The sequence below is a fragment of the Pocillopora damicornis genome, chromosome 8 (assembly GCF_964200805.1).
Source record: "Pocillopora damicornis chromosome 8, jaPocDami1.2, whole genome shotgun sequence".
NCBI classification, from domain to species: Eukaryota; Metazoa; Cnidaria; class Anthozoa; order Scleractinia; family Pocilloporidae; genus Pocillopora; species Pocillopora damicornis.
In genome coordinates this window covers 5,122,248-5,194,336 of record NC_142677.1, presented here as the reverse complement: position 1 = coordinate 5,194,336, position 72,089 = coordinate 5,122,248, and the positions used below count along the sequence as shown (strand labels likewise).

The following is a 72,089-nucleotide window of genomic DNA, read 5'->3' as shown; positions in this document are numbered from 1 at the left end:
GCAAAAAGGCTATCCAAGAATAATAAACGCAAAAAGCGTAGAAAAAATACACTACACAAGCGAGTGACTACAGAAAGGGAGAAAAATGAAAAATACCTTAAAAACGTTTCAGACAATACATTAACTGATCACCAAGTCAGCGTGTTAGCAAAAGGGCTTAGATTTATTTAAACACCCGTGACAAATGAAAATAAGATCAGGCAACAATTGTTGCGCGACTTCGAACAATTCGCTAGGCGAATGAGACTTAGATATATATTCCACGGGAATGACAAGGAACCACATCCTTTCCACGTCAAATCAAACTGGATACCACCAGTACAACCTTCTATTGCCCTTGAACGCTACTTCGAAAATATCAAGTTAAGCCTTGCTGAAATAGAAATAGCAAAGCCAAAACACAACCTGTCATACAACGAACACAAAGCAGTCAAAGAACTGCAAAACAATACTGCCATCAACCTTAAACGTGCTGACAAAGGCACCACAACAGTGATTCTCAACAAGAGGGACAAAATTCAAGAGGCCCAGGTTCAGCTCGACAACAGAGACCACTACCGACCTCTTGAAAACCCCATGGTCACTGACACATTAAAAAAAGTTAATGAGCTTATTGCTCAACTGCACAATGGCAAACATAGAGACGATATGACAAAAAAGTGGCTTTCACAGACTCCCAATCCGCCCAGAATACCGATTTTCTACACTTTAACAAAAATCCACAAACCTTTGCCAGTGGGTAGACCGATTATATCGGGCTGCGAAGGACCAACTGAAAGGATATCATCCTTTGTGGATCATTTATTACAGCCTATTGCTCAAAAGCAAAAATCGTATCTCAAAGATACGACTGATTTCATCAACTTTATAGAGAAAACGCAAGTGTCAAATGATACTATTTTATTTAGTATCAATGGATGTAACAAGCTTGTACACAAACATCCCACAAGAAGATAATATCACAACAGTATACCAAGCATACGAAAAATACCACAATAACAGCCCTCCCATTCCGTCCCACTACTTAAAACAAATGCTCGGGCTTATACTGAAAGAAAATTCGTTCCAGTTCAACGGAGTAAACTATCTCCAATGTTTTGGAACTGCCATGGGAACACGAATGGCGGTTGCTTTCGCCAATCTCTTTATGGCAGAAATTGAAACAAAACTGCTTCACCAAAGCAGTATCAAGCCGAGAGTATGGAAGCGTTACATTGACGACGTTTTCTCCCTGTGGGATGTCCGTAAACAAGACATTGATCTATTCATAGAACAAGCTAACACGTTCCATCCAACTATAAAGTTCACGGCTGAAATCTCAGAGAATGAAATCACATTCTTAGACACGGTTGTCTACAAAGGTGAAAGATTCCAAAACGAAGCTATCCTCGACGTCAAAACTCACTACAAACCGACCGAGACCTTTCAATATACACATTATTCATCTTGCCACCCGCCAGGTGTTAAGAAAGGCTTTATTAAAGGAGAAGCTATCAGACTTCTAAGAACAAACTCCTCGGAAAGAAATTTCCAGGAGGCCATGTGTAACTTCAAAACACGACTTGAAGCACGTGGTTACCCAAAAAGCCTAATTGAAAAAACGTTATCTGAGGTCTCGTTTGCCGCAAGGCAGTCGACACTTAAAAAACAAACCAAAAAAACTACAGGCAAAATATTGCCTTTTGTGACATCATGCCACCCAGGGGTTAAAAATTTAAAACAAATACTGATGCAAGAATGGAACCTCATCCAAAATCAGCCACTGCTGAAAACAATTTACAAAACGCCTCCGATTATATCATACAAAAGAGGTAAATCGCTCAAAGATATACTCGTCAGAGCGAAGCTTTAATTAAAGGCTTTTGCGTCGCAAACGTAAAACCACACAGGGGAGTCTGTGCAGGCCTGTCTATGACCTTTTCAAATTAGATATCGGTTATACGTTGTCATAAAAAAAAAACAACAACAACAATTAACCCGGCAAAATGCGAGAAAAGAGCACGCGCAAATGACGCGTTTTGTCCACTTACACAAGCATGAAGTGTTGACTGTCCCTTTAAATGTCCTATTACACTGTCCAACTAGAAGCATGAAGTGTACACTGTCCTACATAGTGCTCAATTTGGGTGGTGATAACCAATGACATTCGAGAATTTTGTTATAGTTTTAAGTAATCATGTAATAAGGGGTTAAAGGTGTTGTAGGAAAACGTACATGGTAGAGTTTTTCATTTGGTCATTAAGTAAGCACGGAAAATGCACATGGCAGCGATTTGCTGTGCGTAATAATCAGTTAATAAGGTAATGGCGCAAAATGCACATTGCAGCGTTTAACATCGTGTATTAATAGGTAATAAAGTTGTGTTCTTGAGTTTATAGTTTGAAACTTCAGTTGATATTGACTCTAAATTGTGAGAGGAAATTTTGATCTTTCTCTTATTATGTAAAGTGTTACAGTGTTGCCTGAACTGTTATTCCGCTCCAAAGAGATAGAAAATATATAGCATCACAATATTGAATCTGTTTTTAAGCATTTTTGGTAAAATGGTAAAGTGAGAGAACGCCATTTCCCTCTAAGAAAGCGAGTATCCAAGTGTTCTTACTGTTTTCCTTCTGTTCTGTTAGAATTGCCATCCAAGTCAGGAGATGATGTGAAGGAAACTTGGAAGACAAGCACTGCCCCAGATGATTGCCCAGAAAAGAGTTTTTCACCTTCTCTGGAAGATAAACCAAGTATAGAACTTGTGAGTGACACTACCAGGAAAGTGAAAGATAATGAAAAAGAGGATCTATATCCAGAAGTTGTTAAAGCTGCAGAAAGTATGGTTACAGGGCATCAATTTCGTCCAAACAACCCAATAGCTGTTCAATGTTGGGTATCAAGATGGGCAGAAAATCTTGGAAAACGGGAGTTTGTCTTGTGCTGGGTTTTCATTACCATTACCTGATGCAAGTAGCCTAGAAACTGCTAGCCAATTTCAGCAGGTCATTTCATCTGATGCATATGGTATGGATGAAGAGAAATAAAAAGGCTCAGTGTTAAAGATTGAAACAGAACCTCCTATACTCTGTTAGCATCACATGATATCCCAGTGCCTTGTCGTGATGTTCCTGCCCTAAATGAAGAGAATGGAGAAAGTCAGTACCAGGATGATGCGCTTTTTAAAACACCTTACACAAATGCTAAACCAAAACCTTCAGAATCAATTCTTTCTGTAACTTCGAACCAGCAATCAACACATTCTGGACCAATTACTCAAGAGGTAGCTCAATCTTCCTTAAGCAACCCTTTGTGGAATGGAGACAGCAAATTAAACATGGCCCCTCCACAGTGTAATGATGAGGAAATACACTTAGGTCAGGAATGGGAAGAATCAGGTAAATATTCTGATGCAAATGAGAGTACAATTATTTTTATCTCTCCTTGCTGAAATAATAATTTATATGCAGATAAAAATAATTATTCAGTATTGAAAAATTCCTGTTGTAGGCCTTAAACTAAATTTTTGATAATTATTTAAAGAATTGGTTACGCAGAAATGGCAGAGTGTTATGGAACTACAGGTTATGGCTAGGAATTATGTGTTCATAGGCAATTGTACATTTATTTCTAATTGATATCAATCTGGGGTTATATTGATAGAGATTTGGTTTTAAACTCTATTTTAAGTTATCAGAAACTTGTTTGAAGAAATACCAGTAGTGAGAGCTGTAGCATTAAATCAAAGAAGTGCAATAATTGAGAAAAGTGGTGTATTTTTTATTAGCTCACTTTCAAACTTAGTCAATGCAGCTTCTATGTCCTCCAAATACAATCCCATCCATTTATAAGCCATCCCTTAACTTCCCAGAAAGTTGGATCTAAGACTAGGATTATTCTAAAGCAGGAAAATCTTAAGAACCTGTTCCGTTATTAAAACCAACTCAGTATCTGCATAATGTCATTAACAAGGAAACTTACGTGAACCATGATATTTTGCCTGCAATTATTGTAGGGGAAGGTCTCGCCAGTTGGTTTGATCTTTGTGAGAATGAAGATAAGACTGATGGAGGTGTGGAGAGAGATGTCTTTGATTCAGAGGAAGGTTTAAGCCAAGGACAGAGGCTCTTTTCTGAACAAGGGAACTCGCATATTCACCTATCATTACCAGATGATGTCTCTGTTCAGAGTCGTCGTCCTGAAGTGGAGAATAAAGAGAGCCAGGTGTGTTTGTTATGTATAGTTGGAAGTTAGATCCTTGAGGGCAGAATCTTTGTTCATTTACAGAACTTTACACAATGTTTCACAAGGTGAGGTGAATGCATGTATAAACCAGCTGACGACTGTACACACGTGATTTTTTAATCAGTTATGAAGGATATCAAACTGTGAACTTTAATCTTCGCAAGAGCTCAGTCTTCTTTCATTATTGTACTATTAGCTTCTAAGCGAAAACATGTTTCCTTTCTTTTGAGATTTTTTACCTTTGGTTAGTATAACTTGTATGGTCATACAACCTTGGTACAGATTTATTTCAAAACATTTTAGTTGATGTTTTTCATGCAAGATGGCAATCTTGAAAACAGTGCTTGAACATGAATAGCAACAGAGTTCATCAAAATGGTAGCCACATTCACATTGCAAGTTTTAATCTTAATTGTTGAATAAAAGAAAAGTCGAGCCTAAAACTTAACATCTTTCTTAATCTATTTACACACACACTACGTTGCTGATCTAAGCAGTTTTCATTGACACACATATGACCTTAGTTTCTACAGGATAAGTTCACCAAAGCGTTCTCTTTAGTAGAGTGGCAGAGAGTCAGTTGACCACATTACCGCAAAGCCTGAGCTTTCATCCCTCATGGGGAACACACAATTTTAGTTTTTGTCCGACTACAAGCAGTCCCAACTTTTTGCCGAAGTTCGTCTCACGAGTTAAAAAAAATCTGAATTGTGAATGAACACTTAGATTTAGCATTGCAAAAACTACATTAAGTTCAGTTTTTATTTTTCAGCTCCAAGTCCTATCACGTTTAAAATTTGGGAATGGAAGTATCGTTAACTCTAAAGCTAATTTGGTCGCTTAAAAGTAATATGTTTGTTTTTATCCGAATCGAGTGTTACCTAGATTATTTAGTTTTTATTTAAACATTTTAAGCGCGAAATAGTGTACTTCAATTGGACAGGAAATAAGAAAATTCGCGGCCTAACTGGACAGGATGGATAAAAATAAAGGCAAACCTGGTCAGAAAATATTTGGAGACCATAGCTTTATTCAGAGAAGGGCTAAATTTGTTGAGAAGTGCACAACTTGTGAATTCCTTGATATTTAGATGCGTGCAACAAATTTACCACGATTATATCGTTGTTCACTGGACTTTACTGCCAGATAATTGCGTGGTAATGTGTTAAAAAATTTGTGAAAAGAGAAGGATTTTGTAACAAATTCTTCTATTCAACAAAACTTTCTGGAAAAGAACACATATTTCGAATGATATTTACCGTTGAAAATTGCGCCCACTTCAGGTTTCATTTTCCAGCCATTATTCTTATCACGTGTAATAATCAAACTATCGTTGATTCCAAAACTAATTTTGTCGCTTGAAAAGTTAGATGCGTATTATTTCCGAAACGAGTATTATTTAAGTTATATATTTTTCCTTTAAATGTAAAGCCTCTAACAGCTCCCTCGATCAGACCGGAACTGAAAACTGTCTTAAAAGGTTTGAAAATCGTGGTTAAGCAGGAAGGGACAGAAGCCATGTCTGTGGTGAGGGGGGCTCATTGTGTTGTTCCATTCTTAGTGCCCCTTCTTACCATTAAATTGAATTATTATCATATGCTTAACTGTTGTACAAGGTAATACTACTTCGGAGCTTATGCTTAAAACACATTTGAAGAGTATAGTCGTCCGAAAAGCAGACTCAACCATTTACTACAGAACGAATTTAAGAGATCCTCGCAGCTAAGAACACTACTGAACTAGTAGTTGAAAATAGGACCTGAAAAAAATTCAGGTCCGTACGGGATTTGAACCCATGACCTCTGCGATACCGGTGCAGCAAAGAGTTGGTTGAACGCTGCACCGGTATTTACTACAGTACTTTCTCATTTTTTTTTCTATATTTTGAAGGACACTTCACTTTTTACGGCTGCAAGAAATGGTCACACTGATATTGTAAGATTGCTCAAAGAGAACGGAACTGATGTCAACAAAGGAGGAGGGGTACGTTAGAAGGATAAATTGTATATGTTATAAAGAGTAAAGTCAGAGTCTGAGAGTAAGAGTTTAAATTTCATTTAAATTTGTAGCAGAATGTAGCCGTCTTTAAAGCAGATTCAACCGTATATCCTTTGGGTGGTCATTAAAGAAGAGAAAATGCGGCTTATATATTACTATACTTTCTCATTGTTTTTCTTTTCTATATTTTGAAGGGCACTTCACTCCATGGGGCTGCAAGAAAAGGTCACACTGATATTGTGAGGTTGCTCATAGAGAGCGGAGCTGATGTCAACGAAGGAGGAGGGGTACGTTAGAAGGATAAATTGTATATGTTATATAGAGTTAAGTCAGAGTCTGAAAGTGAGAGTTTAAATTTCATTAAAATTTGTAGCAGAATGTAGTCGTGTTTAAAGCAGATTCAACCATATATCCTTTGGGTGGTCATTAAAGAAGAGAAAATGCGGCTTATATATTACTATACTTTCTCAATGTTTTTCTTTTCTAGATTTGGAAGGACATTACACTCTGTGAGGCTGCAAGAAATGGTCACACTGATATTGTAAGGTTGCTCATAGAGAACGGAGCTGATGTCAACAAAAGAGGATGGGTACGTTAGAAGGATAAATTGTATATGTTATATAGAGTAAAGTCGGAGTCTGAGAGTAAGAGTTTAAATTTCATTTAAATTTGTAGCAGAATGTAGCTGTCTTTAAAGCAGATTCAACCATATATCCTTAGGGTGGTCAATAAAAAAGAGAAAATGCGGCTTATATATTACCATACTTTCTCATTGTTTTTCTTTTCCATATTTTGAAGGACACTCCACTCTTTGTGGCTGCAAGTAATAGTCACACTGATATTGTAAGGTTGCTCATAGATAGATGTCAACGAAGGAAGATGGGTACGTTAGAAGGATAAATTGTATATGTTATATAGAGTTAAGCCAGATTCTAAGAGTAAGAGTTTAAATTTCATTTATATTTGTAGCAGAATGTAGTCGTGTTTAAAGCAGATTCAACCATATATCCTTTGGGTGGTCATTAAAGAAGAGAAAATGTGGCTTATATATTACCATACTTACTCATTGCTTTTCTTTTCTGTATTTTGAAGGACACTCGACTCTGTGAGGCTGTAAGAAATGGTTACACTGATATTGTAAGGTTGCTCATAGAGAACGGAGCTGATGTCAACAAAAGAGGATTAGTACTTTAGAAGGATAAATTGTATATGTTATAAAGAGTAAAGTCGGAGTCTGAGAGTAAGAGTTTAAATTTCATTGAAATATGTAGCAGAATGTAGTCGTCTTTAAAGCAGATTCAACCATATATCCTTAGGGTGGTCAATAAAGAAGAGAAAATGCGGTTTATATATTACTATACTTTCTCATTATTTTTCTTTTCTATATTTCGAAGGACACTCCACTCTGTGAGGCTGTAAGAAATGGTCACACTGATATTGTAAGGTTGCTCATAAAGAGCGGAGCTGATGTCAACGAAGGAAGATGGGTACGTTAGAAGGATAAATTGTATATGTTATATAGAGTTAACTCATAGTCTGAGAGTAAGAGTTTGAATTTCATATAAATTTGTAGCAGAATGTAGCCGTCTTTAAAGCAGATTTGTATAAATAAAGATTTAAATTCGTAGCAGAATGTAATCGTGTTTAAAGAAGATTCAACCATATATCCTTAGGGTGGTCATTAAAGAAGAGAAAATGCGGTTTATATATTACTATAATTTTTCATTGTTTTTCTTTTCTATATTTCGAAGGACACTCCACTCTGTGAGGTTGCAAGAAAAGGTCACAGTGATACTGCAAGGTTGCTCATAGAGAACGGAGCTGATGTCAACAAAAGAGGATTGGTACGTTAGAAGGATAAATTGTATATGTTATAAAGAATAAAGTCAGAGTCTGAGAGTAAGTTTAAATTTCATTAAATTTGTAGCAGAAAGTATTAGTCTTAAAAGCAGTTTTAAGCATGTATCCTTAGGGTGGTCATTATAGAAGAGAAAAGCGGTGTATATATTACTGTACTCTACATTTGCAGAGCTTTTTTCAACGAGGAAAGATGGGTAAGTTAGAAGTATAAATGGGATATGTTATGAGGAGTTTAGTCAGAGTTTGAAAGTCAAATATTTTATGGCTGTTCAAATTTTTTTCCTGTTAAGCAAAACGTTGCAAGAAATTGCAAGCTCTTTGTATTTGTTTCTGGTTTTTTTCTTTGGTAACGTTACAGTACCATCCCGGTCATAAAATGATATGCTTGCGAGCTAATAGGAAGCTTGGGTAGAAAGCAGGGCAAACCTGGCCAGAAAATATTTTGAGACCATGCTTCATTCAGAAAAGGGCTGAATTTCTTTAGGGGCGCAAGACATGAATGTTATGCGTTTATGAGAAGCGTGCACGAGGTTCACCATGCTTGAATCGTTGCGTACTAGACTTTACGACCAGAAAACTGCGCGGCGATGTATTGAAATTTTTTTAACAGGTGAAGGATTTCGTAACAAATTTCTCTTTTTAACAATAGCTTTAGGAAATGAACACATATTTAGCATTGCAAACCTACTCTAAGTTCAGTTTTCATTCTTCAGCCTTAATTCGTTTCACGTTTAAAATTTGGGAATCAAACTACCCTTAGCTCTAAAGATAATTTTGTCGCTTGAAAAGTAACCGGTCAGTTTTTTTTTCGAATCGAGTATCACTTAAATTATTTAATTTTTATTTAAATATTTTAAGCGCTCAATAGTGTACGCCAATTAGACCGGAAATGAAAAAGTCGCGGTCTAACTGGACGGGAAGTTTGCACTGACAGAGGCCGTGGATAAAAAGAGAGGCCAACGTGATCCGAAAGTCTTTGGAGATCATAGTTTTATTCAAAGAAGGGCTAAATTTATTAGAAAGTGCAGAACTTGCGTGTTCCTGGATTTTTAAGATGCGTGCAACAGATCTACCACGATTAAATCGTTGTTTACTGTACTTTACTGTCAGATAATTGCGTGGTAATGCGTTAAAAAATTTGTGAAAGGAGAAGGATTTTAATAGGAAATCTTTTATTTAACAGTACTTTTAGGAAACGAAGACTTGTATTTAAAATTATCTTTATCGTCGTAAAGCTTCTTGTAGTTGACTTTTCTTTTTCCAGCCATAATTTATAGCAGGTTTTCCGAATCGAGAATAATATAGTTTAATTTCTTTAGTTTCCATTTCAATTAACAGACTCCTAAAAGTGTATATCCATCGAATCAGAAGTGAAAAACCTTCTTTAAGATTTTTTATGACTCGGGCCTCGGCTAAGCTGGACATAAGTCGTGTCAGTGGTGAGGGGGGTTATTATGTTGCCTCATTCTTGATATACAAGCGAGTTACTAGAAAACTTTGATAGAAAGCAAGGAAACTTGGCCAGAAAGTATTTTGAGACCAAAGCTATATTCAGAAACGGGATTAATTTCTAAACAAGTGCACAACGTATGAATGTTTTGCGTTTATGAGACGCGCTTAAGAGATTCACCGTACCTGAATCGTTGTTTACTAGACTTTACGACCAGAAAAGTGCGTGGCGATGTATTGAAATTTTTAAATGGAGAAGGGTCTTTTAGCAAATATCTCTATTTAACAATACTTTAAGGAAATAAACACTCGTATTTATCATTGTAAAAACTACTTTAAGTTACGTTTTCATTTTCCAGCCGTAGTTCGTTTTACGTTTATAATTTTGGAATCGAACTATCGTTAACTCCAAAGCCAATTATGTTGCTCGAAAAGTAAGATGTCTATTTTTTTTTAATCGAGTATTACTTAGTTTTTTTAGTTTTCATTTAAATGTTTTAAGTGCCAAATAGTGTATTCCAATCGGACCGGAAATGAAAAAGTCGCGGTTAAACTGGAAGGGAACTTTGCATCGACGGAGGCCATGGATAAAAAGAAAGGCAAACCTGGTCTGAAAATCTTTCGAGACCAATAGTTTTATTCAAGAAAGGGGTAAATTTGTTAAGAAGTGCAAACTTGTGAATGCCTTGATTTTTGCGGATGCGTGCGAGAGACTCACCCCGATTAAATCGTTGTTTGGTTGACTTTGCTACCAGATAATTGCATGGTGATGTAAAAAATTTCCTCTATTTAACAGTACTTTTAGGAAAGGAACACCTATATTTAAAATGGTATTTACCATTTAAATGCTACTCCAGGTTCACTTTTCATTTTCCAGCCATAATTTAAATCAGGTTTTCCAATCGAATATAATTTAACTTCTGCACCTTTCATTCAAATTTGCAACCTCCTACAAGTGTATCTCCATCGAACAGGAACTGAAATACGATCTTAAAAGGTTTTTTAGGGCCGTTCAAAGTTTTGATTTGCTATTGAGTAAAACGTTGCAAGAAATTGCGAGCTCTGTCCATTTCTTTCTCAATGTTTCTCTCGTAACGCTACAGTGCCACCTCAGTCATAAGACGATATGCTTGCGAGCTACAAGGAAACTGGGATAGAAAGGAAGGCAAACCTGGCCAGAAAATATTTCGAGACGGTAGCTTTATTCAAGAAAGGGCTTAATTTCTTGAGAAGCTTAACAGTTATGAATTTGTTGCGTTTATGAGTGGCGCTTTATATATTACTGCACTATCTCATTGTTATTTCTTTGCAATATTTTGAAGGACACTCCACTCGTTCAGGCTGTAGTGAATGGTCACACTGATATTGTAAGGTTGCTTATAAAGAACGGAGCTAATATCAACGAAGGAGGACTGGTACGTTAGAAGCATAAATTGTATATGTTAAGTCAGAGTTTGAAAGTAAAATTTTTTTATGGCTGTTCGCTTTATATATTACTGCACTATCTCATTGTTATTTCTTTGCAATATTTTGAAGGACACTCCACTCGTTCAGGCTGTAGTGAATGGTCACACTGATATTGTAAGGTTGCTTATAGAGAACGGAGCTGATGTCAACAAAGGAATATGGGTACGTTGGAAGCATAAATGGTATATGTTATGGAGAGCTTAGCCAGAGTTTAAAAGTCAAATATTTTATGGCTGTTTAAATTTGGAGCTGTTAAGCAAAACGTTGCAACAAGTTGTGAGCTCTTTCCATTTCTCTTTCGTTGTTTCTCTCGTAACGTTATATTGTCATCCCAGTCATAAGATGATATGCTTGCGAGCTACAAGGAAACTGGGATAGAAAGGAAGGCAAACCTGGCCAGAAAATATTTCGAGACGGTAGCTTTATTCAAGAAAGGGCTTAATTTCTTGAGAAGCTTAACAGTTATGAATTTGTTGCGTTTATGAGTGGCGCTTTATATATTACTGCACTATCTCATTGTTATTTCTTTGCAATATTTTGAAGGACACTCCACTCGTTCAGGCTGTAGTGAATGGTCACACTGATATTGTAAGGTTGCTTATAAAGAACAGAGCTAATATCAACGAAGGAGGACTGGTACGTTAGAAGCATAAATTGTATATGTTAAGTCAGAGTTTGAAAGTAAAATTTTTTTATGGCTGTTCAAAGATTTTTTTGCTGTTGAGTAATACGTTGCAGGAAGTTGCGAGCTCTTTCTATTTCTTTCTCGATTTCCTTTCGACGCGTTATGGTGCCACCCAAGTCATTAGATGATATGCTTAAGAGCAACTAGGAAACCTGGACAGAAAGCTATGGAAACCTGGCCAGAAAAAAAGTTTCGAGACGGGAAAGGGCTTAACTTCTTTATAAGCGTAAAAGTTATGAATGTCTTGCGTTGATGAGTGGTGTTACTAAACTTAACGTCCACAAAATTGCGTGGCGATGTATTGAATTTTTTAAAGGAGAAGGGTCTTTTAGCAAATATCTCTATTAAACAATACTTTAAGGAAATAAACACTTGTAATTATCATTGCAAAAACTACTTTAAGCTAAGTTTTTATATTCCAGCTGTAGTTCGTATTACGTTTAAAATTTCGTAATCGAACTATCGTTTACTCCAAAACCAATTTTGTTGCTCGAAAAGTGAGAAGTCTATTTTTGTTCCGAATAGAGTATTACTTAGTTTATTTAGTTTTCATTGAAATGTTTTGAGTACCAAATAGTGTACTCCAATCGGACCGGAAATGAAAAACTCGCGGTTAAACTGGAAGAGAACTTTGCATTGACCTAGGCCATGGATAAAAAGCAAAGCAAACCTCGTTAGAAAATCTTTCGATGCCACATATTTTTATTCGAAAAAAGGGGTAAATTTGTCAAGAAGTGTAAAACTTGTGAATGCCTTCGATTTTTTCGGATGCGTGCAACAGAATCACCCTTATTAAGTCGTTGTTTACTAGACTTTACTGCTAGATAATTGCATGGTGAGTGTTGAAAATTTTTAAAAGGAGAAAGATTTTTAAATAGTTGGATACGGTCAGTGACACGTGCAGCTGTGCCTCGAGTACCACTTTTTAGTTTTAAATATATTTTGACGTCTTCTGTGATATTTCGAAACAGACGCACAGGAACACGGAATCTGTTTTTTTTTATATGTATGTTTATTCAAAAACATTTATATTGTTGACAGTGACGTCATTTGTGAGTCTGTTCTCATATAGATCATGTGTAAGAATCATTCCAAATACTATAGTATTATGAGCTGAATTATACCCAGATTTTGATTGGTTTATATCTCAGATCTGTTGGAGGACAGACACATAGATGAAGTGGCCAAAAACAGCCTTTCGCGTCTCTATTATATAAAACAAATAGATTCCAAGTTGCCGTGGGTCTGTTTAGTAATAGATCACAGAGGCCTTTCAAAAATGAAGTTTATTCATTTCTCTTTCGATGAAGTAATTTCGGATATGGATCGCGTTGTTTTATCTGCATACTGCGATTTTTCAGGTGAAAAGGTCGACTGACTGAGTACGCTGTGCCCCACGTGCAACTGTTCTGTTCTCACCATATTTTTGCGTCATCTTCTATCTATTACTGAACAGCCCAACATCATCTTGGTTTATATTTGCCGGTTAAATTTAATTTAATTATCATATATAAAGAATACTTCATGTAAAGTATCATATATAAAGAATACTTCATGTAAAGTCTGTTCGTACGGTATTTACACACGATTTGGTAGTAACGGAAATCGAACTTGTGAGCGAAGCGAAGCGAACGAGTGAGATTTCTGACACAGTCTGGGGAGTGCGTAAATACCTTATGGTCAGACTTTCCATGATATATTTAGTTGATTCCAAAAGGAGATTTTATCATGTAACTTTACTTTTCTTTAGGTCATTAAATTAGGGAAGGTAAGCTTTACATATTTCTTTCTCATTTTGTTATTTGTTTCCTAGCATGGCTTGAATCCACTCCAAAAAGCTGTCGAGATTGGTCACTGTGATATTTTTAAGTTGCTGGTGGATAATGGAGCTGATTTCAATAATGGAGCTGATTTCAATATTTCAATAGAAACCTTGGTACGTAGTAACCTCAACTGTAATTTTTTATGTAGAGTTCACTCAAAGCATAAACTTTAGTCATAGTGATGTACCATGTCCTCTAAATTCAGTGACGTACTCCTGAAGATGTAGTTGTCATGGTGTGTAAAGATTGTTGCTACTGCCTTGCTTGAAAAGCCCATCGAACGCTCAGTCATGAGGGTTATAATAGTTTTTTTAAAGCGAAGGTGCCCTTTTTGCCTAGTAGCTTAAATTCTGCATACAAAAATACTCCTTGTGATCTCTTGCTACGAAGAGCTGCCGAGTGCAGTTTGCATTTGGGAGATTTGACCGCATTCAATTGCTTCTCTTCGTGGAAAATACTTACGATTTGCATGTACATGTATCTTCTAACTGTGCTGTCTCTCTTCAAGATAAATAATAGTTCAGTTGCTGTTCAGATGAATGCAATGTTTAATTCACGAGGATGTCATTCTCATGAAATCGGATTATCATTTTTAGTTTGCCTCAAAAGAGATATGGAAAAGCCTCATCAAGAACGTCATTGTGTTATGCCATTCATAGGGCTAACTATGATTGTTTTGAAAAGTATAAAACTCGCTGTAGGTTTTATTATCTTTACTGTGAATGCTATTTCACATCTGCTAAGCACATGTTGGTTGGATGCTACATACTAAGTGTCTTGAATTGTGGATAATGTTGAATTCTTGATGAGGGTCACAGCGTTGTTTCATGTGCGCCGCCTCTACTCACCCAGTAGTATTCATACACGCAGTTTACTAGTGGACTGTTGTATAAGGTGATATTCCTCACTTGTCTTCGTGAATGGAGTTTTGTCAAGGTTTCAAATGATGAACTGAATGGAGTTTTATTAACTGATTTCGATTCGATTAACTGAAGAGAAGCCTTGCCTGAGGGTCCTCGCTCGTGTTGTTTCGTAAGGAGTGCCTCTTTCCACTCAACAGCGTAAATGCAGACTAGCTGGTGGACTTTTTTAAAATACAACTCTTAGAGATGTTTAGCTACAAACCTTATAGAATAGAGTTGGCTGCAGCCGAGGCAGATTTCACATAGACTGTAGCCCTTAGAGAAAAATGGTTGACCTTTGACTATCTCTGTCTCGTTCTGTTGTTATTTTGAGAATCATTACTTTCTAGCTGAAGTAGTAGCTGCTCAAATCCTCTCCCTCTCTGTTCAGAAACTGCCATTGCAAAACTACGTCAATTTTAGCTTCTTGAGTAAGACTGTTCAGTGAACTCATGAGTGTTTTTTAATTATTTTCCTAGTCGGCCATTGAAATCGAGCTGCTTGTAAAGAGCCTGCGTAGAAAGTTCGAAGCTGATGCCAAGGTATGTTTGGTTGCTCTCCAGAAGAAGTTTAATTTTGTAGTAGAAATTCCGCATTGGTTAATATTTACCCTCACTATTTGACATAAACAGTTACGTCAAATGGTATATGTCAGGAAACGAGCTTCATGTTATGTGCATTTTGTAAACACTCCTGTATTAGCACGAACTTATTTAGCTGAACTTCGTTGATCTTCTTCGTTACATCTCAGATGTGATCAAAACAATGTTTCCTCGCTGGTAGTCTCTTGGCTGAATTTAAAACGCTTCATGAATTTAAAAGTATTCATTATTGTGAAGCATGTCAAGTGGTGCATTCCTACCCGTGCTGTGTTCCAAAAGATTTACTTTAGCAGGCTGAAAAGGGTGATATCCACAATTTGCATTGTGTATCATTTTTTCCTCAAGCATCTCAGTGGTCTGGAATCTTAAATCCTCGAATCTGATTGGCTAATTCCGCGCCCTCCAGCAGTCGTAATTTTCCCATTCAGACCAGGCGAGAGAGGCTTAATGATGTAAATATTGTAACAAGTGACTCACATTTATGGATTCAGAAAGCGAAGGCTATCAAGCGACAGCGGATTTTATCATCCCGAAAAGAAAAACCTTCTTCGAGACAAAAAAAACTATCATGAAATACAAACTGCCGCAGAAATGTCAAACATATTTCGGGTTCCCTTGGCAAACATTTCGTCAAGTTTCAGGAAAAAAAAACTGTTTTTCACCAGCTTAGGTCGGTCTTTATTGGGAAAAAACTGTGCTGTCTGTCTTGAGTTCCACCCTCGAGCACAGTTTTTCTTTCCAATACGGTCCTTCCGGTTGATGAATAACGTTTATTTGTTTATCTAATGTGTCTTAAACATTTTTTGTCAGTGTTTCTTTGCAGCTCTAAGCTTAGTCATGGTTCTGAGAGGGTAAAGCAACAACTGACATTCTTATAACAATAATGATGTGTAGCTTTCAGTGCATTGACTGATTGTTGTATCATTTGACTTACTTTCAGGATACTAAACTATCACTTGAAAGAGAGTTAGATATACAGGTATGTTTGGAAGTTATAAAGGTAAATTTCTGAAAAAATTTTTATTAATAATCTCAAAAATCAGTCGTATGAGCGGAGTGATGCGTCAACCCTCACTCTGAATTCATCTACAGTTACACTTCTTGTAGGATGTGTGGTAATTGAATGATAAATATATTGCCGGATGACGTGTTACAGATACTTGCCGTGCAACAAAACAATCAGTGATGTACCTGCAGCCCAACTTTAACTGAGAGACGGTATCGCACTTTAATTTCATGTCTGGCAGCTTGTACTTGACTGAAAAAAGAAGACGAAGAAGAACAAAACAGAAAAACACTTTGAACTAGAAAACATTCAGCAAATACGTATTGTAAGGGTAACAAGTAATTGATAATAGAGGGGTCTATAAATTTTGAGCTTGGTAGTTAAAGAGAGAGAGTAGTTTTTTCGTCGTGAACGCGGAACATAGAAAAATAAACGAAAAATTTAGAAGTTCGATTCCTCGTGGGAACTTTATTTTTTCTACGCACGTGACAAAACGATAAACATCTCTCTCCAATTAAGGGTTAATGCTGAAGTTTCCTACATTTTGTCCTTTGCGTTTTTCACCTTTCCTATCTCTTATCTTTTTTACATTACCCTACTTCAACCTCTTTTCCTTTCAGCAAAGGCTACTGCGGAGTGTTATCAATACAACTATGGCTAAGAAATGATAAAATACTTTTACACTTCGCTTCTTGTTTACATTGTGTACCTTTTTCTCTCCTCGTAGCTGAGAGGGAAGAAGACGGCAAGTTTGCCTAAAAGGCCAGGAAAGAGGTTGAAAACCCAAACAGAGATGACTAGTCCGAGAGACATCGTTGAAGAAGGCAAATGTGGAAAAGACTCGATGACAGATGTTGAGCTTGGCTTAAACTGTTTACATCTCAGCCCGAGATGTGAACAGTTTAAGCCTTACATTATGGAAGAATCGCCTGGTGATTTTTCCATAATGAATCATGATTTTAAACCTATCAACAAACGTATGGACAGAGTGACATTAACAGATTTAGGCAAAGCTAAACAAGGGCATTGCGTTGTTGTTGAAATAGCAAAAACTCACCCTAGTGGTGATATGATCATTATTTATGGAAGAGAGATCCATGAAGAAGGATCCGGCGTGGGTGAAGCTTTTCAACTGGCGACTAAGGATCTCAAAGATACCTGGGAGAATGAAGAAATGATTGCTGAAAATGTTCAAATTGGTTCAGTTGTCAAATATGTTCAAGTAGGAGACGAATTCCTCTTTCAAGGGAACACGAAACGTCCGCGATGGGTGAGCAGGCTTTTTTTGCATTATATTTTACTTCGATGTGGAATACTTAGCTGTCTAAAAACTTATAATCCCAAGGAAGAGTTTGTGAAACGTTCGAACTATTCACACAGTGAAGTACTTATAATTTCATTGAGCAGATTTGATCATAAAGTTAATTTTTTAAAATAATCGCATCTTTTTTTGGATTACGGGATTTGAACTATTCTGAACATTACACATAACAATATTTTTGGAGTACCTTTTGTTGTTTGTTTGCCCAGTTTCTTTTGTTTTTGTTGATGTTCTTGTTTTTGTTCTTGTTTTTGTTGTTATAATCTTATCTGGATTCTTAGAAAGGTTTGTTACAGAATTGCACACTTCAAGGGTGGCAAGGTATTTACTAAATAGTGCTTGTGGTTGCAGGATATGGATAGGATTTTCCTGGACCTCAGCTGCACTGATGATTCTGACAGAAGCATTGGGGATGCTTTTCCTAGCTCCAAACTTTTAGCCGTAGATAGTTGCCAAGACTGTACACCTAAGGAGATATCTTACTTCAGTAGCCTGAAATGTGATGTGGTTGAAAATGACAGAATTTCAGTTATCACTAAGCTTTGGGAACTTTTGAATCTCAAGCTGAATTACAGAGAAGATGTTATCCTATCTTCATCTCCTTCTACACTGGAACTGAGTCACGTGGAAGTTAACAAAGATATTGTGGATGGCGCTGTTTTGGAGATGAGAGAACCACTTCTGATTTCAGGCGTTGACAGTTTAAATAAGCCGTCTTACCCAGTTGTCAGCGAGGGCCTCAACCTAAGTAAGTACATTGAACCTCTTATATCGAGTGATGCTCAAACTAAATAATCACCCTACCTTCTACGCCCTTCCGCAGAATAATGTTTAAACAATAACGATAATAATTTTTTAATTTTTCCCCACGCACTTCCTTCACCATCGGTCTTGCCGAGTGTAGCTTTCCGATTTGAATTGTTCCTCGAATAACTGAAAGATGATTATGAACAGGTCGTTAATTCTAATGGTGTGTGTCATCCACGGAGGTTAACCTCCCTGAAGAGCGGATGGCTTGATACCCACCCACCTGCTAGAGTTTTGTTGCCTGTCAGAAAAACCTGAGCTGCATCATTGAAACAGTTTATTTTCTTTCATCGAAAAAATGTGAAGATTATGGGCCCCTTATGGTGAAATGTTGGCTGTCACGGGGGTATGGAAGCAAAACGGTTTGATTCGTTTGTATTTTGTGATATGTCTTCTTTAATTACAAAAAAATGTGGATGGATAAGCAACCAATCCAGGAGTAAAGAAGTATTCCTAGAGGTTTCTTGTCATGAAACCTGGTACTATTTTTTAGAGTTTTAAGAACAACTGACGCGTATAATGATATTGCAGATGCTTAACTTTTTTTTATTTCTTTCTATTCAGGAGACGAGCCTAAAGAAACCTCAGTCGAAGCGGAGAATCCTGAAGCTGATCCTAAGGAAAAAGACGATGAAGATGGAGATGCCTTTTAAGTCCCAAGAAAGATTAAGTTTATCACTTGACCGGACACATGAACTGCCTTAACCAAGGAATAAGAGAAAATTTCAACATGGAATCGAGTAGTGGAAGTTAAAACTGACGCCAAAAGGCGATATATTTTAATGCAGATCGCTAAACATTAGACTTATTGTCAGAGAGCACCATTTTAAGATTAATGAAATAATTGGTGCTGTTTTTCTAGTAGTATTATGTAGATATTTATAGTAAAAATATTATATTTCAGTCATTGCTGAAGTTCCTAGATTGAGCACAACATACAGTAACCAACCTTCGTTGGCTTATCAGTTTATATTGTTTGCCTTTATTCCTTTGGGCACGTTTTTGTTTGACTTCAATGCTTTGGTTTAATACCAAAACTTGCCCTCCTAACGAAACACATGTTAAAGTGAGGCCAGTCTCACCTTAGTCACATGTTTGTAACTTAAGATTTTATCGGCTCTATGTGATATTTATCATTGTTCTGGTTTTACAGAACTTAATGGAAAAGGACTCTACCACACCATAGTTAGTGGGTTTGACCCAACTATTGGGAATATCATCGGCAATAGATGGTCCCTAGCTTATATTTTACGCTTGTAGTTGCTGTCAAGTGCGTGATGCATACAGCAAAAACCGAAATTTTCTGGGTCAAGTTTCTGTTTGGAATTTTTAAAGAGGATTTACTTATTAGTTCTTAAGGTGTATATTTATGTCATTTGTTTGAATATTTCAAGGACGGCATCTTTCCTAAGTTCATTACTAGGGTCAATATTAAAATGACCTGAATGATACGTGAATAGTTTACAAGTTTATTTTACCTTTAGTGAGAAAAAAACTTGTTTGCAATTTCGAAAACAAAGCGAAATGGAAATGGTAAGCTGTAAACATAAGATTTCGCCAAAATTTGTATGTTTTTAATACTTGGTCAATTTTATGAATAGCAAGTTTTCGAAAAGTTTCATATATGATGCTATGCCTAATTAAAGATGTAGGGTTAGGTAAATGTGCAAAAGAAGGTGAAATAGCATTTTATTAGAAGTAAGTAAAAATGTAAATAGAATGTATACAATCAGAAGCTTGTAAATTTTATGAATCTTCATGTTCAGTTTTGATGATCCAAATAGGAATTCATATTAGTAGGCCTAGTCTCAGTAGATTTATTTGTTTGTGACAATAAAAAGACATCGAAGTGAATAATGGGCTCGAACAGAATTATGAATAAATTGTTTTAAGGAATTATTTTCGGACTTATTAGTTACAGATGGCAACAAAAATAACTGAAGTCAAATTAGTCCACGAAGCAAGATTAATTCGAGGGTTGAAACTGTAAAAAAAAAAATGATCAATGAAAATGTACAACGATGATCAACCAACATTTTTACTTTCTGTGTAAATTTTTCAATATCTGTATATTATAGTTAGCTTTACCCAGCAAGAGACATTTATCTGGCGCGCTACTTTAAGCAGGGAACCGATGAACACTCGTACGGAACTTTGCAGTGTTTGAATACTTGCGTCTACGAATTAATAAAGTCGGTTGAAATCGAATTGGTGAACGAGAACAGATGTTTAAACTTAGATCTTAAAGACAACATGAACAAACGCTACTTTCTGTTTTAAAACACCATCTTGATTTCTGATTTTCCAACTATGAGAATTAATCCTTGAAAAGCAAATCCAGTTGATAGCAATGAAACAAGTTGGGATCGAAAACGTAAACAGTGATGCAAATGATAAGGAACCTAGCAACCACTTTACATGTCATTCCACCACCCGTGCAAAATGTTTGTGGATGGTAATTTAGCTAGTAATGTTATGATTTGCGCTTGCGAGATAAATCCGTGCGGTAAAAAAAACTCGGCACGTAACTTAGGGCCTGATGACATGGAGGTGGGGGACCCAAGGTAGGTGAGGTAACCCGCCTGTCCATATAATTTCTTATCTTATCTTGATCACGTTTACATGATAGCTGGGGTGATCCGCCTAGGGGGGTTGCCCGGTCTGCCAGGTAGGGCAACGGTCACACAAGGAGCGTAAAATGTTCACATTTCGGACTATTTAGCACTGTAAATCGACTATATTTCAAACTATTCCTTATAGCGTATTAAGTCAACGGTTCCTTGGCTTTTATGAATAAATGCATACGTGTCCGAGAATTCATCTTTGGACGCCTATGTTCCTTGATTACAAGCGCAACAGAAACCTCAAGAAACCTCACCCCAGCAACCCGGGGTTGTGAGATTGTATGTAAACGCGTTTTACTTTTCGACCACGGCTAGGCGGGTTACGTCACATACGTGGGGTTCCCCACCTCCATGTAAACAGGCCTTTACAGTGAGGAACTCGAACATTTGTAATGTATCTCTTTTGGCGACCAAAATAAAGGTTGGGATCTGAATGAACTCATCTTCAAAATTTAAATGCCTGAGGAGTTGCCGAGGAGGATGTTGAAGTTTCGAATTGATCGACCCATCACTAGTTGAGCGCGCACTCTGTTGCTGATAAAGAAGTGATTCAAATGAAGCAAAAAGCTGTGATTCTTTCCTTGTACGTTAAACCTGAAAAAAACATTCCCTGCACTGTTTATATGTGATTGTTACTAAGTACTCTTCACGATGTGCGCGTTATTCGAATATGTCAGTGTCAGAATCTTACGCGACAGTTCACGTCACTTACACAATACAGTTGCGTACTGTTTTAAGAAAATCATTTATAGTGTTTTTATTTAGGTTTTTGGTGACACCATTTGACGCCAACACGGCGTATTTGCAAAGAAACTATACATGTTTTTAATAACTAGAGATTAATGCAAGTCGACTCATTGATAAAGTGTATTTTCAAGTGAAAGTTGTTCTATCAAACGAGCCTTTTTTGTCTTTTTAAGAAAGTTTATTTCCCACGCCTGCGATATTTGCGTTAAGCGTGATCGTTCATTACTTGGTGCAAAATTGACGCAAGAAAATCTGTTAGATTTTACAATAGGAGTAAAAACTTTAATATGATCAATTTGTTGCATAAACGGTTCGGCAAGTTGGTTGCAATTATCTCTTTAAGGTCATCTACAGTGAATATCAGAGCTCTCAAGTCTCAAGCATTGAGCATGAGACACTCAAACGAATTTTAAAATCTTACGTTCTCACGCTGAAACGATTCTTTCTCGCAATCTAAGCTTCTGATTTATATTCAAAGGTTGACTTTGCCATAATAAATTGCTGCTTTACTTAAGTACCCATGAAATCAATTATCCTTCTGAATATGATTTACTTCTTGTTCCTATTATACTCGTCTCAAACACTTTCTTACAGTGGAAATTCCTGCTCAGCAGAAAGGAATGCAAGTCTTGACTGCTTCAATTTCCCACAATTTTGCGGAGAGCCATGCTAACCCCATACCCCCCAAGGAGGTGATGCCTGCGCTGTCGTTATGAAAGGCTATGCGGTCAGTAAATAATAACAAACAATAATAATAATAATAATAATAATGGTTTATCAGCAATGTATCCACCTAGTGGCTCTTCACCTGTTAAGAAACTACAATGTTAAAAAATTGAAAAACTACGTCATAAAAGTATGAAATCTGCAATATAAAAAGCAATATAGTATCGGACTATAAAAGTATATTGTATAAAAATGTAACAGAGATTGGTAATAGTAATACAACTCTATATGCAATTTACAAACTATTTACGAATGTTATTTAATAGATAGGCGTTTACTTCCCTCCAGTAAACTTTGAAATCACTACATTTTCTAATATTTGCCGGAAGGACATCAAATAACTTGGCAGCAGAGTCTTGAAAGGTGCCCCTCTCCATTGGGATAATTAATCTTGTTGCTGCTCCTAACCGCAAAGATCGCAGATGTTCAGTTAACTGTATCTAGTGGTACGGAAGACGGCCAGCTGGGGGAGTGCAAAGCCTGGTGAACAAGTTTGAGAACGTGGAAATCTCTTTGCTGTCTTACTGGTAATCACCCTATCTTAACAATATCATTAATGTTATTTGCATACCTAATCAGGACAAAACTGGCAGCTATTAGGTGCGCACGTTGGAAACGTTTTACTTGAAATTCCGGCAAAGGGTAATAGACAGTGTCACAATGGTCAAGTTTTGACAGCACTAGTGACTCCACTAAGTGCTTTCTGAGTCTATAACCGACAAAGTTTTCAAGTTTTCTTATTATATGTATTGTTCCGTAACAGCTCTTGAACATTGCTTGAATGTATTATCTGATATTATACTAAGCGGTCGATTCTTATCTAAACTATGTACATGTGACATCCGGCTTTTGGACAGCAACATCGTCTTGTCTTTTTCGTGTTAAGTGCTAGATGGGAGTCATTAGACCGGAGCTCACAGTGTTTAGTGTGGAGTTTAGTTCTTGCGCACATCTTTGTAGCTCAGGAGCTGGACAGCTGGAGTATATTGTAGGATCGTCAGCGTCTCAAAATGAACCAAACGAGTAAGGGAGATGATGTTGCAGATCGGAAACGTAGAGGTTAAATCACGTTGGGTCGAGGATCGACCCTTGCGGCACACCAAACCGTACGTTCACTGATTCAGATGTACGATCATCGATCTGTACGAAATGTGACCGGTCACTCAAGTAGCTATTCGACCAGCGCAGAAACAGCTTCGAGAAACCAAGTGTTGATAACTGTGTTATAAGAATCTTGTAGTTGACTGTGTCGAACGCTTTAGAGAAATCGACCGGCACCATGAGAGTAACCTCACCCTTTTTCATCGCTCTTAACAACTCGTCGCGCACACCCATTAGCACTGTATTGGTCGATTGTCCCTTACGAAAGTAAGGAATTGTATCGCGGAGTACTGATTCAGATTCACAAAAGGTGCTCATCTGCAGCGCGACAAGTTTCTCAAAGACTTTTGATAGTGTGGGGAGAATTGAAATGAGACGAAAGTGTTCCTCAGACTTCGGTTGATCGACTTTAGGAATTGGAGTGATCCTTTTGTGGCTACACGATGGCGAAACTCTGTATAGCATACCCATCTGTTGACACGTAGTAAAGCAGTTCCTTTTGATCTCCCAACCATGTTTCGCTAAGTAGAGCAACATCCATTGGATAGATCTTCATTGTAAGTAGAAACTCATTGAAAGTTGACGTCATTGCTTGAGTATTCAGATGCATGACTTTAAGATTACTGCAGTTGGAGCTGAGGATTCTTGAATATTATCAACAAAGTTTTAATCAAGAAAAGTGTGAGTGGTTGTGTCTAACTCAGAGCATGCGTGGAAAGGCAGTAAGGATACTAAACACTGGCTACATGTCCATGTCAGTGGTGTGTCGGCACGGACTTGTTTTACGTTAAAGCTAGCGACTCTAGAACGTCTGGAACAGCGAGCATGTGTTAATGACATGCAGACCTCGCAAAGGACACGCTTTTGATTTTTTCCGAACTGTTTTTTCACAGGAAGGACAAATAGCAGCAGAAATGTTGCGGTTTCTCATTCTTTTATTTTTGGGCGTGTTAAGAGCTGGGCCAGGATTTGATGCAATATCTCCAGCAGACATTAACAGTAGCCACGTTATTCGGATATTATTCTCGACGCGTGTCTCTTGGCCCTTTCAACGCCAGTAAAAGCGCCGCTGACCGACCCTGCTTGCGGACATACGTAGGAAAGTGACAGAATCCGTTGTATTTCAGTCCCATAACCGGACAATGGTATCTTAGGCGGCTGTACTTCCAGGAAAGCATTCCAAGCCAAAAATATAGCTCGGTGCTTATTCAGGCGATTGATGAAAATATTGACAGAATCGTGAGATATTCGTCGCACTGGCTGACTTCCATTCTCCTCGAGTTTCCAGTCAACAACAGAAGATAAAGGGTCATTAGCCAAGAATCCAGTCCTATTGTTAAACGAGGAGTCGAAAACATTTCCGAAGGACGAGGTCACTCCTGAATCTGATCCAAGAGGTCCATTTCTTTGCACACATGGCGGCTCAAGTCCGCCAAAACTTCTCTCAGAGACACTCTGGCACCTTAAAGGTAGACTGTCTTGCGTGTAGCAGGGAAATAATCGCGCTACCAGCAGCAAATTAGGCAAAATCGAGGAGTTCCAGAAACCATGACTCCTCACCATGCAATTTTCCTCATCACGCAAATCTACTGGTGAGCTCAGACAACTGGACATGTTGAACTTAACTTTCTGCGAGTTTGACATTGTTCAGAGTTAGAAGTTTGTATATATATATATATATATATATATATATATATACAAACTTCTAACTTCTAATATATATATATATATATTATGAGAGGAAAAAAGGACGCAGCTACATTTCCCGACAAGCCTGTTTCGTGAATCGCTTCACTCTTCAGGGGTTTAATTATTATTATTATTCTGCTCTGCTTCAACGTATTGAGCACTGTTCCACGCGAAAATCGACTTGCAGACTTCCTATATATATATATATGTGTGTGTGTGTGTGTGTATATGTGGAATGGGGGGGGAGGGGCATTCCTTCTTAGTTACCACGAGAAACCCTATGTGGTGATTCTATGTGGTGTGTGAAGTCGTCTTGATCAGAAATGGTAAATAAACAGTCATTTCTTTGCTCATAACTACATGCAGGAGTAGAAGTATATAACTTAGTCTATTTCCTTCTGGTAAGAGTTATAAAATACCTTCAACTGGTATAACATCGTTAATGATCCATCAAATATTTTACTTGCATGCGATTGGTCTTAACCATCATGTGACCGAATATCCTTTAGCTAAAACTGGGGGATATCCAAGGATATCACCAGTGATATTCCTGTCCACAACGATAAGTCTTTGTCATATGGTTATTACAGAAGAATAAGAAGGGAAATATTTGTTTTTCTTATTAAGCCGTACCAGGGAATACTCAAAGAAAACATCCCAAGCAGCAAACAGTAAGCTGTTCGTAAAATTTTTTTTTGCGCATTCCAAAATATTTGAAGGACAATAAATACAATATTTTGCGCAAAAATATACTTGTTTATTTGTCCTTGGACATTATCTGTTCCTTGAAGCTCACAGTTTTCCTTGAGCTTTGCTCTTGCAAAACTATTTGCATTTGGAACAGATAATGTCAACGCCTGTAGGGAAATATTCATGCATATTTTTGTGCCAAATTGAGGCTATAGTGTATGTATCCCATGAGTCTCTTACATGGTATACTTATGAGTCTACACATCAATTGAATAACTTCACCTACCATATTTCTATCACACTGTAAGTTAACTTCAGAAATTCTTTTCGATGGGTAATCAAAATCTTATAGAAAAGACTTACTAGTTTGATTATTTTATAGAAACAGAGATATCTAAGTGCTATAAAATGGCAAGCTGCCCACATGGAAAGTGCATTATCATTAATATTATGAACCTCGATGGTCATGCGCTGATTACTAGATGAAGAAGCCGTAAAAACACTTTTTGAAAAGCTCTCCTTCACTGTTGATATCAGGTGTGATCTTATTTCATACCAAATGTTGGGTGAAGCTTATGAGATTGCTGCTCAAGACCACAAGGCATTTGACGATCTTTCTTCATTGTCGTGTCTCACAAGAGTCGTGGTGTTACCATTCTTAGAGTGGATGTGGAGGATCAGTATTCAAGGCTTGTTGTCAGCATATAAACTTTCAAGTGTCCAGCTCTCATGCACAAGCCCAAGGTGTTGAAAAAAAAAGTACTTTACACCTGTTTGGCTGGAAACACCTCAATGCAGTTATTTTGTATTGCTATCATTCGAACGAAAACAATTAGGACAAAAAAATATAACATTTAATACTAAGGAGTACCGCTGTACTGTAAACAAGCTTCTTTTGATGTTTAGTATAACATTTAATAACAACTAGGTTTACTTTCTCTTCTGTAATGGTCCACATTTGATTTTTTTTAGATGCAAGAAGGAACTCCAGTGGGTTGAGTATAGAAAGTAGAGGTACGCAGATAGATATCTGTAAGAATTCATGAGAACATGGGTGAAGTGTTTGTAACTACGGTAACAGTAACTTTCCAACACCACGATTAACTGATAAAAGGCGATTTATTGATGTGGTAAAACGATGAGGGTTGACACTAAAAAAAACACAAAATTACAGCAATTGATCAAGTAAAGGTGATACGAAAGAAATACAGCAAACTCGAAACAATGATACTTACATTGTTACGATTACTCAAAAACTGCTCTTGCACTTGATGAGAAAACTCTGTCCGAAGACGAAATGAATAACATAGATACTGCTCGAAAGCGAACTGTGACGAGTGTGACTACAGGAAAAGAAAGGAAAAGAAAGGCCCCCTGAACAGCGAAATCTGAGTTTATATACGCAGGAAAAACTGAAAATTAATGCGCGCGAAACAACTGACTGAAAGTGTAATTTACGCCAATAATTATAAATGAAACAACAATGAACAAAAGTATGTGATATAGAAAACAAAAGAAACTAACTAATTGGTGGAAAAAAACACTAATTGAGAGGATACAAAACGGCAACAACACTCTATAGACATCCTTATTAACAACTAACAACATTCCGCCCACTAAGATCTTGCAGTGTTTGCCAGGTGTTTGGCTGGGTAACTCCAGATCGATAGGTCTAGGTTCGTTGTGTTGTGAACTTGGTCAAGACAATTAACTCCCACAATACCTATCTCCATATAGTTTTCTCAGCTTGTATCTGATCACTTCAAGTATGGAATGTGAAGACCTTTGATCACTCCCTTTTTTTAAAGATTGACTTCACCCATTCCTTTTTAAAATTGATAAACAATGGCTTGAAACATCACTGTGTGATGTGGCAATCAATGTTGTATGACTACCAAAGATTGACCCTTAGATTTGATATATTGCTCCAGCCATCTTTATAGGAAACAATGATCAACTTGTTTGTTTTCGTTTGGTTTCTTAGACTCTGGTGGATGTTATCACGAAGGAATATTGCAGGAGTCGCTTTGGTGAAATACTCACAGAAGTCAAAAATGAGGTGATAAAAACAAGTATAGAGGTGGAGCAGACATATTCACAGCCTTGGATCCATGTCCCAACTGTCAGCAAGTCATTGAGGTTAAAGCTTTATTTGTAAAAACTGATAGAGGTGATAAACAGACTATGAGGCCGTTAATCTGAAAACATAGCTGACTGCGAGACAATGAAGAAATATCAGATTCTCTTAACCATCTAGTTTGTTTGGTTTGAAGATACAGTTAATTCTGTGGATTTTGATATTTTTGTTGAAACGTAGCTATGAAAATAGCTTTTTTATCTGGTTCGGTATTGATAGATGGCAATGCAGATGCTTGCCTAAGTTAATGCTATTATATATTGTAATGATGTTTATTCATTATTTTAGACACAATTTAGTGATATTTTTACCGTCTTTTAGAGGTATGCTTTGCGTGTTTTACTTAGTAATTCTATTTTGATGCACTTGTTAAGAGGTATTTCAAGGTAACTGAGGAACCAAACCATGTTATATATGGAGCAAAAAAACAAGACAATACATACGAGAAATTGACAGGAAATAGAAACAAAGAAAATTACAATGTTGCTGACGCAAGTGTCAAAACTGTTATTTTTGCAGATAGTATATTATTAGCAGCGGATGTATTGTTAGTTTTTTAATTTGTTTTCATGAGTGCTTTTCGTATTATTAGTTTCATTATTAACATCATAAGTAGAGAAATATTAGCAATGCAACAAAAATAGTAGTGCGCTTATTTTGTTGAAAGTGATGTTGGTACTGTTGGGTATTTTTCGTCAAACAATTTAGAAAAACTTGTCAAATTTACAAGAAGAGAGAGGATGCATTTAAGTAATTCAAGTATTATCAGTTATGCTAGTTTAGAATTGTAAGCTACAAATGACATGCTAAATCAACATGTCAGGTTAGGTTGCAAGCTTGTGAGTTATTGTTAGTGTTGCAAGTAGTGTTTAAGAACTGTCAGTTTTTTGAATGAAATAAAAGATTTGTAATTGGTGTCTAATCTTCTCAGTTGAATTAAATGAACGAGGTTCTGGGTAGACTTCTGACTTTTGAGTTAATTTATCTAACTCAACTTAAATGAGCATAAATATAAAGAAGAAATATGTAGAGGAGAATTAATACGAAGTAATTTGGGAAGAGATAAAAGTTATAAAACCTGGGTTGTGAGCAAGTTGGGTTCAACCAATCTGGTGGGATGACCCACCAGAAAACTGTCTGACTGACTGTCCAAAGAGTGTGGACTTATCTAAATTACAAATTGCGCTGCTTCGCTGAGAAAACGATTCATCGCTCGTGGACGTGATTGTGATCAAATCGTAATCATTAGAACTTTGAGTTCCAAAAGGTGAATAACTATGAAAAATTGTCTGTGTTGAATTATTTGTGCAGGTCATGTGAACATTCGAGAGCGCATGGTAAATCTGCTTTAGTTGTCAGCCACTAGTCACGCAAACAATATAAAATCACGCGAGACTGACCACGTGAACGGTCTTAAACTAGCTGTCGTCAACGCGTAAAGCTTTAAAATGAACGCTCTGAGGGGCTTTTAAGGTACATATATTACACAGCAATGTGTTGGGGTTGACCTCAATCAGAAGTCATAGGAATTGAGCTCAGTTTCTTAAGGTGAAAAATAGGAAGGTTTTTTTTGTTTTACGTAAATTCAAAAAGTGTGAAATGATTTTGTAATGCATCTATTTGCATGGATTTCGCACAAACAAGAATAGCTTTTGGAACCTATCCAAAAGTTTTGACGGAAGTGTTTATCGATTTTCCTCGTAGACATGTTTAGAAAGGGGGTTTATTTGGTCGAAGATCGTTCTAGAAGCACTTTCGCAACAAACGCGGAATATTTGACACGCTTTGTTAATTTTTCACTTTCTGATCTTTAGTGATCCAAGTTAAACTAAATGTTTTACTTGGACTTGTTTAGCACAGAAATGACTCAGTTACGAAAAAGATTTTAAAATGAACGTCTGATTCTTGTTCGCTCCATCTAAAAAAAACCGTATTTCAGCAAAGCATACCATTAATCTTTATAAATGTTCCTGCCTACCAAATGAAAATTAATAGTGATTCTAAAGTGAGTTAAATTGCCCTCGTGTCGTTGCCTGCCGGATACAGAAATAATTTGATCACATGACCAGTAAGCTTGCCTAATTGAAATGATTGCCACCAAATCCTTGATGAATCAAATCGTCTGAGCGGAGTCACAGCTTACTCTATGGTCATTCTTTGTCATGTTGATCAAGTGAAACCCCGCCAGTCACGCCAAGAACATAAGTCACGCAAATGATTGAACTAAGCACGTGAACAACTTTCTATTTGAGCGCCCTTAAAAAGGTTCTCGAAGAAGTTTAATCACCAGTGCATGGGCTGATTTTGAAGCTCCAAGAGCCATTTGAGGTGAGAAATAGTATCATAATACTTTATTTGTTTATTTCAAACAATTATGGAATGATTAAGCGATAGAATTACTTGTCAGACCGTGAACAGACAAAAATATCTTTTTATCCCTAGAAATTCCCTCAAATGTTTATGGCGGAAGTTTTGATCGAAATTTTGTGTATCATATTGGTTTATGTTGAATGTCAGAACTCGGCGAATATTGCGTATCTAAGTTGAGTGCATTAATTGAGTTGGATCATTGATTTTGCGATTTTTACGCAAAATATTCGACGCTTAAAGCTGTAATTTCAGAGATGAACACCGTGAAAAGAAATGGAGACTTTGCAGCAGGCTGTTTTCACAGTTAGGGTGTGATCTTAAAATACAGTGCTGTTAGACGCGAAAAACAAGGCAATGGTTACTTTGATAGTTGTTGACTCGCTGTTCCTCAGTGATCGTTATTTAGACAGAGCGTTTTTTAAAGACTCGTACATCTATTTTCTGTGCTGCAATCAATTTTGTTCGTGGTGCGAAAATTGCACAACGGCAACTCTGGCAAAATACTACCCGTGGGATTATTATGCCTCGAGACTTCTCTGAAGAGAAATGGACAGAAATAAATATATTGTGGTAATATACAGACTGAAGTTTTTCGATGATTGAGAATTTAACCATTGATTCGTGTTCGCTTGATCGTAGAAACTGTTCTCTGAAAAACATGACATGATGTGGCCAATTGCTATGTATGTAGTTGTCTTTCATTGAACAACGTCTGTGTAATTTTTAGTGAAATTGTTGCTTTTTCGGAGTGCGAAAACGGTGAAACACCAAGCTATTAGTCTTGATAAATTGAAAAGTACAGGTAAATAACTGTGGTGAAATCGCCGTTGTTAAATCGTCCGCATTTTGTTATAGCTTACTCATGTGATCATTCGTAATCCGCCGCTGATCCCGTCATAACAAACGTCACGCAATGTTTTAGACTGAACACGTGAGCAGCTTTTTGGGGCTTTTGAGGCATTTTTGGGGGGTTGAACTCGATCTGAAGTCATAGAGTGGATCCAGTTGAGCTCAGCCTCTTAAGATGAGAAATAGGAAGGTTCTGTCTTTTTACTTGCCGGTGTATAAAACAAATAGGAAATGATTTAGTGAAGGTTTCACTTGCAAGGATTACACACAAAATGGAATACGTTTTGAAACCTTTTCAAACGTCACTGTGATCCTCGCAGACACATTTAGACATTTAGTGCATTTGATAAAGTTTTTTTTATTTTATTTAGGCCTGATTCGACTCTTGTATTTGTTACTCTAGAAACGCACCCCCTATATTCTTTTGTATTTGTACGCTCGGCGTAACGATTTAGCCAGGTCATTTTGGTCAGCACAAATATTGCGAAGTAATAAAGCTGTAATTACAGAATATCACAATAAAAGACTGTGTGATGCTTTGTTTATTCGTGAGTGACGGTTCCATAGTGATCAAAATTTAGTCTGGGTTTTTGTTAGGTTCTTAAATTCTCCGTTTGTTATTGTTATGTTCGCGATCTGGGAAAACACTGTGATCTTTTGCTTCAATTCATAGTTAAAAAGAACGGGAAACCGAAAAATTTCGTCGACAACACGGAGGCAATTGGAGTTCGAAACGAATTTTAAAATTGTCCATTAAAACCTCTTCTCTGAGTCTTCGTTCTGCTTCTCGTTTTTTGGGAAAGTGTGAGATTATTTTATTAATTTTTACACACATACTTGCATTTAATATATTTGCCAGTTTTGTTTAAATTGCCGTGGTTGTTGCCTTCCGGATTATAAAAATGGTTAATCACGGTCCAGTAATCTTGCTAAATTATTATATGTTTGTGTTGTTATCAAATCCTCTGCTAGCAGAGGTCACGTAGATTTGACATATGTCCTTATAGCACTGAACACGTGAGCAATTTTGTCATAGCAAATGGGCTTGAGATCTGTGTGCTGTGTACAACCACTGAAGAAGCGGTGTCACGGCTTTATGCGCCAAGCGCAGGTTTTAAATTCATATGTATCGTAGTTTTTGAGAATTTTAATGGTAACTGCCGCTTGGAAAAGATAAAATTGCTGATGAAAAGCTGAGTGCGCATCTAGAATGATACAGCTCAGGTTCACATCTTAAAGACGTTTGCGGAACATTGCCACGCTCAATCGACCGACGTTCAAAAAGAGAATGTATTCTACATATCTCACCTCCACAAGTATTTGTTTTATTCATTTTTTTAGACATCGTTTTAGTTATATTTTTACTGTCTTTTAGAATTATGCTTTACGTGTTTTACCTAGTAATTTTACCAAGTAATTTTACGAGGAACTGACAGCAAAATGAAACAAAGAAAATTTCAGTGTTTTAGCGCAAGTGTTGAAGCCGTTATTTCTGCAGATAGTATATTATTAATCGCGGATGTATTGTTAGTTTTTAACTTTTTTTTCCATCAGTGCTCTTGGTATTATCAGTTTCTTTATTAACATCATATGTCGTGAAATATTAGCAATGCAACAAAAATAGTAGTGCATTTATTGGGTTGAAAGTGATTTTGGCACTGTTGGGTATTTTTTGTCAAACAATTTAGAAAAAGTTTTTCCATCTGCAAGAAGAGAGAGGATGCGTTAGTAATTTAAGTATCATCAGTTATGTTAGTTTAGAATGTAAAGCTACGAATGACATGCTAAATCAAATTAACATTTCAGGTAAGGTTGCAAGTTTGTGCGTTATTGTTAGAGCTGTGAGTAGTATATAAGAACTCAGTTTATTTGAATGAAATAAAATGAGTTGTAATGGTGTCTAATCTTCTCGGTTGGACAAACTAAACAGGGTGGACGACCCCTCCCCCCCCCCCTACCTGAAAAAAATATAAGGAATACAGTAACACGAGAAAAAAAAGGTATTTATAAGGTAAAGTTATTCAACAATTAGTAGAACAATTAAGCATAAAGATTTCTTAATAAAAGCAGGTAGTGAGTTTCAGAAAGGAGAGCAAGCAAATTATTTGTGAACGTAGACCATATTGTGCGAAAACTGTCTGACTGACTGTCCAAAGAGTGTGGACTTATTTTAAACCCTGTGAATTCAGGGTAAAATATGTTATTTCATTTGTGCGGAAAATTACAATTGCGCTGCTTCGTTAAGAAAACGATTCGTCCCTTGTGTACGCGATTGTGATGAAATCATAATCATTAGAACTTTAAGTTCCAAAAGGGGAATAACTATGAAAAATTGTCTGAATTACTGTTGAATTATTTGCACAGGTCATGTAATCATTCGTGAGCGCATGGTGAATGTCAACCACTAGTCACGCAAACAATATAAAGTCACGCAAACAATATAAAGTCACGCGAAAGACTGACCACGTGAACGACTTTCATCGGTGCGTAAAGCTTTAAATTGAACGTTCTGGGGGGTTTTTGAGGTGCACATATTACACAGCAATGTGTTTAGGTTGAACTCGATCATAAGTCATAGGAATTGAGCTCAGTTTCATAAGGTGAGAAATGGGAAGGTTTTTGTCCTTCGTAGATCCAACGAGTGTGAAATGATCTAGTAATGCATCTACTTGCATGGATTTCGCACAAACAAGAATAGCTTTTGGAACCTTTTCAAAGTTTCGACGGAAGTTTTTTCGATTTTCCTCGCAGAAATGTCTTGAGAAGGGATTGATTTGGTCGAAGATTGTTCTGTAAGCACTTTCGTAACAAACGCGGAATATTCGACACGCTTTGTTAATTCTTTAGTGATCCTAGTTAAACAGTATGTTTGTTAAACTTAACAAACATTTTGCTTGTCAGTGTCGCCATTTATTTTGTTACATTGGTTAGGCTTGGAAAATCACAATTAAATCGTCATTGGCATCAAGTCTTCGTTTAAGAGAAAGGGCAGAAAATGTATGCTTTAAGAGCACAGAAATTACTTTGGTACGAAAAAGATTCTAAAATGAACTACTGGGTTCGTGTTCGCTCCATCTAGGAATCTGTATTTCAGCAAAGCCTGCCATTAGTTTCTATAAACGTTCCTGCGTACTCGTGTCGTTGCCTGCCACATTGCGAATATAAGTTAATCACATGACCGGTAAGCTTGGTTGATTTAAGTAATTGCCATCAAATCCTTGATGAATCAAATCGTCTGAGCGGATTCACAGCTTACTCTATGGTCATTCTTTGTCATATTGATCTCGTGAAACCCTGCCAGTCACGCCAAGAACACAAGTCACGCAAATGATTGAACTGACCACGTGAACAACTTTCTTTAATAAAAGATTATTCGAAGAAGTTTAATCATCAGTGCGTAGGCTGAGTTTGGAGCTCCAAGAGCCTTTTGAGGTGAGAAACAGTATCATAGTCCTTCATGTACTTATTTCAAACGATTATGAAATGATTAAGCGATTGATTTACTCGCTCAGACCGTAAACAGACAAATTCCCTCAAATGTTTATGGCGGAAGTTTTGATCGAAATATCGTGCATCATATTTGTGCATGTTGTATGGCAGAATTCGGCGACTATTGCGTATGTAAGTTCGGTGCATCGATTGAGTTGGATCATTCATATTAAGATTTCTACACAAAATAATCGACGCTTACAGCCGTAATTTCAGAGATGAACACCGTGAAAAGAAATATAGACTTTGATTGCAACAGGCTGTTTTCTCAGTTAGGGTGTGATCTTGAAGTACATTAGACGCGAAAAACAAGGCAATGGTTACTTTGATAGTAGTTGGCCTTCTGGTCTTCAGCGATCGAGAGCGTTTTTTAAAGATTCATACATCCAGTTTATCTGAACTGCAATCAGTTTTGTTCATGGTGCGAAAATTGCACAACGGCAACTCTGGTAAAATACTACCGAAGGATATTACGCCTCAAGACTTCTTTGAAGAGGAAAGGACAGATATAGATATCGTGGTAATATACGGACGATTGAAGTTTCACGATGACTTTGAATTTAACAATTGATTCGCGTTCGCTTGATCATAGAACTGTTCTCTGTAAACATAACATGATGTGACCAATTGCTATGTATGTTGTTGTCTTTTATTGAACAACGTCTGTGTTATTTTGAGTGAAATTGTTGCTCTTTTGGACTGCGAAAATGGTGAACACCAAGCTATTAGTCTTGATAAATTGAAACACACAGGTTAATAACTATGGTGAAATCGCCGTTGTTAAATCGTCCACTTGTTGTTATAGTTTAGTCATGTGATCATTCGTAATCCGCCGCTGATCCGTCATAACAAACGTCACGCAATGTTTAAGACTGACCACGTGAACAACTTTCTTTGATCGGTCCTAAAAGGTTACTCGAAGAAGTTTAATCATCAGTGCGTAGGCTGAGTTTGGAGCTCCAAGAGCCTTTTGAGGTGAGAAACAGTATCATAGTCCTTCATGTACTTATTTCAAACGATTATGAAATGATTAAGCGATTGATTTACTCGCTCAGACCGTAAACAGACAAATTCCCTCAAATGTTTATGGCGGAAGTTTTGATCGAAATATCTTGCATCATATTTGTGTATGTTGTATGGCAGAATTCGGCGACTATTGCGTATGAAAGTTCGGTGCATCGATTGAGTTGGATCATTCATATTAAGATTTCTACACAAAATAATCGACGCTTACAGCCGTAATTTCAGAGATGAACACCGTGAAAAGAAATATAGACTTTGATTGCAACAGGCTGTTTTCTCAGTTAGGGTGTGATCTTGAAGTACATTAGACGCGAAAAACAAGGCAATGGTTACTTTGATAGTAGTTGGCCTTCTGGTCTTCAGCGATCGAGAGCGTTTTTTAAAGATTCATACATCCAGTTTATCTGAACTGCAATCAGTTTTGTTCATGGTGCGAAAATTGCACAACGGCAACTCTGGTAAAATACTACCGAAGGATATTACGCCTCAAGACTTCTTTGAAGAGGAAAGGACAGATATAGATATCGTGGTAATATACAGACGATTGAAGTTTTACGATTACTTTGAATTTAACAATTGATTCGCGTTCGCTTGATCATAGAACTGTTCTCTGTAAACATAACATGATGTGACCAATTGCTATGTATGTAGTTGTCTTTTATTGAACAACGTCTGTGTTATTTTGAGTGAAATTGTTGCTCTTTTGGACTGGGAAAATGGTGAACACCAAGCTATTAGTCTTGATAAATTGAAACACACAGGTTAATAACTATGGTGAAATCGCCGTTGTTAAATCGTCCACCTGTTGTTATAGTTTAGTCATGTGATCATTCGTAATCCGCCGCTGACCGTCATAACAAACGTCACGCAATGTTTAAGACTGGCCACGTGAACAACTTTCTTTGATCGGTCCTAAAAGGTTACTCGAAGAAGTTTAATCATTATTGCGTAGGCTGAGTTTGAAGCTCCAAGAGCCTTTTGAGGTGAGAAACAGTATCATAGTCCTTCATGTACTTATTTTCAAATGATTATGAAATGATTAAGCGATTGATTTACTCGCTCAGACCGTAAACAGGCAAATTCCCTCAAATGTTTATGGCGGAAGTTTTGATCGAAATATCTTGCATCATATTTGTGCATGTTGTATGGCAGAATTCGGCGACTATTGCGTATGTAAGTTCGGTGCATCGATTGAGTTGGATCATTCATATTGAGATTTCTACACAAAATAATCGACGCTTACAGCCGTAATTTCAGAGATGAACACCGTGAAAAGAAATATAGACTTTGATTGCAACAGGCTGTTTTCTCAGTTAGGGTGTGATCTTGAAGTACATTAGACGCGAAAAACAAGGCAATGGTTACTTTGATAGTAGTTGGCCTTCTGGTCTTCAGCGATCGAGAGCGTTTTTTAAAGATTCATACATCCAGTTTATCTGAACTGCAATCAGTTTTGTTCATGGTGCGAAAATTGCACAACGGCAACTCTGGTAAAATACTACCGAAGGATATTACGCCTCAAGACTTCTTTGAAGAGGAAAGGACAGATATAGATATCGTGGTAATATACAGACGATTGAAGTTTTACGATGACTTTGAATTTAACAATTGATTCGCGTTCGCTTGATCATAGAACTGTTCTCTGTAAACATAACATGATGTGACCAATTGCTATGTATGTAGTTGTCTTTTATTGAACAACGTCTGTGTTATTTTGAGTGAAATTGTTGCTCTTTTGGACTGGGAAAATGGTGAACACCAAGCTATTAGTCTTGATAAATTGAAACACACAGGTTAATAACTATAGTGAAATCGCCGTTGTAAATCGTCCACCTGTTGTTATAGTTTAGTCATGTGATCATTCGTAATCCGCCGCTGATCCGTCATAACAAACGTCACGCAATGTTTAAGACTGACCACGTGAGCAACTTTTAGGGGCTTTTGAGGCATGTTTTCGGGGTTGAACTCAATCTGAAGTCATAGAATGCATCCAGTTGAGCTCAGCCTCTTAAGTTGAGAAATAGTGAGGTTTTGTCTTTTTGATTACCAGTATATCAAACAAGTATGAAATGATTTAGTGAAGGATTCACTTGCAAGGATTATACACAAAATGGAGTATCTTTGGAAACCTTTCCAAACGTCACTATGACAGCTGTACTTATTGATTTTCCTCGCAGACACGTTTAGACATTTAGTGCATTTGATAGAGTTTTTTTTATTTTTTTATTTTAGGCTTGATTCGACTCTTGTATTTGTTACTTTAGAAACTCACCCCTCTATATTCCCTTTTACTTGTAAGCTCGGCGTGACAATTTAGCCAGGTCATTTTGGTCAGTTTCAAACACAAGTATTGTGAAATTTTAAAGCTGTAACTTCAGAGTATCACAATCAAAGACCGTGTGATGCTTTGTTCATTCGTGACTGACAGCTCCCCAGTGGTCAAAATTTAGTCTGAGTTTTTGTTAGGTTCTTAAGTTCTACGTTTGTTATTTTTACGATCAATTATGTTCGCGTTAAAATGAGTAGGCTGGGAAAACACTATGTGATCGTAGGCTTCAGTCATGGTTAAACAGAAAAGGAAACCAAACATTTCTTGGATAACGCAGAGGCAATTGGAGTACAAAACGAATTTTAAAATTGTCAACTAATTCCTATTCGTTGAGTCTTCGTTCTGCCTCCCGTTTTTTGGGAAAGAATGAGATTATTTGATTAATATTTACACGCATACTTGCATCTAATATATTTGCCAGTTTTGGTTAAATTGCCGTGGTTGTTGCCTTCCGGATTGTAAAAATGGTTAATCACGGTCCGAGTAATCTTGCTAAATTATTATATGTTTGTGTTGTTATCAAATCCTCTGCTAGCAGAGGTCACGCAGATTTGACATCTGTCCCTATAGCACTGATCACATGAGCAATTCTATCATAGCAAATGGGCTTAAGGTCTGTGTGTTATGTACAACCACTGAAGAGCGCGATGTCACAGCTTCATGCGCCAAGCGCAGGTTTCAAATTCATATGTATAGAATCTGCTTTAATTGTCAGCAACTAGCCACGCAAAAAATATAAAGTCACGCGAGAGACTGACCACGTGAACGACTTTACCCTAGCTGTCATCAATGCGTGAAGCTTTAAAATGAACGCTCTGGGGGGCTTTTGAGGTGCATATATTACACAGCAATGTGATTAGGTTGAACTCGATCGGAAGTTATAGGAATTGAGCTCAGTTTCATAAGGTGAGAAATGGGAAGGTTTTTTTGTCGTTCGTAAATCTAACAAGTGTGAAATGATTTAGTAATGTATCTATTTGCATGGATTTCGCACAAACAAGAATAGCTTTTGGAACCTATCCAAAAGTTTTGGCGGAATTCAGTTGTTTATCAATTTTCCTTGTGGACATGTCTAGTAAGGGGGTTTATTTGGTCGAAGATTGTTCTAAAAGCACTTTCGTAACAAACGCGGAATATTTGACACGCTTTGTTAATTTTTCAATTTCTGGCCTTTAGTGATCCAAGTTAAACTGAATGTCCATTAAACTTAACAAACATTTTGCTCGTCAGTGTCGCCATTAATTTTGTTACATTGGCTAGGCTTGAATAAATTACTCTTTAATCATCGTAGACATCAAGTCTTTGTTCAAGAGAAAGGGCAGAAAATAAATTTTTTAAGAGCACAGAAATGACTTTGGTACGAATAAGATTCTAAAATGAGCAACTGGATTCGTGTTTACTCCATCTAAAAAACCGTATTTCTGCAAAGCATGCCATTAATTTTTATAAATGTTCCTGCGTACCGAATGAAAATTACCAGTGTTTCTATAGTGAGTTAAATTGCCCTTACGTCGTTGCCTGCCGCATGCGAAAATAAGTTCATCACGTGACCAGTAAGCTTGCCTAATTTAAATAACCGCCATTAAATCCTTGATGAATCAAATTACTTACTCTATGATCATTTTTTGTCACGTTGATCTAGTGAAACCCTGCCAGTCACGCCAAGAAGACAAGTCACGCAAATGATTGAACTGACCACGTGAACAACTTTCTATTTGATCGCTCTTAAAAGGTTCTTGAAGAAGTTTTATCATCACAGCGTAGGCTGAGTTTGAAGCTCCAAGAGCCCTTTCAGGTGAGAAATAGTACCATAGCTCTTTATGTGCTTATTTTAAACGATTATGGAATGATTAGGCGATAGATTTACTCGCTCAGACCGTAAACAGACAAAAAATAGTTTTTCCCCGTGGAAATTCCCTTAAATACTTATGGCTTTCTGTTTCAATTGGACCATTCATATTGCGATTTCTACACCAAATATTAGACGCGTACAGCCGTTATTTCAGAGAAGAACACCGTGAAAAGAACTTGAGACTTTGCAACAGGATGTTTTCTCAGTTAGGGTGTGATCTTAAAATATAGTGCTATTAGACGCGAAAAACAGGGCAATGGTGACTTTGATAGTAGTTGGCTTTCTGGTCTTCAGTGATCGAGAGCGTTTTTTAAAGATTCGTACATCTACTTTATCTGTACTGCAATCAATTTTGTTAATGTTCATGTTGCAAAAATTGCACAACGGCAACTCTGGCAAAATATTACCGTGGGATGTTGCGCCTCGAGACTTCTCTGAAGAGGAAAGGACAGATGTAGATATGTCGTGGTAAAATACAGACGTCTGAAGTTTTCCCATTATTTTGAATTTAACTATCGATTCGTGTTCGCTTGATCGTAGAAACTGTTCTCTGCAAAACATAACATGACGTGACCAATTGCGATATATATATATATATATATATAGATACATAAATAGGTGTCTTTCATTGGAAAACGTCTGTGTTGTTTTAAGTGAAATTGTTGCTTTTTCGGAGTGCCAAAATGGTGAAACACCAAGTTATTAGTCTTGATAAATTGAAATACGCAGGTTTATAACTGTGGTGAAATCGCCGCTGTTAAATCGTCCACTTATTGTCATAGTTTAGTCATGTGATCAGTTATCCGCCGCTGATCCCGTCATATATATATATGCATAAATAGTTGTCTTTCAGCGGAAAACGTCTGTTGTTTTAAGTGAAATTTTTGCTTTTTCGGAGTGCCAAAATGGTGAAACACCAAGTTATTAGTCTTGATAAATTGAAATACACAGGTTAATAACTGTGGTGAAATCGCCGTTGTTAAATCGTCCACTTATTGTCATAGTTTAGTCATGTGATCAGTTATCCGCCGCTGATCCCGTCATAACAAACGTCATGCAATGTTTTAGACTGACCACGTGAGCAGCTTTTAGGGGCTTTTAAGGCACTTTTGGGGGTTGTACTCGATCTGAAGTCATAGAGTGGATCCAGTTGAGCTCAGCCTCTTAAGGTGAGAAATAGGAAGGTTTTGTTTTTTTTACTTCCCGGTACATCAGACAAGTAGGAAATGATGTAGTAAATGATTCACTTGCAACGAAATGGAGTAGCTTCGGAAACCTTTTCAAACGTTTTAACGGCTGTACTTATCGATTTTCCTCGCAGACATGTCTAGACATTTGTGCATTTAACAGTTTATGTATTTTAAGCCATATTTAAGTCATGTTTTTTTTTTGTTTTTAGAAACTTACCGCTTTATTCTCTTGTATTTGTACGTCCGGCGTGACGATTTAGCCAGGTCATTTTGATCAATTCAAATACAAATAGGGCGAAGTTTTAAAGCTGCAGTTACAGAGTATCACAATCAAAATTCTTCGTTTTCTACTGTCACGATCAATTATGTTCGCGATGGAATGGGTAGGCTGGGTAAACGCTATCTGATAGTAGAAAGGGAAACCAATCATTTCTTGGATAACGCAAAGGCAATTGGAGTTCGAAACGAATTTTAAAATGGTCAACTTATTCCTCTTCGTTGGGTCTTCTTTCTGTCTCTCGTTTTTCAGGAAAATATGACAATATTTGATTTGCGTCTAATATATTTGCCAGTTTTCGTTAATTTGCCTTAATTGTTGCCTTCCGGATTACAAAAATGGTTAATCACGGCTCAATAATCTTGCTAAATTGTTATGTGTTTGTGTGGTTAGGAGAGGTTACACGTATTGCATCTGTCCCTTTTTGCACTGATCACGTGAGCTAGTTAATACAGCACATAACTTGCGTTTGTCTGCCATGTGCAATCTCTGCGGAGCATGGAGTTACGGCTGCGTGCGCCAACGACGGATTTTAAATTCTTATGAGAGGGTTTTAATGGTAACTTCTGCTTGTAAAAGATAAAATTCGTGGTGAAAAGCTGAGTGTGCAGCAAGAGTGATGCAGCTCAGCTTCGTATCATACAGACGTTTTCGGAACATGGCTGCACTCAGTCGACCGACATCCAAAAGGAGAGTGTATTTTAACATATCTCCCCTCCACAAGTATGGTCATCACCAGCAGTCGACGTGGTGGACAGAACATTTCCCCGTGCAAATTGGTTGTAAACCAATGTCCTGCTCCTTGCATAAGAAAAAGGGAGCTCTGTTCTAAGGTTTTCGCAGTGGCTACAGTGCTGCACAAGTTGAAATGCAACATTGAATTCAACTGCAAAATTTAAAGCCACCATCTCTGACTGCATTTTTTCAGTGTGATGTTTACCTTTTTCGATTTATTTATTTATATATGTATTTTTCCTATTTTCATATTTCCTAGTTGTAGTGCTTTAGTTATTAGTTAGGAGCTTGCGAATATGCCTGTTATAGATGTTGCTAGATGATATATGTAAATGTAAAAAAAAAAAATACTTATTCTGAAAATTTTCACCATGCTAATTTACGGTTCATATTCAGTAAAAAAGGATGACAAAAAATTTTTTGGAATGGATTTGAATGGTATAATTAAAGGTTGAAATGATCATGGATGGGAGGTTGACCACTCAAAACCTGTGTGAATTTTATGTAGTTTTTATATTTATTTGTAAAATACCTCAAAATATTAGAAAACTGTGCCTGTCTTAGATGCCAGTTGAGTGGTACGTTTGTAAGTTTCCTAGGTGAGATGTTGAAAAATATAGCTAAATGTTTTTATACAAATGGCTATGCAGGTTACTCAAGTTGCTAAGGTGTATTCAGAGAATGTTGATACATAGGGAGGCTATTGTAATTACTGACCCTTCTGTAAGCTGTAACAGCCTTTTTCTCTTTATGGCTTCAAGTGATTTTAAATTACTTTTTCTTTAAGAAAACACTGAAGTCTCTGGGTGATTCTATATGATATCTTCCTAGGGAAAAATAAATTAAATATTTTATTCATACCAACTCACAGGATAGCAATCTGATTAGCTTTGCCAGGAGGGTTCCCCAATTATCACAAGAAATCTTTGGTCCAGAATTGTGAATACAGATTTATGTGATTTGACAGACTGGATTGTTTGGGCTGAGACATGCTCCATCTTACAGTTTTTTTTAAATTGAATTTTGTTTTTTAAAAGGACATGGACACCAACCAGGATGAACATTCTTCTAACAAAAGGAAGAGGAAAGCTGCTAATGATCCAATTAAAAAGTGGGCAGTGGTTATAACAGGAGAGGACGTCAATCGAAATCCTGGATCAAATGAAGTACCTATGCCAACTACAATAACTTTGGCAGAGATAAATAGAGATACAATACAACGGCGTAAAGAAATCTCATTTACCTTAAGTAAAACAAAAGAAGATATGAAAAAGATTCTCAAGGAGACTTTCCCAATTCTTGCTGGCACTGAAAGGTAATTTTTTGAAGTCATGAGTGTAAAAGGACCTCAATATTAGAAGCTAATATGTAGATCACAACATTTGACACTTTCATGTACCTGTTTTGTGGATTTACTAGGTAAATCTCTACAAGGTGTAGTGTTAATAAATTATGAGACATATAGAGATTACTGAAAAGTGTCTCAATCATTCATAACCTGCACTGGTAGATAACCATCACAACATAACAAAGCTCTAGAGAGCTAAATTAAGAGTCGTACACTTTCTGTCTTCTGAGGGTGACCCTAAAAAGCTGAATGGAGGCATGGCAAAATGGAAGAAAATCACCTCAAATGCTGAAAGACAACATGAAGGAGAATTTCCCCTGATCCTAAAAGATGGAGATGTGGGAAATCACTCTAATCCTAAAACAGAGTTCATACGGGTCCTGGAAAACCTGGAAAGACATGGAATTTTATAATTTCATTTGCCAGGCATAGAATGTCATGGAATTTAGGTTTGGCTCCTGGAAAATCGTGGAAAGACATAGAAAATCAGCAGGCTATCTATAAGTGCAAAGTGATGAAGTTCCAAAAAATTGATTAAGAACATACTCCACCAATCCAGGACCTATTTTTTTCTAGCTGAAGTGGCAAATATCCCATTTATCAACATTTTATACTTGAGATAATGAGTGGAAAATGAGATGAGGGACCATGCTTGTAAATTAATGTTGGCAATTTTTCCAAAAAAAAAAATCAACATCTTGGGTTCTTTTTTGCCTGAATTTGCCAAACTTGCTTTAAGTAGGAAAATACTCTTGAATTCAAGCTAGTTTAAACAAGTAAGTTTTCACTGTTGTGCCAGCGATATTTGGATTGTTTTTGTCACCTTTAAAGGTTTTGTTTACTGGTGTGTTTACAATTTGTTTTTTATCAAATGCAACTACAATAACATTGTGGCAATACAACACTTAAACAGTATATGCATGACCTTCTTGAGCAGCTTTGTTGCAGTCTTTCTGCCAATTTTGCATGGTAAAGCTCAGTTTTATTTGAAAAGTTGAAATAAGTTGAGGTGAGAAATTTTTTGGACAGTTTAACAATTGTCATCTAGGAAGTGTATTTTAATGAGCAGTTGTTTGAAACTGGTAATTATGCTGTAAAAGAGTTCCATAACAACTTAAACACAATGCGCACTCCTTGATTGGTCAAAAATCTATAATATATTTGCCTATATACCCATAAAAATCTGAAACATCTTCTTTGAAATGGTGATACACAGGGGGAAGTCCCAGATTTTAAATTGTTGAAGGCCTCTGGTTTGAAGAAAACAAAGAGAAAGCTAGATTCTATTCTCTGGTTTTATTTGTTCTGTCAAACTTGTCATTGAAGAATTTAATAATGTTTATTTTTCTCCAGCCTTAATAAACCTCTCTACTTAGCAAGTAAGAAAGAGTGGGTAAAAACAAATTGGTAAATTTTAAAATTTGAAATAGTGTAAGTGCAATCAGTGGGATGTTATATTTTAGTACTTATAGGTCAAAGAAGGATCTTTGGTTGACAACAATTAGGTCATGGGACATCAATGTACTGCAGAATCCTTAGTTGTCAGTAGGTTTTTACTAAAGCTTACTTTGGTTTGCAGATTTTATTGTGCTAAGTCAGCTGGGAAAGTGAAACTTGACTTCGGTGAAAGGCGCTGTATCTGGAGTGGAAAAGAGATAAACAAAATTATAAAGGGTGACAGTGTGTTATATATCTTTTGTGAGGTTTGTATCACTTAGACAGTACAACAAGTTGCAAAGTCTTTTGTACTTCTGTGTGTTACTTTAATTTTGCTCTGTATTTAATTCCCTATGTTGGTTGAGATTGTGTCAGAGAATTTAAAGGAATACCCATGTCTACATTTTGGGGTGTGACATACCAAAAAGAGGTCTGCAAAGAATTGTGGTATGATTTGACACACTCTTTTTTCCCAGAAGAAGATACATATCAGTAAAGTACATTCAAAGTTTTGTTCCGATAGCCCTTATTGTTAAACCTGTTGGTCTTAACTGGCAGTGGCTAGTTATTTGTTAGCTGACGTTGATGGAAGGGAGCTGTTCTTCACAATTGCCTCATTTCATACGTTCTTGTAAAGCTTTACAATCTGTGCATAATTTGATGATTCACAGCCACCTTATATTAACTTGGTTTTTGCTCAGATACAAGTATGGTAAATTAGACTAATTGTAATTTAGGACAGGTTAAACAAAGGGATCATTGTTTATAAGAATATGTTATAGCAGCTTACGTGTATAAGAATATTTCAACAAAAAGTAAGCATTCACATCAATAACAAAGTTCCTGAATTGACCTATTTGTCATAATAAGGAATTCATTAAAGAAGATTAGGATAGAAGGAAATGTAATCCAGTATCTGATCATATGAATTTTTCATAATTTTTTAGGGAGAGCAATTGCAAGACTCTGGCGCCTTCTCCACAGACTCAGAGCAGTCAGAAGCACATATTAGACTTCCACCAGTGGGTTCTAACACAGGTCAGATAACAAAAATGGTTCCAGTGACATTGGCACTAGCACCTCAACCAATCCTTCCAACAGGTTGATAACGTTACCGGTATTTTAGTGTCAACCAACTCTCACTTATCATGCCTCTTGCTTATTAAATGTCTTACCCACTGCACTTCACAAACATTCTGAAGTCTAGCTATCAAAAGTTCTTAGGTTCACTGAGCAATAAGATGGAAATATTATGGGACACTGCACCTTTTTTTTATTGATTCCCTTATAACCTTTATTAATAAAACTCTGTCTATTCAATGAATGCCTATAATTGTCTAACATGTAAATTGATGGTTCTTTTACTTCAGCAATGCTTGAGAAATTTGTTGGCAGGTGTTAGCCAGCATGTGATCAAAATATTTATTAGGTAACTCATAGAGGACAATGTACACAGCAAGGTGGTGTCTGCTCCTTGAAAATATCAGTCTTTTTATTATCTCATAAGTGTAGTTGATGAAGACCATAATACTGAAAAGTATGTCAGGTATAAATGGAGAAACACTGTTGATAACAGCAGTGAATGTGGATAATCTATTTGAGTTGTCACAAAGACATAAATGCATACAAAGTAAATTTGTAGCTCAATGGAAGATCATTGAGACTGGAAGTTAATGGCTAAACATTAATGTTATATGTGTACTCAAGAAAATTCAGTTCTTTGAGGAAAAAAGTAGATATTGTGAGATAAATTAATACAATTCTTTTGTGTGTTTGTGTGTGTGTATAGGTGATTTACCGGAGCAGATATCTTCCACTCTTGTACCTCGAATGGAAAATTTTCAAATCACAAGTGAAGATATAGATCATGATCAGGTAGTCATTTACAAAAAAATATCTGTTAAAGTTTAAGTTATTCAGCTCATGTTTGTAGTATTTCAAAATGAAGGATAATGAACAGCTGTAATATTTAGCTGAGGTAAATTTAAGATGCAAGAAGTATGCTTCTCATTGAGCTTAAACAAAATATTGTACAACAGTCAACCATACATAACATGTAAAATAAAAACTGAATGAAATAGGGTTTGAATCATGAGAAGGTGAGCCTAATTTTGATGGTTGTTAGCCAGTTTCTATTTAGATGTATGGAATACATACACGCCTGTTATTTTTTGTGATTCTTGCGCTACAGTTGTACCACAATTCCTAATGAAAACTCTGCAGAAGCAGGCAGCTGCAGTGATTGATTAACAAACAGTTGTTTTGTGGTCACAAAAACATCAATGATGGAAACTGTTTAATGGGTTGAAATAAATAGCCTTAGGGCTTTGGGAAAAGCTGAAACTTTTTTTAGGTTGAGGAACTAATTAACAAATCAAGGACATGCAAGTTTACTGAGAGTGGAAGAATTTTCAGGAAATAGAAATACAGGAATGTTCAATTTGAATTTGAATTTGGGATTGTCTGCTAATAAAAAGGAAGACGAGTCTTTGTTGAAAGAAGGTTTTGATGAACATCTGATCGAGTGTACATATAGTGCATGATTTGACTGCACATTCATCTCCACATCTTGGTGAAATTGCCTTGCTCTCTGTGTGCTGTTTGAAATGAAAGTGAGTTAAACGTGGCTCTCTCTAAAAATGGAACACTGAGTAATTGAAATGCATGGGTAGGCATGTCATGACAGAGTTGAGCAAGAAAAATTAAGTCACATAGGTGTGAATGTGTGCATATTTGATAAGCAGAAGAAGGACTGATTGATTTTAATTTAGTCTATCATGAGGACTGTTTCTAATTTTAGACAGAAAATGAAGACCTCTTTCCCCACAATTGGTAGTGTACTTGCTGGAGTGCAATTTTCAGCATTTCAGCAGTGTGCCATTTTTGTGATCCTCCTCACTCAAATCTTTGTCCTTATGGTGTGACAGAGGCAAGATTAAAATTTTAATTGGGTGTACCACTGCGATGTTTCACTCACTGCCCACTGTCTTTTACGTCATTTCACTTTATTCCCTATTTTCCTGTCATTAGTCATAAATGCTGTAAAGTATTTACCATGAGACCCTGCTACAACCATTGCTGGTGGGCCAGGTTGATTCGATCTTAATGTAGCAGGATAGTTGGATAAACAATGAGTAGATAAAAAACATAAAATAATCATTTGTGTCAGATAAACTATGTCAAACTTACCTTTTAATTTTCGAAATATAGATCATTGAACTGTTAGCTTCTTTGGAGTGTGAGGCAAATTCTTCTGGTAAGTTTAAAGAAGTAACATGTCATGTCATTGTAAACTAATGTTGAAGGAAATATGATTTTAATGCTTATGCAGCCCCTCCATCAACATCCACTTTTCAATGCATAAAGCTTGATGAAACTTGAATAACTTAATTCACATTAGCAGAGATGTGAACTCCACTTTGGCAGAGATGCCAACCCCTGGTATATAATAAAAGAAAATTTGGTGGAGGTTTGATCTTGGATACATTTATTTTTTTGGACTCACATTCATCTTTTGGTTACCCTTACAAGTCTCAGCTTACTTTATTTTGTAATAAGGGATTTTAAAAAATCTTGGTGTAGTGATGAGCATATCTGCTTGCTTTGAACTGATTAGCTGATACTGACTTTCTAGCTCAAAATTTAATGGATGTTGAAAGGAGAGAAGAGTGGTTGAAGCAATATGATTATGAGGTTGTCATAAATCCAAAAGAGAGTCCTTTGCAGGTAAGAATTACTTTGTACAGTATATGTCAATAAAATGGTGCCCATCTTTAATTGTGTCATAGCATTGATCTCTAAATTTAATATAATATTGTAGAAATATGCCTTGTATCATTCTATAATAAACACCAACAAAAAAGGAGGTTCAACATTGTCTCTTATGGTAATTACTTCTTGTGTGTCTGTGTCAAACCTAACACTTAATGCTTTTAGATTTGTGGGTTTTTTTTGTAAGGACATTGTAAAATAGTTTGTGATGTATTTTTCACTATTTCTGGATGCAATTCTGGTAATTGTTTGTTATCAGAGAACAGAATAAAGGGTAAAGTAACGATTGCTTTTCAATTTCAGCAATCAATTTACCTGCTTGTGCTTTGCCTGTGTTATGTATGTTCAAGTTTGAATAAGGTAAAAATAATAATTTGTTAGCACTGAATTTGTTTCCACATCTGCAGGGAGGAGCCCCCTGTATTTTCACCTTCAAACCTGAGCTGCCATCAGATGTTGATGTGAAAGCTTCCTTTGGTAATATAGAACCAATTATACTAGTGAAGACAATACTTGGCTACATTTGTAAAATTCCAGGTTTGTAAAATCATTAAGTAGTATACCAATCAGGAAAATGTTTTCAAATTAAACCCTTTATAACAAAGATTTAATAGAGGCAACATTGATATTGGGTGTTCATTGGCTTATAATTTCAGTTATCTTTTTTAACAAATGGTATTTTTATTTTTTATTTTTTTTACTTAAGGGTAAACTACCTACAAGCATTGTTCACTTAAAGCAATATTGTTGAGATGAAAGTAATTGCTTACCTTTACTGGCTTTCTTAAAATTGTGACCTTTCTCCAGTTGCTTGTGGCAACCGAAGTTAAAGAATAGCATACAAAACCCATACCTACAGACGTCCTAAGCACAAACTATAAAATCGAGTTACAAAAGCCCTGCTATATGAAAAAGCTCTCAATGAAATGCAAGTTTGTTGTAAGTTTTCTCTTCCTTCAAATCATCATCATCATCAGCAGCAGCAGCAGCAGCAGTTTGGATTATAAATCCCCCTACTAGTAAAATAAATTGGGTGGTTATTTAAATGGGACAAACATATGGGATTCTGCTATGAAAGGTTGTCTTTCAAAACTACTAGTTGTGGTAATATCTCTTTGTAGTAGTTAATATAATTACATACCTTATTATCCATGAGATTTTTTAAAGACATATATCACTGTTTTATGGAGGTATTTCAATGTCTTTATCACCATTTTATCCATAGCTTCACCTAAAATGACGCCTGAAGTCATTAAAGTCTGGCTCATTTCAACGACCACTGGTGAAATTCTGGCAGAGACTTCTTTTGAGTACTGTGGAGTGCTGTATGTGCGAAAAAATTTAGGTGGAAAGCCTGGAGCCTGTGGTAGTGGACAAAGGGAAGATGGAGGCAATGATGGTGGAGCCAGTGGAGGTGGGGCTAGTGGAGGTAGAGCCAGTGGAGGCAGAAGCAGTGGAGGTGGAAGTAGTGGAGAAGGGGCCGGTGGTAGTGGAGTCAGTGGAGGTGGGACTGGTGGAACGGGAGCAGGTGGATGTGGAAGCTATGGAGGTGGAGCTACTGGATGTCAATACAGAATAGGTGAAACACAAACTTTTAAAACTCTCAGTTTATTTATTGGAATTGAAACCAGTTTGAATCATAACATTTTTCCTTGCTAGGATTTTAAAGGAAAATGCATCATTTTGATTTTTTCATAATATCATCTCATTTTTGAAAAGCAGGCTGCAGTGATTCTCATATTTCTTTTTGATTGTGTTAAATTCAGAAGCTTCTCAACTGGGCTCAGATGTGGTGTCAAAGTTGTGTGAGCTTATACAAAAGTGCAGTGTGGGTATCCAGAGGCAGGAACCATCTGCCACACAAAATAAAGGTAAATACATCAAAGAGCCAAAGTGAAGCAAGAATAAAGTTGGCATTATAATTTGATTGAACCTAGCCTAGATGGAATTTCATTGTTTTTTTGGTTATAAAGAAGCTAAATTTGTTTGGGAAATGACTTTGAAAATAATCTTGCCATTGTAATTTGTAATGGTCATGTATTGGCCTGACTGGAGTCCAGTTCAGTCGGTGTAATCATCTGGGTGATTGAGAAAATAAAATGACTGTAAATCATATGGCGAATTACAGTCAGAATTGAACAATGTTCAGCCCAATGGTCCATAAATCAAAATTACAATGAAATGAGAGAAACATTGTTTAAAGACATACTCAGAAAATAGTCCCCTGAGAGGAAGTGAGGTCACTGGTAATGAATAGTAAACTTAAGAGTTAAACACTAACCATGTGATTGTTGAAATGTTGTTTGCATGGTTATATTTTACAAAAAATTGATTTAACTTTTGGATCTATCAAAACAATTTACAAAAAGGGAGGTTTTGTGGTGCTAATTTTTGGGGACAGAGAGTAGGATGTGCATGGCATTGTTAAGTAGGAAAGTATTAGTAGAAGTTGTCACTAAGTGCCAACAAGTTAAATTGAACCAAGAAATTGGTCTAATCATCCCTGAATTGTGTGTTCACTATCTGAAATGATGTGAGGCCAATTATGCAAAATCACACCATCACTAAGTATTAGAAGTCCTGTACATTATAGTGTCTGGTAGAAAAAAAGGAAAATAGAAGGGAAAAAAATTTAAGTTAAAAAAGTCAAAGTTTGTCAGCTAGATGCATCAAACTGGTGACCCTCAGCTTACAAACCAACTGTATAGGGACAGACATTTTGATGTGAGAATCTTACTTGAAATGGTAATTCTTACTTACTTACACACCATTGACATAGAGCCAGCAAGGCTAAAAAAAAAAGTCAGCTGATCTTTTTACTATGCAAATGATTAGTACTGTCCTAGATAGGACATTTTACTCTATATATACACTCAAAGTTGAGTGTATATAGTTAACTTCCTTTTATTTTCTTTGCCATAATTTCTTGCTACCTGTGGTTAAATTTCAAAATGATTGGGTAAAGCAAAAGGTAGAAGTACATTTATTGTCAACTTTTGGTATTTTTTAGTGTATTATTACTGTAGCTAAGTTTTTCTCACACTTAAATTTTCATGTGGAGTGTTACTTCTTACAGCATGTACTGAAGCTGAGGAGGATTTGGAAGATGATCAACTGTTGTGCACTCAGGAAAGCAATGAAAACTATTTTGCTGACACAGAGGATTGCTCGAGTGTTTCATCTGAAACTGATAGTGCTTTGTCTGATTCAGAAAGCTGGGATGAATCTTTAAGTGGTGAGTTCTTTGTATTCAACCATGTTATTAAATTTCAATTGATTTACTTTCCTTGAGCATACAATAACAATGAACTTGTGACTATGTACAAAATGAGCTATAATTTAAACTATAGGTAAATAGGGCACAAATGTCATAATGATGTCTCTTCTTCACAGAAAGGATGATGAATATTGATTGTTGCAATCATTTAATCAAAGATGTAAGGAGAGGATTAAATTCTGGTGTTAAGATACACTTTGGGCTTTACTTTTGTTTTGAAATGGGTGGACTTCATAAACCTTTAGAAAGCAAAACAGGTTTTCAGTGTTAGGTGCACCTCTAACAAAACAGTTTGCTTTTCAATACATAATTTTCTGCTGAGTTTTAGTGCTCCAGTTCATTAATGGTGTCTTTTCTCCAAATTTCTGGGAGTTTTTCTCTAGGCACTATGATTAGTAAATCAAAGTCATTCATGATTGTAAATCCTGTTCTGATAACACTGTCTCTTTGTCTAATGATATATGGAGTGACTTTTAATTTATCTTCTTTATCCAGATTCTCCACTTTCATTCCCCTGGGTGAATTCTAGATCAAGCAAATCTCAAGAAGCCATTCTTGAAACAGAATCAACTCAACATTCATGTGAAGCTGTTTACAGTAAACTTAATGTGAGCCATGAAATCCAAGAACTAATGACAGAGGGCTTCACTAGTGAGGATAGCATTGGTAACAATAATTATGTTGGAAGTGGTGTTTGTCACAAGTGGAACACATCTTTACCAGAGTCGAAAAAGACTGAAGAAAATTGTGAAAAAGATGACCACAATAAAATGCAGGATTCAAGTCAGGAATGGGATTTCTTTTCCGAAGGAAGAACCTCACATATTCAGTTAGCATCACATGACAATACCCCACTGCTTTGTCTTGATGCTCTTGATCTTATTGTGGAGAATGAAGAAAGCCAGTACCAAGATAATGAACTTTTTGAGGCACCTCACGCAGAAAATGCTAAACCAAAAGATTCAGAATCAATTCTTTCTGTAACTTCAAACCAGCAATCAGCAACACATGCTGGACCAACTACTCAATCTCAGGCAGCTCAATCTCCTGTAAGCAACCCTTTATGGAATGGAGACAGCCAATTAAACATGGCCCCTCCGCAGTGTAGTGATGAGGAAATACACTCAGGTCAGGAATGGGAAGAATCAGGTAAATATTCTGATGCAAATGAGAGTACAATTATTTTTATCTCCCCTTGTTGAAAGAATCATTTGTATCCGGATAAAAATAATTATTCAGTGTTAACAAATTCCTGTGATAGGCCTTAAACTGAATTTTTCATATTTATTTCAAGAATTAGTCACACAGAAATGGCAGAGTGTTATGGATCTACAGGTTATGGCTAGGAATTATGTGTTCATATAGTCAATTTTACATTTATGCTTAATTGATTCCACTCTGGGGTTATATTGATGGAGATTCGATTTCAAATTCTGTTTTTATAAATACCGGTAGTGAGAACTGTGGCATTAAATCAAAGAAGTAAAATAATATTGAGACAAGTGGTTAATTTTTGATTAGCTCATTTTCAAACCCGGTCAATGCTGCTTCCATGTCCTCCAAATACAACCCCATCCATTCATAAGCCATCCCTTAACTTCCCAGAAAGTTGGTTCTAAGACTAAGATTATTCTAAAGCAGGACAATCTTTAGAACCTGTTCCGACTCAGTATCTGCATAGTGTCATTAACAAGGAAACTTACGTGAACCATGATATTTTGCCTGCAATTATTGAAGGGGAAGGTCTCGCCAGTTGGTTTGATCTTTGTGAGAATGAAGATGCTGGAAAGAATGAGCATTCAAGATGGGAAATGTCATCTATTGAACCAAATAAGACTGATGGAGGTGTGGAGAAAGATATCTTTGATTCAGAGGAAGATTTAAGCAGAGAACAGGGGCTCCTTTCTGAACAAAGGAACTTGCGTATTCGCCTATCATTACCAGTTGTTACCCCTGTGTGCGGTTTTGGGATTCCTCATCCATTTGTATATCCTTTCATGATGTTTCACAAGGTGAGGTGAATGCATGTATAAACCAGCTGACGACTGTGTACACGTGATTTTTAATCAGTTATGAAGGATTTCAAACTGTGAACTTTAACCTTTGCAAGAGTTCAGTCTTCTTTCATTATTGTACTATTAGCTTCCAAGTGCAAACATATTTCCTTTCTTTTGAGATTTTTTACCTTTGGTTAATATAACTTGTATAGTCTTAAAATCCTTGGCACTAATTTATTTCAAAACATTTTAGTTGATGTTTTTCATGCAAGATGGCAATCTTGAAAACAGTGCTTGAACATGAATAGCAACAGAGTTCATCAAAATGGCAGCCACATTCACATTGCAAGTTTTAATCTTAATTGTTGAATAAAAGAAAAGTCGAACCCAAAACTTAACATCTTTCTCAATCTATTTACACACACACTACGTTGCTGATCTAAGCAGTTTTCATTGACACGCATATGACCTTAGTTTATACAGGATAAGTTCACCAATGCGTTCTCAGTAGTAGAGTGGCAGAGAGTCAGTTGACCACAATACCGCAAGGCCTGAGGTTTCATTCCTCATGGGGAACGCACAATTTTAGTTTTTGTCTGACTGCAAGCAGTCCCAACTTTTTGCCGAAGTCCGTCTCACGAGTTAAAAAAAAATCTGAACTGTGAATGAACACTTAGATTTAGCATTGCAAAAACTACTTTAAGTTCAATTTTTATTTTTCAGCTCTAATTCCTATCACGTTTAAATTTGGGAATGGAAGTATCGTTAACTCTTAAGCTAATTTTGTCGCTCAAAACTAATATGTTTGTTTTAACCCGAATCGAGTATTACTTAGATTATTTAGTTTTAGTGTACTTCAATTGGACAGAAAATAAAAAACTCTCGGCTTAACTGGATGGGATGGATAAAAAGAAAGGCAAACCTGGTCAGAAAATATTTGGAGACCATAGCTTTATTCAGAGAAGGGCTAAATTTGTTAAGAAGTGCACAACAACAATTTTAGTTTTTGTCTGACTGCAAGCAGTCCCAACTTTTAGCCGAGGTCCGTCTCACGAGTTTAAAAAAAATCTGAACTGTGAATGAACACTTAGATTTAGCATTGCAAAAACTTCTTTAAGTTCAGTTTTTATTTTTCAGCTCTAATTCCTATCACGTTTAAAATTTGGGAATGGAAGTATCGTTACCTCTTAAGCTAATTTTGTCGCTTAAAGTCAGAGTCTGAGAGTAAGAGTTTAAATTTCATTTAAATTTGTAGCAGAATGTAGTCGTCTTAAAAGCAGATTCAACCATATATCCTTAGGGTGGTCATTAAAGAAGAGAAAATGCGGTTTATATATTACCAAACTTTTTCATTGTTTTTCTTTTCTATATTTTGAAGAACAATCCACTCTGTGGGGCTGCAAGAAATGGTCACTTATATAATATAACTATACTTTTTCATTGTTTTTCTTTTCTATATTTTGAAGGACACTCCACTCTCTGAGGCTGCAAGAAATGGTCACACTGATACTGTAAGGTTGCTCATAGAGAACGGAGCTGATGTCAACAAAGAAAGGGTACGTTAGAAGGATATATTGTTTATGTTATAAAGAGTAAAGTCAAAAAAGCAAAAAAAACAAAGGCAAACCTGGCCAGAAAATATTATGAGACCAGGGCTTTAGAAAGGAAGGTAAACCTGGCCAGAAAATCTTTCGAGACGGAAGCTTTATTCAAGAAAGGGCTTAATTTCTTTAGAAGCTTAGAAGTTATGAATGTCTTGCGTTTATGATTGGCGCTTAATGTATTACTGTACCGCTTAATTTCTTTAGGAGCTTAAAAGTTATGAATGTCTTGCGTTTATGAGTGGTGCGTAACAGATTCACCATATTTGAATTGTTATTTACTAGAATTTACGACCAGAAAATTGCATGGCGAAGTATTGAAATTTTTAAAAGAAGGAGGGTCTTTTAGCAAATATCTCTATTTAGCAATACTTTAAGGATATGAACCCTCGTATTTATCATTGTGAAATCATTTTTAAGCTAAGCTTTCATTTTCCAGCTGAAGTTGGTATTACTTATAAAATTTGGGAATCGAGCTATCGTTAACTCTAAAGCTAATTTAGTTGTTCCAAAAGAAAGATGTCCATTTTTTTCCGAATTGAGTATTACTTAGTTTATTTAGTTTTCATTTAAATGTTTTAAGCACCAAATAGTATACTCCAATCGGACCGGAAATGAAAAAGTCGCGGTTAAACTGGAAGGGAACTTTGCATCGACAGAGGCCATGGATAAAAAGCAAGGCAAACCTGGTCGAAAAATCTTTCGAGACCACATAGTTTTATTCGAAAAAGGGGTAAATTTGTTGAGAAGTACAAAACTTGTGAATGCCTTGATTTTTTCGAATACGTGGAAGAGACTCACCCTGATTAAATCGTTTTTTACTAGACTTTACTGCCACTGTGATAATTGGTTTGTTTAAAAGCGAAAAACGGAGGAACGTCTTGCGTCTATTAGACCAACGTTTACAGATTCACCATGCTTGAATCGTTATTTACTTGACTTAACAACCAGAAAATTGCGTAGTGACATACCTAGATTTTTTACACGTAGGAGGCGTTTTTTAACAAATTTTTTTATTTAACAACAATTTTAGGAAACGAACAGTTACTTCTACCACAGCAAAAAGTAGTCTACATTCAGGTGTCATTTTCCAGCCATAATTCGTATCATGTTTAAAATTTGGGAATCGACCTATCGTTAACTCTAAAGCTAATTTTGTTGCTCAAAAAGTAGGAAGTTCGTTTTGTTCGGAATCGAGTATTACTTAGTTTATTTAGTTTTTATTTAAATATCTTAACTGCCAAATAGTGTACTCCAATCGAACCGGGAATGAAAAACTGGCGATAGTTCGATCCCAAATTTTAACAATACTTTTAGGAAGGGAACATTTATATTTAAAATGATATTTACTGTTGAAAAGTTGCTCCAGGTTCACTTTTTATTGTCCAGCCATGATTTAAATCAGGTTTCTCGAATCCAGTATAATTTAATTTATTTAGTTTTCATTTAAATTTGCTACCTTCAAAAAGTGAAAAAACCGGAACTGAAGAACCATCTATAAAGGTTTAAAGCTCGCGGCTCGGGTAAGCTGGACAGAAGTCGTGTCAATGGTGAGGGGGTTCATCGTGTTGCTCCATTCTTTGTGCCCCTTCTAACCATTATTATAAATTCATATGATTTGGTGAACTGTTGCACAAGGTAATACTCCTTCCGACCTTATTCTAAAAAAACCTGCAGGATGTAATCATCTCAATAGCAGATTAGACCACGTATAGTTACGTTAGTCATTACAGAAGAGAAAGTGGGCTACTGTACCTTCTTATTGTGTTTTTTTCTTTCCTAGATGTTCGGGCGCACTCCACTTACTGAAGCTGTAACTAATGGTCACACTGATATTGTCAGGTTACTCGTACAGAACGGAGCTAATGTCAATCAAGAGGAGGTACGTTGGAAGCATAAATGGTTAATGTTAAGTCAGAGTATCTCGATTGAACCGGAACTGAAGAACCATCTATAAAAATTTAAAACTTACGGCTCGGGTAAGCTGGACAGAAGTCGTGTCAATGGTGAGGGGGTTCATCGTGTTGCTCCATTCTTTGTGCCCCTTCTAACCATTATTATAAATTCATATGATTTGGTGAACTTTTGCACAAGGTAATACTCCTTCCGACCTTATTCTAAAAAAACCTGCAGGATGTAATCATCTCTAAAGCAGATTAGACCACGTATAGTTACGTTAGTCGTTACAGAAGAGAAAGTGGGCTTTATGTATTACTGTACCTTCTTATTGTGTTTTTTTCTTTCCTAGATGTTCGGGCGCACTCCACTTACTGAAGCTGTAACTAATGGTCACACTGATATTGTCAGGTTACTCGTACAGAACGGAGCTAATGTCAATCAAGAGGAGGTACGTTGGAAGCATAAATGGTTAATGTTAAGTCAGAGTATCTCGATTGAACCGGAACTGAAGAACCATCTATAAAAATTTAAAACTTACGGCTCGGGTAAGCTGGACAGAAGTCGTGTCAATGGTGAGGGGGTTCATCGTGTTGCTCCATTCTTTGTGCCCCTTCTAACCATTATTATAAATTCATATGATTTGGTGAACTTTTGCACAAGGTAATACTCCTTCCGACCGTATTCTAAAAAAACCTGCGGGATGTAATTATCTCTAAAGCAGATTAGACCACGTATAGTTACGTTAGTCATTACAGAAGAGAAAGTGGGCTTTATGTATTACTGTACCTTCTTATTGTGTTTTTTTCTTTCCTAGATTTTCGGGCACACTCCACTTATTGTAGCTGTAACTAATGGTCACACTGATATTGTCAGGTTGCTCATACAGAACGGAGCTGATGTCAACCAAGAGGGGGTACGTTGGAAGCATAAATCGTAAATGTTTAGTCAGAGTATCTCGATTGAACCGGAACTGAAGAACCATCTATAAAAATTTAAAACTTACGGCTCGAATAAGCTGGACAGAAGTCGTGTCAATGGTGAGGGGGTTCATCGTGTTGCTCCATTCTTTGTGCCCCTTCTAACCATTATTATAAATTCATATGATTTGGTGAACTGTTGCACAAGGTAATACTCCTTCCGACCGTATTCTAAAAAAAGCTGCGGGATGTAATTATCTCTAAAGCAGATTAGACCACGTATAGTTACGTTAGTCATTACAGAAGAGAAAGTGGGCTTTATGTATTACTGTACCTTCTTATTGTGTTTTTTTCTTTCCTAGATTTTCGGGCACACTCCACTTATGGTAGCTGTAATTAATGGTCACACTGATATTGTCAGGTTGCTCATACAGAACGGAGCTGATGTCAACAAAGGAAGAAGGGTACGTTAGAAGCATAAATCGTAAATGTTAAGTCAGAGTATCTCGATTGAACCGGAACTGAAGAACCATCTATAAAAATTTAAAACTTACGGCTCGGGTAAGCTGGACAGAAGTCGTGTCAGTGGTGAGGGGGTTCATCGTGTTGCTCCATTCTTTGTGCCCCTTCTAACCATTATTATAAATTCATATGATTTGGTGAACTGTTGTACAAGGTAATACTCCTTCCGACCTTATTCTAAAAAAACCTGCAGTATGTTATCATCTCTAAAGCAGATTAGACCACGTATAGTTACGTTAGTCATTACAGAAGAGAAAGTGGGCTTTATGTATTACTGTACCTTCTTATTGTGTTTTTTTCTTTCCTAGATTTTCGGGCACACTCTACTCACTGAAGCTGTAATTAATGGTCACACTGATATTGTCAGGTTGCTCATACAGAACGGAGCTGATGTCAACCAAAGGGGGGTATGTTGGAAGCATAAATCGTAAATGTTAAGTCAGAGTATCTCGATTGAACCGGAACTGAAGAACCATCTATAAAAATTTAAAACTTACGGCTCGGGTAAGCTGGACAGAAGTCGTGCCAATGGTGAGGGGGTTCATCGTGTTGCTCCATTCTTTGTGCCCCTTCTAACCATTATTATAAATTCATATGATTTGGTGAACTGTTGCACAAGGTAATACTCCTTCCGACCTTATTCTAAAAAAACCTGCAGGATGTAATAATCTCTAAAGCAGATTAGACCACGTATAGTTACGTTAGTCATTACAGAAGAGAAAGTGGGCTTTATGTATTACTGTACCTTCTTATTGTGTTTTTTTCTTTCCTAGATTTTCGGGCGCACTACACTTATGGTAGCTGTAATTAATGGTCACACTGATATTATCAGGTTGCTCATACAGAACGGAGCTGATGTCAACAAAGGAAGAAGGGTACGTTGGAAGTATAAATCGTAAATGTTAAGTCAGAGTATCTCGATTGAACCGTAACTGACGAACCATCTATTAAAAGTTTAAAACTTACGGCTCGAATAAGCTGGACAGAAGTCGTGTCAATGGTGAGATTGATTTTTTCGGATGCGTGGAAGAGACTCACCCTGATTAAATCGTTTTTTACTAGACTTTACTGCCACTGTGATAATTGCATGGTTTGTTTAAAAGCGAAAAACGGAGGAACGTCTTGCGTCTATTAGACCAACGTTTACAGATTCACCATGCTTGAATCGTTATTTACTTGACTTAACAACCAGAAAATTGCGTAGTGACATACCTAGATTTTTTACACGTAGGAGGCGTTTTTTAACAAATTTTTTTATTTAACAATAATTTTAGGAAACGAACAGTTACTTCTACCAGAGCAAAAAGTAGTGTACATTCAGGTGTCATTTTCCAGCCATGCTTCGTATCATGTTTAAAATTTGGGAATCGACCTATTGTTAACTCTAAAGCTAATTTTGTTGCTTAAAAAGTAGGAAGTTCGTTTTGTTCGGAATCGAGTATTACTTAGCAGGTAATTTAGTGTTAACAACTGGGTTGAAAACGTAAATTAGCCACCGTAAAGTGTAAAAAAGCTGACGTTTCGAGCGTTAGCCCTTCGTCCATCGCTCTGACGAAGGGCTAACGCTCGAAACGTCAGCTTTTTTACCCTTTACGGTTTTCAACCCAGTTGTTAACACTAAATTACCTGCTATACTCTCCCACCGACGCAGCACCACTGTTTCTTTAGAAACTTACCCCTTTATTCGAGTATTACTTAGTTTATTTAGTTTTTATTTAAATATCTTAACTGCCAAATAGTGTACTCCAATCGAACCGGGAATGAAAATCTGGCGATAGTTCGATCCCAAATTTTAACAATACTTTTAGGAAGGGAACATTTGTATTTAAAATGATATTTACTGTTGAAAAGTTCCTCCAGGTTCACTTTTTATTGTCCAGCCATGATTTAAATCAGGTTTCTCGAATCCAGTATAATTAATTTATTTAGTTTTCATTTAAATTTGCTACCTTCAAAAAGTGAAAAAACCGGAACTGAAGAACCATCTATAAAGGTTTAAAGCTCGCGGCTCGGGTAAGCTGGACAGAAGTCGTGTCAATGGTGAGGGGGTTCATCGTGTTGTTTCATTCTCTGTGCCCCTTCTAACCATTATTATAAATTCATATGATTTGGTGAACTGTTGCACAAGGTAATACTCCTTCCGACCTTATTCTAAAAAAACCTGCAGGATGTAATCATCTCTAAAGCATATTAGACCACGTATAGTTACGTTAGTCATTACAGAAGAGAAAGTGGGCTTTATGTATTACTGTACCTTCTTATTGTGTTTTTTTCTTTCCTAGATTTTCGGGCACACTTCACTTCCTAAAGCTGTAACTAATGGTCACACTGATATTGTCAGGTTGCTCATACAGAACGTAGCTGATGTCAACCAAAGGGGGGTATGTTGGAAGCATAAATCGTAAATGTTTAGTCAGAGTATCTCGATTGAACCGGAACTGAAGAACCATCTATAAAAATTTAAAACTTACGGCTCGGGTAAGCTGGACAGAAGTCGTGTCAATGGTGAGGGGGTTTATCGTGTTGCTCCATTCTTTGTGCCCCTTCTAACCATTATTATAAATTCATATGATTTGGTGAACTGTTGCACAAGGTAATACTCCTTCCGACCTTTATCTAAAAAAACCTGCAGGATGTAATCATCTCTAAAGCAGATTAGACCACGTATAGTTACGTTAGTCATTACAGAAGAGAAAGTGGGCTTCATGTATTACTGTACCTTCTTATTGTGTTTTTTTCTTTCCTAGATTTTCGGGCACACTCCACTTATTGAAGCTGTAACTAAAGGTCACACTGATATTGTCAGGTTGCTCATACAGAATGGAGCTGATGTCAACAAAGGAAGAAGGGTACGTTGGAAGCATAAATCGTAAATGTTAAGTCAGAGTATCTCGATTGAACCGGAACTGAAGAACCATCTATAAAAATTTAAAACTTACGGCTCGGGTAAGCTGGACAGAAGTCGTGTCAATGGTGAGGGGGTTCATCGTGTTGTTCCATGCTTTATGTATTACTGTACCTTCTTATTGTGTTTTTTTCTTTTCTAGAATTTCAAGCACACTCCACTTACTGAAGCTGTAACTAATGGTCACACTGATATTGTCAGGTTGCTCATACAGAACGGAGCTGATGTCAACAAAGGAAGAGGGGTACGTTGGAAGTATAAATCGTAAATGTTAAGTCAGAGTATCTCGATTGAACCGTAACTGACGAACCATCTATAAAAGTTTAAAACTTACGGCTCGGATAAGCTGGACAGAAGTCGTGTCAATGGTGAGGGGGTTCATCGTGTTGCTCCATTCTTTGTGCCCCTTGTAACCATTATTATAAATTATAATAAAGTTCGGATATAACGCGCGCTGTCATTGGTTGAAAGAGCGTGCTCTATGAGAGTATAGAGCATAGAGCTGAGCTACAGCTGTCACGCCATCTGCCAATTGTACTATGTTCGACCTTTTCCGGGACTTCTTTTTAGCTTTTTTCCGATAATTGAAAGTGAAATTTCGGAACTGAAGCGAGCCGGCAAGTAGCAACAGGAGAATCAAACAAAGGTTTGTAAACATACCAGGCGCCGTAATTTACGTTATTAAAACGTGAGCAGATACGAAAATCCTCAAAGGAAAAACAAAATTAACATTCCGAGTTTTAAAGATTTTCACGCTCAGTTAGATTGCAAGCTTACGTACGGTAATAAAAATCAAACACAGCTAACACTCGTATAGTATATAAAGTTCAGTGTTATAAAACAAAACAGAACAAAACAGAAATGATGAAAAATATAATGTAATATAATGTATAATATAATATAATGTATTTTCCGCAGTACAAATATATGACTTTCATGTATTCTTATCACACCTTCTCCATCTACGGGTATATAACGAACTCACAATTGACCAGCTCCCACTTGGCTTGATAGCTCAGTTGGTTAGAGCGCTGCACCGGTATCGCAGAGGTCATGGGTTCGATTCCCGTTCAGGCCTGAATTTTTTTCAGGCCTTATTTCTCAACTGCTTAAGTTGAGTATATACTGCGATGATCTTCATTTGCTTAAAATGTATTTTCCGCAGTACAAATATATGACTTTCATGTATTCTTATCACACCTTCTCCATCTACGGGTATATAACGAACTCACAATTGACCAGCTCCCACTTGGCTTGATAGCTCAGTTGGTTAGAGCGCTGCACCGGTATCGCAGAGGTCATGGGTTCGATTCCCGTTCAGGCCTGAATTTTTTTCAGGCCTTATTTCTCAACTGCTTAAGTTGAGTATATACTGCGATGATCTTCATTTGCTTAAAACAAACTGGCATAATTGTTAAAATTCATTCTAATCATGACGGTGTCTGACCGAATATGATCATGCTGAAGTCCATCGCGGCTCGCTCATCATGGCGATCTCCGGTCATCACAGCAAGCCTCAGAAACTACATCGGCCGCCCTTCGAGTGAAAAAATAAGAGCTTGCTCTGATATCCTTTCCGATGCGTTGGGTGGAAAGTCACATCTGTCACTGCAGCCGAGTTTTGCGGCGCTGTCATCCCGAGCGATCTTCATGTTCCGGTGAATTCGGCTGTCGTTCATTCAAAAAACACTCGCCCTGAACAGTTTGTTTTCTACCTTGTCATGTGAAAAAACTCGCGTGTTTTTATGAGCCATAATTCGGCTGAAGTTCACTGAACAATTTACTTCAAGATTCTGTATTAGAGACTTAAAAACTTCAGGCAAAAGTGTTAAATTCGACCTACCGAACTATTTTAGTTTGAAAACTATCGCAGAAGGTGAACTTTGATAGTTTTTTAACTTTGATGGTTTTTTAACTTTGATGGTTTGACACTTTTGACAATTTTAGTCTTGTACAGCCGATCAGATTATTTGAACCATTCGAACAGGGATTCTGATTGGCTTATTGTAGCGTGCTTTATGAGAGTATAGAGCATGCTGACGAAACTGTTGTTCGCTTTGGAAATAAAATTTGTTTCGAAAATTGAAAGTAATGCTCGGGGAATTTAATGGATTCTTTATTATAAAACAAGCTGTGTTTTTTTCTTTCCTAGATTCTCTGGCGCACTCTACTTATTAAAGCTGTAACTAATGATCACACTGATATTGCCAGGTTGCTCATACAGAACGGAGCTGTCAACAAAGGAGGAGGGGTACGTTGGAAGCATAAATCGTTGAATCGATTGGAAAGTCACATCTGTCACTGCAGCCGAGTTTTGCGGCGCTGTCATCCCGAGCGATCTTCATGTTCCGGTGAATTCGGCTGTCGTTCATTCAAAAAACACTCGCCCTGAACAGTTTGTTTTCTACCTTGTCATGTGAAAAAACTCGCGTGTTTTTATGAGCCATAAATCGTCGCAAATGGCTTTTTTTAAAATACAACTCTTAGAGATGTTTGGCTGCAAATCTTATAGAATAGAGTTGGCTGAAGCCGGGGCAGATTTCATATAGACTGTAGCCCTTAGAGGAAAATGATTGACCTTCAATTATCTCTGTCTCGTTCTGTTGTTATTTTGAGAATCACTACTTTTTAGCTGAAGTAGTATGTGCTCAAATCCTCTCCTCTCTCTTCAGAAACTGCCTTTGTAATGCTACACTAATTGAGCTTCTTGAGTGAGACTTTTCAGTGAACTCATGAATGCTTTTTAATTATTTTCCTAGTCGGACCTGCGTAGAAAGTTCGAAGCTGATGCCAGGGTATGTGTGGTTGCTCTTTAGAAGAAGTTAAATTTTGTTATAGAAATTACTCATTGGCTAATTCACCATATTTACTCTCACTATCTAGCATAAAAAGGTAGGTCAAATGGGATATTTCAGGAAACCAACTTCATGTTGCGTGCATTTTGTGAACACTACTGTATTAGTATGAACTTATTCAGCTGAACTTCCCTGATCTTCTTTGTTATATCTCAGATGTGATCATAAGAATGTTTCCTCGCTTGTAGTCTCTTAGCTGAATTTAAAACGTTTTATGAATTTAAAAGCATTCGTTCTTGTGAAGCATGTCAAGTGGTGCATTCCTACCCGTGCTGTGTTCCAAAAGATTTACTTAAGCAAGCTAAAAAACGGTGATAGCCCCAGGTTGCATTTGTGTATATTATTTTTTCATTAAGCATCTCAGCGGTCCGGAATCCTAAATCCTCGAATCTGATATGCTAATTCCGCGCCCTCCAGCGGTCCTTGTTTTCCCATTCGGACCCAGGTGTATTTTGCACTTTGCAATCGATTTACGAGAGAGGCTTAAAGATGTAGATATGGTAACAAGTGACTCACAGTTATGGATTCAGACAACGAAGGTTATCAAAGATAGCGAATTTTATCATTCCGCAAAGAAATACCCACTTCATAACAAAGAAAACTATCATGAAACACAAACTGCCAAAGAAATGTTCAACATATTTCGGGTTCTTTTTGCAAGCATTTTGTTAAGTTTCAGGGAAAAAAAATTGTTATTCACCAGCCTAGATCGGTCTGTATTTGGAAAAAACTGTGCCCTCTGTCTTGTGTACCGCCCTTGGGGACAGTTTTTACCAATACGGACCCTCCGATTGATGAATAATGTTTATTGGTTTATCTGGTGTGTGTTAAACATTTAGTGTCAGTGTTTATTCGCTATTCTGAGCTTGGTCACAGTACTGAGAGGGTAAAACAACAACTTGCACTCTAATGATAATCAAGTTTAGCTTTCAGTGCATTTACTGATTGTTGTATTATCTGACGTAATTTCAGGATGCTAAACTATCACTTGAAAGAGAATTAAATATACAGGTATGTTTGGAAGTTATAAAGGTATATTTCTGAAAACATTTTCATTAATATTTTCAAAAATCAGTCGCAGGAGCGGAGTGATGTGTCAACCCTTACCCTGAATTTATCTACAGTTACACTTCTTGTAGGATGTGTAATGATTGAATGATAAATATATTGATGACGTGTTAGAAATATTTGCTGTGCAAAAAAACAATCAGTGATGTACCTGCAGCCCAACTTTGACTGAGAGACGGTATCACAGTTGATACCGTCTCTCAGTCAAAGTTAAGTTAATGTCTGGCAGCTTTTACTCGACTGGAAAAAGAAGACGAAGAAGAACAAAACAGAAAAATACTTTCATCTAGAAAACATTCAGCAAATACGTATTGTAAGGGTCACAAGTAATTGATTATAGAAGGGTCCATAAATTTTGAGCTCGGTAGTGAAAGAGGGAGAGTATTTTTTTCGTCGTGAACGCGGAACATAGAAAAATAAACGAAAAATTCAGAAGTTCGATTCCTCATGGGAACTTTATTTTTTCTACGCACGTGACAAAAAGATAAACATCTTTCTCCCATAAAAGGTTAATTCTGAAGTTTCCTACATTTTGTCATTTGCGTTTTCCACCTTTCCTTTCGCTTATCCTTTTTACATTACCCTACTTCGACCTCTCTATCTTTCAGCAAAGGCTACTGAGTCTTATCAGTACAACTATGGCTAAAAAATGAAAACATACATTTACACTTCGCTTCTTGTTTACATTGTGTACCTTTTTTAACTCGTGAATTGCGCGCATGCGCAAGAGCGAGTTATAGGTACGATGTGGGGAATAGCATTCGCTCGCTCGCTCGCTCGCTCGCTCGCTCGATTGGTCGATTCCTGTAAACTTTTTTTAGATTTTAGGCTTTTGAGTACATTTGATAGTTTTTGGCGAGCAATAAACAGACGAAATGGCGACCTTTGTTGCTAAGAATAGTGGTGGGGTGAAAAAGAAGCCAATGATAATCTTAAAAGAGTTTTTTTTTCGTTTTAGTTTCAACAAGCGGCGCCAGCGACTGGCAAGCATTCAAGGATTCACACTGAGATAACAACAACCTTCGGTTTTCATAAAATTGTAATTTACAATCCTTGAACTTGAAAACAATCCGAAGATTCATTGAAAATATCACTTACTGCGAAGCGCTCGGAGTTTACAGATGTTCAAAAGCTTTTTCTGTTATAGCGTGAGATTGAGGACAAAATTGATCATTACGTTTCGTCGCATGTGTTTTTCCTGTGTGAAGCAACAAAAGATGCCGGCGACTGACTAAATAACAAGTTAACACGAAAATCAAATAACACTTAGACAAACAATTTTAGCTACCGATTTTCAGTGAATTTTTAAAGAACAAATTTCTTGTAAGTTTCAAGACAATTTGAAGATTCAACATATATACAACGTACTAAAATGCGAAAATTACACACCACAAAATTGATAAATAGGCCTGAAATGAAATTCTATCTTGTTATTGATTATACGTTGCCTAGCACGTGACTTAAATCTACCCAGGCGGAGATCTAAAATGACGGTGGCAGGCTTGGCTTAGTTATATCACTCAAAACTCGTTCCCGTTTGTCTCATTTGATAAAGAGGGAATCGTTAATGTTTTCATTAAGACAGTATTGCCTTGACTTTCTAATATTTACAACGAAAGACAGTAAATTTCACTTTTCACCCACATTTACTTCCAACCTTTTCTTTTGAACCAGAAACAAAAATGATAGACGTTTAAAACACATTACATCATCCACCTTGTTAAATGTAATAGCATGATCATTTCAATTGTAATGCCTTCTTGTCCCAACGTTACTTTGTTTCTTTGCTACATTAGCGAACACTGAACTACTGCTCGTACTCTAGATGACGATCAACCACAAAATTCCCTAAACCAGATAACATTAAACATAATCTCAAAAATCATGTGTCAATTCACGAGTTTGCTCACAGAGCACTTTGATTTGTTTCCTCTAGCTAAGAGGGAAGAAGATAGCAAGTTTGCCTAAAAGGCCAGGAAAAAAGTTGAAAACACAAACAGAGATGACCAGTCCGAGAGACATCGTTGAAGAAGGAAAATGTGGAAAAGACAGGATGACAGATGTCGAGCTTGGCTTAAACTGTTTACATCTCAGCCCGAGATGTGTACAGTTTAAGCCTTGCATTATGGAAGAATCACCTGGTGATTCTTCCATAATGCATCATTATTTTAAAACTATAAACAAACGTATGGACAGAGTGACATTAACAGATGTAGGCAATGCTAAACAAGATCATTGCGTTGTTGTTGAAAAAGTAAAAACTCACCTTAGTGGTGATACTATCATTGTTTATGGAAGGAAGATCAATGAAGAAGGATCCGGCGTGGGTGAAGCTTTTCGACTGGCGACTAAGGATCTCAAACATACTTGGGACGATGAAGAAGTGATAGCTGAAAATGTTCAAATTGGTTCCGTTGTCAAGTACATTCAAGTAGGAGATAAATTCCTCTTTCAAGGGAACACGAAACGTCCGCGATGGGTGAGCAGGCGTTTTTTGTTTATGTTTTACTTCAATTTGGAATACCTTGCTATCTAGAAACTTATAATCCCAAGATAGAGTTTTTGAACAGGTCGAACTGTTCAGACAGCGAAGCACCTATAATTTCGTTGAGCAGCATTGATCATAGAGTCAATTTTTTAAATAACTGCATCATTTTCTGGATGACGAGATTTGAACGATCCTGATTATTACACATTACAATAACTTTGGAGTACCATTTGATCTGTTTGTTTGCTCAGTTGTTGTTGTTTTTGTTGAGGATGTTTTTGATATTGTTCTTGTTGTTGTTGTTTTGCTGTTGTTGTTGTTGTTGTTGTTGTTGTTACAGTCTCATTTCACTTCAAAGGTTTCAACGAATTTACTAAATAATGCCCGTGATTGCAGAATATGGATAAGATTTTCCTGGACCTCAGCCGTGCTGATGGCGCTTATAGAGGCTTTGGAGATGCTTTTCTTAACTCCAAAATTTTAGCCGAAGACAGTTACCAAGACTGTACACCTAAGGAGACATCATGCTTCATTAGCCTGAAATGTGGTGTGGTTGAAAATGACAGAATTTCAGTCATCACTGAGCTTGGAGAACTCTTCAATCTCAAGCTGAATTTCAGAGATGCTATCCTACCTTTATCTCCTTCTACACTGGAACTGAGTCACGAGGAAGACAACAAAGATGCTGTGGATAGCGCTGTTGTAGAGATGGAAGAGCCACTTCTGATTTCAGGAGTTGACGGTTTAAGTAAGCCGTCCTACCCTGTTCTCGGCGAGGGCCTCAACCTAAGTAAGTACATTGAACTTCTATATTGTGTGATGTTAAAACTAAATAATCACCCTACATTCTACACCCTTCTGCAGAATAATGTTTAAACCATGACAATAATAGTTTTTAAACTTTCCTCAATGCACTTTCGTCACCATTGGTCTCGCCGAGTTTAGTTTTTCGATTTGAATTGTTCCTCTAAAAACTGGAAGATGATTATGATCAGGTCGTTAATTCCAATGTACACGTTTTCCTATTTAATTTTGGACGCGAATGAAAAGGTACGGTAATAAATTCAAATTCAAATCTGTTGTTTTCATATTCATAAGCTGACCAAAAATCATCAATAGGGGAAAAAAAAAATTTCAAACTGGATATTTTTTTCCTTCGGTTGAAAAATTCACAAAAGTTGCAGTTGTCACATCAGGTCGTTAATTCCAATACGGAGGTTAACCTCCCTGAAGAGTGGAAGGCTTGGCAACCACCCACCCGCCAGAGTTTCGTTGCTTGTCAGAAAAACCTGAGCTGCATCATTGAAACAGTTTATTTCCTGTCCTCGATTAAATGTGAAGATTTTATCAAGGGTAACTAAGAGAAGGGAGGCGGTTCATCTCAGATACCCAAGATCACAATTACAAAACGGTAGACAATGAAAGGAAGAGAAAATTTGTAAGCCCTAACCATAAAAATAAAACCATAAGTCTTCACCGTAAGGCTTATGGGCCCCTTATGAGGAAATGTTGGCCGTCACGGGGGTATGAAAGCAAAAGTTTTGATTCGTTTTTATTGCGTGATGTGTCTTCTTTAAATACAAAAACATTTGGATGGATAAGCAGGCAATCCAGGCGTTATAGCAGTATTCCTTGTTGTTTCTTGCTAAGAAACCTGGTACTAGTTTTTAGAGTTTTCACACCAGCTTACGCCTGTAATGATATTGTAGATGCTCAACCTTTTTTTTATTTCTTTCTACTCAGGAGACGAGCCTAAAGAAAAATTAGTCGAAGCGGAGAATCCTGAAGCTGATCCTGTGGAAAAAGACGATGAAAATGGAAATGCCTTTTAAGTCCCGGGAAATATCAAGTTTAATTATTTTACCGGATACATGAACTGCCATGTCCAAGAAATAAGAGAAAAAATGGAATCGAGTAGTAGAAGTTAAAACTGACGCCAAAAAGCGATATTTTTTCAACGGATTGCTGAACATTAGACTTATCGTCAGAGAACACAATTTTAAGATTGTTGAAATAACTGTTGCTGTTTTTCTAGTAGTATTATGTAGATATTATAGTAAAAATATTATATTTCAGTCATTGCTGAAGCTCCTAGATTTAGCACAACATACAGGAACCAACCTTCGTTGGCTTACATGTCTATTATTTGCCTTTAGTCCTTTGGGTACGTTTTTGTTTGACTTAAGTGCTTTGGTTGAATATCAAAACTTGCCCTCCTAACGAAACACGTATTAACTCTACCATACGGTAGTTAGTTGGTTACAACCAACTGTTGAGAATTTGTAAATAGATTTGTAGAGAGTATCTATCATAAAGCATTAGCAGGTCCTTAACTTATATTTGACGCTTGTGCTTACCGTCAAGTGTATGAGGCATGGAGCACAAACTGAACTTTACTGGGTCAGGTGTCTGTTTTGAATTTTCAAAGAGAATTTTCTCGCCAGTTCTTAAAGCGTAAATTTATGTCATTTGTTTGAATGTTCCAAGGAGGGCATTTTCCTTAGGTTCATTACTAAGGTCGATATTTAAATGACCTGGATGATACGTGAATAGTTTAAAAGTTTCATTTTGCCTTAAGGAGGTGAAAAACTTGTTTGCAATTTCGAAAACAATTTCGAAAACAAAGCGAAATGGAAACGGTAAGCTGTTAACTTAAGATTTCGCAAAAATTTGTATGTTTTTTATACTTGGACAATTTTATGAATAGCAAGTATTCGAAAAGTTTTCATACATGATGCTATGCCTAATTAAAGAATTAGGTTTAGGTAAATATGCTAAAAAAGGTGAAATAGCATTTTATTAGAAGTAAGTAAAAATGTAAATAGAATGTACACTATCAGAAGCTTGTAAATTTAATAGATCTTTATGTTCAGTTAAGTACTTTGAGGATTCAAATAAATATTCATGTTATTATGCCTTGTCTCAATTACTTGTTTGGGTTAATAAAGACGTCGAAGTGAATAATGGCTTAAACAGAATTGTCAGTCAATTGTTTGAAGGAATTACTTTTGGACTTAAGATAATTAAGCATTTGTTAGTTAAGGATGGCAACAAAAATAATTGAAGTCAAAATAGTCCACGCAGCAAGATTAATTCGAGGGGTGAAAATGTAAAAAAATTATCAATGAAAAATGTACAATGATGATCAATCAATTTTTACTTTCTGTGGAAATTTTTTGATATCGGCATTATAGTCAGCTTTCCCCAAGCAAAAGGCATTTATCTGGCTTACCACTTTACGCAAGGAACCGATGAACACTCGTGCGAAACTTTACAGTGTTTGGATGTTTACGTTTACGAATGTATAAAGTTGGTTGAAATCGAGTTGGTGAATGAGAACAGGTGTTTAAACTGAAATCTCAAAGACATAACATGAACAAACGTGACTTTCTGTTTAAAAAACACTATCTTGGTTCCTGTTTTTCCAACTATAAGAATTCTTCCGTGAAAACAAACCCATCTGATAGCAATGAAGCAAGTTGGGAATTTTTTTCAAGATGTATCAGGAACAAAAACGTAAACAGTGATGCAAATAATAAGGAACCCAGCAACCACGTTGCATGGCATTCCACTGCTTGTCACGCACCGTTCAATTTTTTCACGTGCGTCAATGACAGCGTGCCGCATGACTAAAGTGCTCTAAATAGCTGTTACAGTTAAATGGGTTTCCTCTCTACGCCTTAGGTTACGTTTTCAATGTGTTACGCTGTGTAACCCGAGCGGTTAAGGTCAAGTCAAAAAGTAAAGCAACTTCAGATTTGTCAGGATATGATTGTGTGTAGTTTGGTGAGATGGAAGCAGCCTGCAGTGCAATAGATATAGAGTTCTTTCTCGCTTTGTCACTTGGTTTGGTCAAAGAAGTTTACTGCTCCCCTGATGACGGTAAGTTAACGCCGATATTTTTCCATCTTTACCGTTGACTTAAAACATAACTCGCACGTTTTCGTTCCTTCTTAGCGATGGAACAAATTCGAATATGTAAAATTTCTGAATGAGAGTTATTCATAACTTAAAAGTTGAATAAGTTTATCA

At 36.7% G+C, this 72,089-nt stretch overlaps 4 protein-coding genes and 1 long non-coding RNA gene across 5 annotated transcripts in view; all 5 read left to right on the top strand.

Moving 5' to 3' along the window:
- Positions 1–6,350, top strand: part of LOC149041092 (uncharacterized) — a 111,725-nt gene extending 105,375 nt beyond the window's left edge. The window contains exons 13-14 of the mRNA XM_089214604.1: positions 6,115–6,207; positions 6,294–6,350. Of these exons, the coding sequence (XP_089070730.1) occupies positions 6,115–6,207; positions 6,294–6,350 (150 nt within the window). The remainder of the gene's footprint in view (positions 1–6,114; positions 6,208–6,293) is intronic.
- Positions 1–19,998, top strand: part of LOC149041090 (uncharacterized) — a 166,395-nt gene extending 146,397 nt beyond the window's left edge. Inside the window, exons 3-7 of the mRNA XM_089214687.1 lie at positions 14,888–14,950; positions 15,951–15,989; positions 16,744–17,286; positions 17,689–18,085; positions 18,709–19,998. Coding sequence (XP_089070813.1) covers positions 14,888–14,950; positions 15,951–15,989; positions 16,744–17,286; positions 17,689–18,085; positions 18,709–18,797 — 1,131 coding nt within the window. The 3' untranslated portion in view covers positions 18,798–19,998. The remainder of the gene's footprint in view (positions 1–14,887; positions 14,951–15,950; positions 15,990–16,743; positions 17,287–17,688; positions 18,086–18,708) is intronic.
- On the top strand, positions 899–1,893 carry LOC149041093 (uncharacterized). The gene has a single exon (XM_089213773.1). It carries the CDS (start codon positions 914–916, stop codon positions 1,850–1,852), a length of 939 nt encoding a protein of 312 aa, XP_089069899.1. The 5' UTR covers positions 899–913; the 3' UTR covers positions 1,853–1,893.
- Positions 6,416–7,119, top strand: LOC149041091 (uncharacterized). The gene is made up of 3 exons (XR_016189121.1): positions 6,416–6,509; positions 6,710–6,811; positions 7,021–7,119. It is a non-coding gene; the product is annotated as an uncharacterized LOC149041091 (long non-coding RNA).
- Positions 19,999–38,544: 18,546 nt separating the features above from the next.
- Positions 38,545–70,970, top strand: LOC113683578 (uncharacterized). The gene is made up of 31 exons (XM_089214686.1): positions 38,545–38,824; positions 39,561–39,713; positions 43,010–43,287; positions 44,900–45,023; positions 45,705–45,795; positions 46,547–46,662; positions 47,968–48,013; positions 48,392–48,483; positions 48,936–49,065; positions 49,754–50,107; positions 50,295–50,399; positions 51,605–51,763; positions 52,301–52,954; positions 53,543–53,817; positions 55,269–55,352; positions 55,987–56,136; positions 57,187–57,285; positions 57,652–57,750; positions 58,117–58,215; positions 58,582–58,683; positions 59,050–59,148; positions 59,515–59,616; positions 61,024–61,122; positions 61,489–61,590; positions 61,789–61,890; positions 63,799–63,897; positions 64,406–64,441; positions 65,474–65,512; positions 67,506–68,048; positions 68,454–68,847; positions 69,801–70,970. The coding sequence occupies exons 3-31, from the start codon at positions 43,013–43,015 to the stop codon at positions 69,887–69,889; spliced, it is 4,758 nt and encodes a 1,585-aa protein (XP_089070812.1). The 5' UTR covers positions 38,545–38,824; positions 39,561–39,713; positions 43,010–43,012; the 3' UTR covers positions 69,890–70,970.
- The last annotated feature ends 1,119 nt before the right edge of the window (positions 70,971–72,089 follow it).

What these genes read in the sequence shown, in the direction of transcription:
- LOC113683578 (XM_089214686.1), top strand. Translation starts at nt 43,013, where the DNA reads ATGGACACCAACCAGGATGAACATTCTTCTAACAAAAGGAAGAGGAAA. An exon ending in TGGATGTCAATACAGAATAG is followed by an intron (nt 50,108 to 50,294) that starts GTGAAACACAAA and finishes TGTTAAATTCAG; the next exon opens with AAGCTTCTCAACTGGGCTCA. An exon ending in AAAGAGAATTAAATATACAG is followed by an intron (nt 65,513 to 67,505) that starts GTATGTTTGGAA and finishes TGTTTCCTCTAG; the next exon opens with CTAAGAGGGAAGAAGATAGC.
- LOC149041093 (XM_089213773.1), top strand. Translation starts at nt 914, where the DNA reads ATGGATGTAACAAGCTTGTACACAAACATCCCACAAGAAGATAATATC.